The sequence below is a fragment of the Diabrotica virgifera genome, chromosome 1 (assembly GCF_917563875.1).
Source record: "Diabrotica virgifera virgifera chromosome 1, PGI_DIABVI_V3a".
Taxonomy (NCBI): domain Eukaryota; kingdom Metazoa; phylum Arthropoda; class Insecta; order Coleoptera; family Chrysomelidae; genus Diabrotica; species Diabrotica virgifera.
This window is the reverse complement of record NC_065443.1, coordinates 4,218,252-4,286,053: the sequence shown is the minus strand read 5'-3', so window position 1 is coordinate 4,286,053 and position 67,802 is coordinate 4,218,252. Positions and strand designations below refer to the sequence as shown.

At 33.5% G+C, this 67,802-nt stretch overlaps 1 protein-coding gene across 1 annotated transcript; it reads right to left on the bottom strand.

The window, feature by feature from the left end:
• Window positions 1–7,365: 7,365 nt before the first annotated feature.
• Window positions 7,366–40,379, bottom strand: LOC114334955 (E3 ubiquitin-protein ligase ZNF598). Its single transcript, XM_050654143.1, has 7 exons — window positions 40,098–40,379; window positions 32,780–33,126; window positions 27,822–28,060; window positions 26,289–26,433; window positions 25,985–26,214; window positions 21,081–21,288; window positions 7,366–16,786 (listed from the first exon to the last, which is right to left on the bottom strand). Exons 1-7 carry the CDS (start codon window positions 40,278–40,280, stop codon window positions 15,556–15,558), a joined length of 2,583 nt encoding a protein of 860 aa, XP_050510100.1. The 5' UTR covers window positions 40,281–40,379; the 3' UTR covers window positions 7,366–15,555.
• Between the last annotated feature and the right edge of the window lie 27,423 nt (window positions 40,380–67,802).

Here is a 67,802-nt window from a genome sequence, read left to right as displayed (position 1 = left end):
TATTAAAAATAAAGCCAAATAAGTGGTGTTTTGTTCCCGGGTGTGTAAATACATCAAAAAACAGTTCTGACAAGATTTTTATTACCGTTCCAGCCAATTTAAAACGGAAATGGTTTGTTGCAGCTAGAACTTAAAATAACTAACTTAAAGAACTAACTTAATAAAATAAACATTATAGAAGTTTTCCAGAGACTTTCGGCCCCTGGTAATAATGTAATTGTTCTTTCTGCATTTACATTTTTCAAAAATACTTATTAGTTTTCTCAGGATTCGAAAAAAATGAATGAATTTAAATAGCATTGGACCAAGATTTTGCACCTACCCCCTTAAAGAGTAAATGAAAAATTTTCCGGACCTCAAATTTGTATTCCTTAAACTGGGATATTCCTAAAAAAGGGATTCTAATAATACATACAGTAGAAGTAAACCTTGAAATAACTACATGTGGATGTAGGTATGACTTTATATTATATTAAAATCATTAATAATTTAGTGAAAAGATTGGTTGAAATGAAAATGTATAATACCCAAGTTCAAAAATATTTTTTACCTTGGAACAGTTGTCAACTCGAAATACGAAACAACCGAAATAAGATCTAGAGTTGAAAAGGACATAGCAACATTTAACAACATGCATGAGAAATATTTTCACCCATTGCGACATAATATCTCTCCCACTAAAAATGCGGCTGCTAAAATGTTATTATTTCCGGTCTTGCTATATGGCGCAGAGGCCTGGACAATAATGGAAACATTAATGAAAAAGCTAGAGGCATTCGAAATGTGGGTGTACCCACGTATCCTCAAAATATCCTGGGCGACCCACACCAACGTACAGGTATTGCGTCGAATGGGAAAACAAAAAGAAATCTCTTTTACAATTAAGAAACGAAATCTTAAATATTTCGGTCATATCATGAGGCATGATAAATATCGTATACTCCAACTGATAACGCAAGGTAAAATAGAGAGCAAACGCGGACCCGGAAGAAAAGACACTCATGACTTAAAAACTTACGCTAATGATTTGGACAAAAATCGATCGAGTTATTCAGAAACGCCTCAAATGAAATTAAAATTGCCATAATGATAGCCAACGTCCACAACGGACAAGGCACATGAAGAAGAATAAAAATATTTTTAATACACCTAACCAAGGTAAAGTAATAACCAGCCAATGTATGTATACAATATGCATGCGTACAATGCATGCATACAACTTTCTTTATTTTTTTTTGTGAAGTATTAAGCATTTATTTTTTTAGCTTAAAGAAGACATGGAAAATTATATGGAATATACACTCAGTAAAGCTGTGGTAGATTTATTTTTTTACAAGATGCCAATAAATCATACACCATTGTTACATCTACACTACAGTCGGTAGTTTATACGAATCGGCTTTCTGAAAACCTTCTTCCATTTTATTTGTTTATTTTTGTAAAACCCAAAATATGTCCTTACAAACAGTCTATCCACTTTAAACTAAACAAATTCACTATAAAACTCCACTTTAACCCTGATAAAACAAGAAGAGAACAAAATAAAATGACCTGAAACGTCAAACAGGTAAACAGTAACACTATGAGAATGGCGCGCGCTTGGGGTATGCAACTAGTGACTAGTTTCATTCGTTATTCTACTATGTCCTGATTTAACTGGTACGTTGCTCAGGTTTTCTCGCAGTCTATAATATCCCATTCTCGCCTCACCTCTTATCGTTATATGTAAAGGAGGGATATCCAATAGTGCCTCCATAGCTGCCGTAGGTGTGCTCCTCATAGCATCCGTGATCCCGAGACAAGCAAGTCTTCGCACCTTGCTTAATTTGATGATGGCACTTTTGGCCACCATACCACTGATGCATATGTAATTGTGGGTTTTACCACCACGTTATAAGTCCAATATACCATGTCTGGTCTCAAACCCCAAATTTTTTCATGAGTACGTCTGGCTACTATTAACGTAGTCACCGCTCTCTTCGTTATTCTTTCTATCTGCTGATTCCAAGTAAGTCTTGAGTCTTGAGTAAAAAAATTCGGTTGGATCTCTGATAACAGAGCAGACGTGGCTGTTTTCTTGGTGAACAAGAAAGTGTGCATAAACAAAATTACCAAGAAGGAAGGACTTTTGAAGATTAAAATAAACGAACTAGCAATCATAACTTGTTATATCTCACCTAATATACGCATGACACAGTATAAAGATCAGGTTGAAAAAATCATAGAGGCGTCACAGGGTGAAACATCCTATATAATCGCTGGTGATATAAATGCCAAATCCATTCTTTGGGAGTCCCCAAAAAATGACAAAAGAGGAGAAATTTGGAACGAATGGATCTCTTCCGCAAACCTGACTGTATTGAACAACGGTAAACCTACATTTGAAAGAGGTGAGTCACGAAGTCACATAGACATCACAATAGCAACCAACAACTACGCCAAGAAGATCTCAGGGTGGGATGTGCTTGATGAAAACCTATTTACTTTTCACAAGTACATATCTTACGAAATCGGCCTCAAGGTTACAACAAGGCACGGCAGGAAACTACTTGAGTTCGATAAAACCAAATTTACAAACTATATACGAAACTTACAAGAAGAATCTACCGATTTTAACAACTTTAGAGACAATGTAATAAAAGCACACAAAGCGAGCAGCACAAACAAATATGTCACATACACAGTACCATATTGGTGGAATGAAAACATCCAACAAAAGCGGACAGAATGTCTCAGAATCAGGCGTACAGCACAGCGAAATAGGACCCAGCAAAACAAAGAAGAGTATAAGAGCGCCAAAAAAGAACTAGGTAAATTGATCAAAGGGGCTAAACGCACATGCTGGCAGAACTTGTGCGAGGCGCTGGAGAATGATGTATGGGGCGAAGCATATAAGATCGCCACTAAGACGCTGAGGTCAGAGACCCCATATAACCTGTGCGACGACAAAAGAAGGAGAATAGCTAACACTCTGTTTCCTAATAAACCCACAAACAACTTCCTGATTAGAGACGATGTTAACCGCCCCGATGAACTAACGTCAGCTGAACTCACTAGAGCTGCCAATTCCATAAAAATAGGTAAATCCCCTGGACCGGACCATGTGCCACCAGAGGCGATAAAAATACTAGTAAATGAATGCCCAGAAGCTACTAGAAGGGCACTAAATAAGCTACTAACAAGACAAGAATTCCCAGATCAGTTAAAATTAGCGAAGCTTACTTTGATTCATAAACCCGGTAAAAATCCGGAAGAAGCCAATTCATATAGGCCTATATGCCTCCTTGACTGTCTAGGGAAATTATACGAAAATCTTGTCAAAAATCGCCTAGAAGACGAACTGAGTGAAAGAGAAATCATCTCCAACAGACAGTACGGATTCAGAAAAGCTAAGTCTACAATAGATGCGGTAAAACATCTAACTGACGCTGTAAAGAACACGAGGAAAAGATGGGCCGTACTAGTTATGTTTGATGTGAAAAATGCCTTTAACTCTGCCAACTGGGCACACATCATAACTAAACTGGAATCAGCACTAGTGTCAGGATACCTTATCAATATCATTAAAAGGTACCTTACAAATAGATACGTCACAGTGGCAAAAAATACAGACCAAAAGCTGACAGCCGGTGTACCGCAAGGTTCCGTATTAGGTCCAACACTCTGGAACATATTATATAACGGGGTGTTAGAAATTGACTATGGCAGAGATACTCTAGCTATTGCCTACGCAGATGATTTGGCGATATTAGTGATGACTGACATGAACCGGGAAATCGAAGACAAAGTAAACAGGTGCTGCAGAATGGTCAATAGCTGGATGGCTACAAATGATCTGGAACTAGCCGGAAACAAAACGGAAGTGGTCATATTGAAAGGACCTCGACAAAGACCTGAGTTGAGTTTTCAGATTGGTACTACAACAATAAGACCTACAAACTGTGCAAAATACCTAGGCATATACATCGACACAGGTCTAAGGTTCACGAAACACCTGACAAATGTAGTCCAGAGGGCAGAAGCAAGAACGGCAGCCCTACAAAGGATCATGCCGAATATAGGAGGCCCAAGTAGCCAAAAACGAAGAATGTACTTGCAAGTAGTACAATCGACCCTCCTATATGGAACCCCTATCTGGGGAGATGTACTAAAATATCAAAAATACCGAGATATAATATCTAGGGCTCAGCGAAAGCCTCTACTAAAAGTGACAAGCTCGTACCGGACTACTTCAACGACAGCCCTACAAGTGATAGCGGGTACGCTTCCCAATCACCTCCTGGCGAAGGAACGGCGTATTCTCTACCACTCTCGGGATGGTCATCTACCACAGATGAAAGCTGCCACCAGAGAGCAATTACTAATAGAATGGCAAACAGAATGGGAGGCACAGACTGATAAGGCACAGTGGACCAAAAAACTAATACCCAACGTGATAGAGTGGTATAAATGTAAGTTCAAACGAGTAAATTTCTATTTCATGCAGTTCCTGACCGGGCATGGATCTTTTAGGTCTTTTACGTATCGGATTCAAAAAACCAGAGATGATAATTGTATAACTTGCAACGTAACAGACGACGCGGAGCATTGTATCTTTAGATGTAATGCGTTTGCGTCAGAACAGCATACAATGCGGTCAAAACTAGGGGAGATATCAACCGACAACTTGATGCGTATCGCTATGGAAAGCAGGGAGAATTTTGAATTCATCATAGATCACATAACAAAAATCATGAAGAGAAAGTCCATAATAGAGAAAGCAATTGAGACAGCATAACAAAGATCTGGATACAAAGATGTGTATATATGTATATATTTTATTTTTTTCTTCTTATTTTTAGGTTAATATTACTGATATTACTATCTTGGGGGCCACCTCTTTTTTCTTAGCTCCACATGTCCATCATAAACACTAATAACATTTAAACTCCAATGTTATATTCATACTTTCTTTCCCTCGGCTCCTAGGTAAGAGCCGACAACTTCTACGACCAATCTAGGCTGCACAAGGCACTCCTAAGTTTCGTTCGCTAACTGAACACGTACGGGAGTGTCTTGACGAAGACGGGTGGTTTTAGTTGGTAGGCAGGGTAACAGGAGGGCATCCGTTTGCAGGATCTCCCTACACGGGGGAAAATGGACTCGGATGTTTTCCTCTATTCTGAATCCAACACACGCCAAGTATGGTACGGTGTTTAGAACATTTCCACCCAAATCAAAAAAAAAAAAAAAAAAAAGTAAGTCTTGAGTCTAAATATTATCCCGAGATACTTTACTTCACTCACCAGATTTAAATGTAGACCATTTAGACTTAGAGGACCCAATTCCTCCTTTTAGTAAATATCATGATTTTTGACTTTAGAGGACTGATGTTAAGCCCTACATTTGAAGTCCATTCTGTAACTACGGTCAGAGCCTGTTGCATTCGATCTCTGACTGTACCATTAAATTTTCCGTGGGCTAAGATGACTAGGTCATCCGCATAGCCCAGAACATGATGCCTATCGTTGTCGAGTCTAGCTATCAGGTCACCCATGACCAGATTCCATAATAGAAGAGATAAGACCATAAGAATATTCAATACATAATTCGGCTTTCAAATATTGTTTTCTCGAGTCTCAGACTGGTCATAAAGGCTACCGCCGAAATATATAGTTCCAGTAGAGAGAGACCTATGATAGCCTCTAAAGAAGCCGTTCCTGTACTATTAGAGATTCCTAAGGTATTTAGAAACGCTTGTCTTTGTAGGGTGGTGATAGAGAGGTCACACAAGATTGCAAAGCCGTCTTTCTCCACCAAAGTACTGAACCGTAAGTAACTGCCAGTCGTATTACAGATGTGTACAACCAACAGATCATCTTTGGTTTCAAACCCTAGGTTTTACTTACAACTCGTCTGCAGTTCCAGAAGAGTCAGTCAGCTCTGTTGGTTATATGGTTAATATGAGTGCTCCAATTGAGTTTCGAATTCAGCTTCCCCTCAATACTTCACTTCATTGTCGGTTCTTTCCAGGTCCTCCCCAAATAATTTCAGCTAACTCAAGTCAGTTCACGGAGACGTCTTTCAGACACCAGTTTTCTATGTAATGAAGGGCATATCGCATCTAACCCACAACAGTACTGGGAAATTTTACTATTACTATTTTACTAATACCGACTATTACAATGTCGTCTGCAAAACCCTGGACCCAGATTCCTTGGGCGCTTAGCTCATGAATCAGGTCGTCAACCATAATGTTCCATAATGATGGTGACGAATTATACACCACTTAGTTGCTATAAGGTTTATGGCACCTTCTGTGGATATTTTTCTGCTCTGAAGCATCTGAATAATGTAGTTGCATGTTGTGTTGTTGATTTTCTTTCTCACCAGTGCATTTTGTATAGACCATTGAGGTATTACCAAAATCCTTTCTATCGGTACATTTCCCAAATGTATGCGTGCTTGTATATTTGTTTTATTAGTTATTATCATATATTTAGTCTGTATGTGTAGACAGAGCAAAAAAATTATCAGTAGTAATTACATGAGTGCTCTAAAATTATCTATGTGTATCCAAAGTGACACTTTGACAGTTTTAATTTCACGACACGAAGGGGAGTGAATTTATGTCAAAGTGTCACGAGGGCAAAACAAATCGATAATTTTTAAGAGCTCGAGAGTAATTCTGTAAGATTATTTCATGAATAAAACTGTCTTTTTAAATCATTTTAACTAATATTTTATAGATATCTTCACCTGAATATTTGATAAATCTGTTTCTTGGTGTTCTCTGTGACAAGTTGTAAAACATTAATTGTCATTAATGTCACTGAATGTATTTTTGCGTAGCAACGAAGGGCATCTGACGTAAGACTTGACGAAAAAAATTACCGCTGTAATTTTTATTTATGTAGCTCTATTGGTCAGAATCTCTATGAATAAAATAATCATAATCATTTATTTTTATTCAAAAAATACGTAACATATTGTTATAAAAGTCAACAGCTACAACATTATGTACATAATTTAATAATATTATTTCTTCTTGGCTTATTGTAAAATCCAAACATTTTTCTTCCTTTCTCCCATAATTTACCGTCACAATGCAAACAAATAAATACATACAAGATGTAATTCATATTTTTAATTAAAATAAATATTGAAAAACAGAACAATAGAATAAAAAAATAATAAAGAAATATTTTTAATATAACGTCTCGAAATTGTAGCTCTTAAGTTTAAATGATCTATTCTATAATTGTTGGTTTTTAATTTTTCTTTTGTACTTGCTGTTCAAACATACCCAAAAATTTTCAACATAATATGAACAAAAAAATATGTTTATTGATCGAAATAAATCAAGTTGCTTTCGCTTTTTTGTTAAAAAAAAAACTTTTTTATATAGTCCAGTTGTCACAGAATTGACCTGTAAAAATCATACAAACATGCTGAATTTTGCTGAGAATATGAATTTTGGGACGCCAAAAAATATGTAAAAAAATTTAAAGAGTTTTTCACTCCTACCCCCGGGCTTCTCTCTAAAACCACTCCTCGTAGGGGTGTAATTCACCCCTAGGTGTAGGGAATGTGTTAAATTCATTTTTAAGGCATATTTCAAATATGTACCCTCATATTTGTTGCCAAAACTCAAAATCGAAATCTTATGTTATAATCTGGGCAAAATACAAGGAAAAGTTATTTACCAGCAATTTTATTGCTGGAATCGAATCTTATTATTATATGTATTAGTAATATAGATATGCAAAGTCCGCAGATAGTGTGCTACTTTTTTTATAAACAAAATGGCGCCCGGAAATCGTGCTTTTTTCAATTTTTGCACTATAACTCCAAAGATTTTAACTTTATACCAAAAACATCCAAATAAAAATTTACCATAATTAAATTCTGCATAGAGACGTGTTTTTCCCGATTTAATAATTAAATATTGGTAGTATAAAAGCTCCTTTCGTATAGATTATAATTCCAGAAGCCTTTGGAAATTAAATGAACAGTTTAGCAACAAATGACTTGCTAACTAAAACTTTACGGTCGCTATAATCACCACAATAATTATGATACATAAGAATAACTATGAATTTTGTATAAAAAGATACTGTACCTATCTAATGTACTTTACAGAATTGAAATTGGACTATTTAAGCAGCCTCAGGAATATTTTCGGTATTGGAAAAAAGCGACAGGACGCTTCTATTAAAAGAAAAACCGTTGAATTGTGATGAGTGGTTTCTTAGATACAACCGGTCAAAGTTGACCGGTATTTACGACAAAGATATAAACAATAGGATCATAATTTTCGAACAATCACCTTTTTATTTTTGTCCTCTTTCTCCACACCAATTTTCACATCTTTAAAGTACTCATAACATATATTATTATAATAAAAACTATCAATATTACGAGTGAAAATTGCCAAAAATAGCAAAATTCCAATCAAAAATTAGGTTGGAGAAAATGTAATCTCAATGTTCAAAATCGGTATACGTTAAAAAAATGCATTTTCTCGGCTTCCCTTGGAGCAATTTTCTTCATTCTTTTTTTGTTTCCAAGTAACTCGAGTAGAGCCATCTAACCAACGCATTATTAAATGTCAAACTTACTTTTGTTTTGTTATAATAGATTAATTTCTTTATAAGAAAAGAAAACTACATATTTTTTCCAGTTGTAGACCTTTTTTAGGTAAACTTACTACAAGTGTACCTTTTAACGTTAAAAACACAAATATTCTCATTTGAAAGCCGTATAATTATTTAAACAATCTTTATTTAAACAAATTAAAAATTTTTGTTGTAATAAATAATTTATTTCCCATATAAATAATTAATCATAAATAATTTAATTTATTATAACAAAACAAAAGCTACTTTGACATTTAATAATGTGTTAGTCAAATGAATTGAAAATGAAGAATGACAGAATGAAGAAAATTGCTCCATGGGAAGCCGAGAAAATGCATTTTTTAACGTACAACCGATTTTGAACTTTGAGATTACATTTTCTCCAACCTAATTTTTGATTGGAATTTTGCTATTTTTGGCAATTTTCACTCGTAATATCGATAGTTTTTATTATAATAATATATGTTATGAGTATTTTAAAGATATGAAATTTGCTGTTGAGAAAGAGGACCGAAATAAAAAGGTGATGGTTCGACAGTTATGATCCTATTGTTTATATCATTGCCGTAAATGCCGGTCAATTTTGACCGGTTGTATCTCAGGAACCACTCATTACAATTAAAAGTTTTTTTCTTTTAAAAGAAGCGTCCCGTCGCTTTTTTTCCAATGCATTTTTATGATTTAATTTAATTTAATATTTCCCGAGATATTCTATTTTTTTTATAAGCCAAAAAATTGTTTATAATTTTAAAATATTCCTGAGGCCGCTTAAATAGTCCAATTTTAATTCTGTAAAGTACATTAGATAGTCTTTTTATACAAAAATCATATATGTATCATAATTATTGTGGTTATTATAGCGACCGTAAATTTTTAATTAACAAGTCAATTGTTGCTAAACTGTTCATTTAATTTCCATAGTCATCTGGAATTATAATCTATACGAAAACAGCGTTTATACTACCAAGTTATTTAATTATTGATAAACAATTACTTATCTAAAATTTTAGTTGAAAATTAAAGATTTTGTTGGAAAAACCTGCATTTTCCGTGAAAAATTTTCGTCGAAGTAAATCGGGAAAAACAAGTCTCTATGCAGAATTTAATTACGGTGAATTTTTATTTGAGTGTTTTTGGTGTAACGTTAAAATCTTTGGAGTTATAGAGCAAAAATTGAAAAAAAAACCACAATTTTCGGGCGCCATTTTGTTTATAAAAAAAGTAGCACACCATCTGCGGACTTTGCATACCTATATTATTAATATATAGAGTCATAAGATTTGATTCCAGCAATAAAATTGCTGGTAAATAACTTTTCCCAAAAATGGCCTATTCTCTGATAATCTGCCCAGACTATTATAGGTTTTGAAGATTAGGCTGTAACGATGTGCTTTCCACCCGGCGTTCGACAGTTCGTCAACAGAGGACCGAACGCGTTTCTATACCAGCGCAACCCACTACGTGCCACCTCTCCGATGGAGCCAAGGAGTGATGAGGTTAACGAGAGTGTATTTAAGAAGAGAATCGAGGATCATGAAATTAGTTCCACTTGCTGTACTGAACTGGGAAGGAACTCAAACGGCAATTATGCAATGGAGTCAGTTGGAACTCTGCCGTGGCAAAGGTACTTTGGACTGAAAAGATGCTTTGCCGGAATTGTAACTGCAGTGAGAGGTAGCTGCGGTAGATCGGTCAGAAGTGATACATTTCATTAGTCTTATAAAAACGGCAAAAATCGCGTATTTATTTATTTAAACATTTATTTTTTTAACAGCTTTATAGAAACTGGCTGTATTTAAGACAAAATGCAAAAAGTGCATACGAAAGGCATGCTTTGAAACGCATTTTTGTCGATAGGACATTCTGATCAAAAGATGTCGAATTTTTACTGTTGAGTTGATACAAATTTTAAATTGATTTCGCGCGCGTTACTGTCATTCGAAATCGCCGGTAGCTCAGACCGTTGTTTCTAAGAGAACGGTTCATTCTAAACAAAAGTGCTAATAAACATTTTTGTACATATCTCAGCTACCGATGTTTTCCTGTCCTCCCCCTACGAAGACGGGGATTTTAGCGGAAAGCCCGGGGGTAGGAGCGGAAAATTTTTTTGCACCTTTTTTTTGGGGTCCCACCATCGACATTCTCAGCAAAATTCAACTTGTTCTCAAGCTGAGTTGTTGAGTATATCTCAAGTTTGTTCACTGTGATCTAGTTTTTTTGTCAAGTTGTGATCTTTCGTATTAGAGGTAAAATATAAATCCATCTAGTTTCCTAGATCTTCACCCACAATCACTTTCAATTGTAGTTACACATACAGAAATTTGTCCCAAAGAAGGATATGCTTTTGATTTTTTTTACGAAAGGTTTATATCATTATTGGGACTCAACTCGTAAGGATTTTCATAAAAAAGCTTGGTAACATTTATTGATTCAATTGCAATTATGAGGTATATATAACCAAAACCAAGTATCGAAAAAATGATGTTAAAATATTAACAAGAGACATTAAGCAAAAAAATCAAAGTATTTTCATAGGAAAAGAACTTTGAGTCATATATTTTTTGTGTAGGCCGAAAGTCGACAAAACAAAAAACCAAAGTCGAATTGATCCGTTAACAGTGACTGTTGGAGAAATAGTTTTGTATGGATTTAAAGTAACGATAGGACATTGAAACTTACTACAAGGCCGTGAAAAAATAGAAGCTTTGATGAAAATAATTAGTAGTAAAGACTGAAGGAAAAAGATAATGTCCTCAAGAATAGTCAAACAGCCGAGTAGCTAACTTTTAGATAATAGGTATATCAAATTTTCTTGATACAATAAATCAAGAAAAACATAAACAAAAACCCTCCTGCTCAAACAAAATCCGAACACTTAAATTTTGTATGTTTTTTGTATTTTGTCAGTGTATAATGGTTTTAATAGGGGGAAGTAAACATTACTAGTAAAAAACGTTCATTCATAACGATAAAATCGGTTCTTTTAATGTTTTTAAATGATCGCGTCTTCATAGAAATAAAATTATGACCTTTGGCAAAAAAGATACTTTATCTTGTTTACTAGCAACAGATTTTTTGCATGTTTTATTGCATTTACGATAAGTTTCACGTTTATTCTGATAAATCCAGATCACTGTTCATTAGTGTCTTCAAATTGTGTTAGTATGACTCCCAAAAATAATGCAGAAGTTGAAACCAAAGCTATACCAATCAACAGAGGAGTTCGTCAGGGAGACGTTATTTCACCAAAGCTATTTACACTGGGACTGGCAGACGTGTTTAAAGACATTAACTGGGTAGATAAAGAAATAAATGTTAATGGAAGAAAACTGAGTCATGTTCGATGTGCTGACGACATTGTAATATTGGCTACAAGTTTGAAAGAATTACAGACCATGATGACGCAACTATTTCAGGCTTCGGAAAAGGTAGGTCTTAAGATGAACTTGGAAAAAACAAAAGTAATGACGAATACATCAAACATTACAAAAATGACGTTGAATGACATAGAGTTAGAAACAGTAAGCGAATACATCTACCTGGGACAAATAATGAAAGTTAACAAAGAAAATAAAACTTCCAAAATTACCAGAAGAATAAGATTAGCGTGGGCAGGATTTGGAAAACTGAGTTGGATGTTGAAAAACACTAAAATAGAACAATGTTTGAAAACCAGTGTTTACGATCAGTGTATCCTCCCTATACTTACGTATGGTTCACAGACGTGGACATTCACCAAGGCCAACATGGATAAAATAGTAATAGTCTAGTAAAATAAAATTATACTACATGTAAATCAAAATGTAAATTCGTACAGGTTGAAACAAATTTTATATCAAAGTTTAGGTAGGTACAAAAGATATTTTCAAGAAAGTATCCAAATCATACAAGGGGATCATTGTTTAAATAATTAAAAAGGGGTCATTTGTAAAAAAAAATTACTTTTTTAACTGCTGAGGTCATTCAATTACCAATGGAAGTATATAGGATTGTTTTCTGCAAAGTTGAAGGGTAAATCTTTCACATAAGACTTACTAAATTAAATTTGACCCCCTATATATTTAAATAATTATACATAAAACTTTACAAACAAATTTGCAAAAAATTATTTTTAGCGTTTTAAATAAACACTATAAAATATCTTATTTTACAGGTAAAGTTGCGCTATGTTATCAGTATTAATATAAAAAAAAAAATTGGTCTTAAATCTTATTATTTTTATTTTTGTGTATATTTTCGATAAATGTATTGATAAATTCAAATTTCAATTAAACTTCCCCCTAAAATGGCATTTGAAAATTATTCAAATTTTGTTCTGAAGCTATTTTCTTGTGGCATTTTTATAATCAAGTATATTCAAATGGGAAATAAGCCACAATATTACCTAAAAATGATTTTATTTTGTTTATATTTTCGATAAATGTATTGATAAATTCAAATTTTTGTTCTTATTAATAAAATTAATAAAATCATTTTTAGGTAAACTTGTGGCTTATTTCCCATTTGAATATACTTGATTATTCAAATTTGTTTATAATCTGTTTTTTTAATAACGTCGCGGGAATTAAATATTTTGAAATGCCGTTTCGATAATTGGGTTCCTGGGAATTTTTCACTAATTAACAAATTGTTTTGTCTTTTTTTTCTCTTCTTTTTTTTTCTTGGAGTTATATTACCACGGGCCCTTTTAGGGTTAAGTTTCATTAAGAATGTCGAATTTCTAAGTTGTAGATTCTAGACCTAAAAATATTAAGATTGGTCTAAAATCACTTAAATAAAATGTGGCTACTTACTCAGTTACCAAACCATTTGACGTACCATTATCATACTTGGCAGAAAGTCTGGGTACTATACAGTCTACTAAATTGTGATAAATGAAAGTTTCTAACTACTACCAGATGCGTACGACAGGGGATAGTTAATGGTTGACCCTTCTTAAATTCTACGCCACTGAGGGAATTACTAGTTTAGCAAAATTTTTCGATTCTCCAATACTTTCTATGTAAATAATATACTCTTTACTGGTAAAGATTAAGTCATTAGTTTTCGAGATATTGGACGTTAAAAATGAAACGGCATAGTTATTTTGATTCATTCATTCATTCATTTTAAACTTCCAATATCTCTCAAACTGATGACTTTATCGATACCAATAAAGTTATTTACATACAAAGTATTGGAGAATCGAAAAATTTCGCTACAATACCAATTCACTCAGTGGCGTAGAATTTGGGAAGGGTCAATCATTCACTATCCCCTGTCGTACGTCTCTGGCACTAGCTAGAAACGTTTATTAATCACAATTTAGTAGGATGTATAATAGCCACACTTTCTGCCAAGTATGATAAGGATACGTCAAATAGATTAAAAGTACTTGGTAACAATAATTTTTAAATTTTTAAATAAAACACCCTGTAACTCAGTAAGTAGCCACATTTTATTTAAGAGATTTTAGTTAAATCTTAATGTTTTTAGGTCTAGAATCTACAACTCTGAGATTCGACATTCTTAATAAAATTTAACTCTAAAAGGGCCCGTAGTAATATAACTCCAAGAAAAAAAAAAGAAGAAGAAAAAATTCCAAAAGAATTTTGTTAATTAGTAAAAAATTCCCAGGAACCCAATTATCGAAACGTCATTTCAGAAATACTTAATTCCCGTGAAGTTATTAAAAAAAAACAAATTATAAACAAATTTGAATAATTTTCAAATGCCATTTTACGGGTGAGTTTAATTGAAATTTGAATTTATCAATACATTTATCGAAAATATACATAAAAATAATGAGATCTTAAGCAAGTGAATATTTCTTTGGCAACAACCGCGTTCTTGCAATTGGAAATATAGTAACATTTAATAAACAAATTCAATATCTCAAAAAATATTAAACATTTTTAGACCATTTTTTTTGCTTAACACTGGTAACATAGCGCAACTTAGTCTGTAAAATAAGATATTATATAGTGCTTATTTAAAACGCTAAAAATTATTTTTTGCAAATTTGTTTTTAAAGTTTTATATACAATTATTTAAATAAATAGGGGGTCAAATTTAATTAAGTAAGTCTTATGTGAAAGATTTGCCCTTCAACTTTGCAGAAAAAATCCTTCATTGGTAATTGACTTACTTCAGCAGTTAAAAAAGAATTTTTTTGCAAAAATGACCCCTTTTTAATTATTTAAACAATGATCCCCTTGTATGATTTGGATACTTTCTTGAAAATATATTTTGTACCCACCTAAACTTTGATATAAAATTTGTTTTAACCTGTACGAATTTACATTTTGACTTTTTTTATTTTATTAGGCTATAAAGGCACAAAGAGCGATGGAAAGAGCAATGCTCGTGGTGAGGCTTACATGTAGACAAAAAAATAAATAAATGGATTAGAAGCAAAACCAAAGTAAAAGACGCAGGAGAACATGCTGCCAAATTAAAATGAAGCTTCGCAGGACACAATGCCCGACTGAAGGATAAAAGATGGATTCACGAAATACAACAATGGAGACCGTGGCTAGGAAAGAGAAGCAGAAGAAGGCCGCAAATGAGATGGGCTGATGACATTAAGAAGATTGGAGGGCACAAGAAACAAGTGGTGCAAAATAGAAAACACTGGATTGAATTGGGGGAGGCCTATGTCCAAGAATTACTTAAGGCTGGAGAAGAAAAAGAAATAAAATATTGTATCGTGCTTTACTTCCTCCCCATTTAAACCCTTAACACCTAGAGTATTTAAAAAACATGCACATGCAAGTATCAGGATTTTTTTGACCAGAAGTGTATGAAGTACTGGGATAAAAAATGGATTTATATATTCCAATTACCTTCATCGACAGTGTATGTCTTAGCTTTGGCTAAATGACAAGAAAATCAAGATTCTTGTCTAAAAACTGAAGCTAGATTTTCCAACAAAATAAAAATTTCTGTTAAAAAACTCTTACTTTCTCCAAGGATTGTTTATTTGCTGAGTTTTTCCTAAAGTAGGAAACTGGTTTTCTAAAATATGACTGTTATAATGTTCCGTCAACTCCCTCTTGAAGATAACTTGCTTGCAGTTCTCACAAACGAGCAGATACTTTTTGCTTTTACCATCGTACTCTCTATACAGTTCCTGTTGTTTCTCCAAATCCGGTAGAAGGACCAACAATTCAGGAAATACGTCGTCAAACTGATCTCTAAGAACTTCTTTGCAATGTTCGTAGTATTTACTAGTAGGATACGCTCCGTTTCTGAACAAATCTGAATAAGTTTTGAATTCCTTGATGCTATCGTTGTCCAAGACACTCATGAAACGTTTTATGAGGTCTTGATTTCTGGATTGGAAATTAGCAGGTTGTATGTAGTTGTTAACAGGCATTATGGAGTAGCTTTGGCCACTGCTAGAGGTGAAGGTGAAGTCACTAGCACCTAAAGCGGGAAAAGAAGAACGGTTTAAACCAGGAGGGGGTTTCACAGAAAAGCCGGGAGGAGGTTTAGTATTCTCTGCGTGGTTATTTGTTACAGAAGACTCTGTCGGTGTTGTCAGAGTTCCGATTTTGAGTTCCGAACGTTTTTTAACAAAACCGTTCATGTTAGGCTCGTCATTATTATTGATATTGTTAGTTTCGTCAGCTCTGTTGGCCTCTACCTCAGTCAACTTGCCTTTCTTCTTCTTGTTTTTGTTTTTTGAATCGTTGTCGCTGATTTTGAGATCGTTCAGCTTGCTCTCGACATGACTTTTTGGCCTCGAACTGGTCGGCTTATTATCGACTTTCTTACTGCTAGTATCACCACTACTTTTTGAGTTATCGCTATAAGTCTTTGAATTATTATTACTAGAATTATTTTTAGAATTTACACTAACAAAATTGTTGAGGTTAACCCAGTTACTGGATGCAGGCACAGACGCAGAATTCTTCTTTTTATTGAGGGTCGGAAACTGGTCCAGCGAGCTAGGAGGTAATTGAGGCGCGGGCGCCACCTTAATGGCCTTCGGTTCTTTCTTTTGCTTTGCCGGTACCCACTTGGGCTGGACCATCGTAGTCACGGCTCCCAGGGCCGGGAAAGCTTCAGAGGAGCGCTGTTGCAACGAAGATGAGGCACTTGTGGTGATGTGAGTGGTTATGCTTCCGTTGGGGCGGTGGTTCACTTGAATGGATACTTTCGGCGTACTAGAATCTTGAGCATTGCTAAAAAGCAAGGCAAAAAACAAACTTAGTAAGAAAGCAATATAAACATTATACAGAAAAATAAGTGAAAATTTGCTTATGCTGCTAACAAGTAAATATACAGTGCGCACGTGAAGTATGGAAACAAAGATATCTGTGACACCCACAGCGATTTAAAAACTTTTATTTTCGACGTTGCTAAAAAGCAAAGTGTATGTAGATAGGCTACAGACCGACTATTTAAGAACTAAAAGACATCATTACAGCAGAGTTAACACTAATTCCTCAGGTTTTCATTTAGACTTCTGTTTTCAAAGACAAGGTGGTCTCATTGAACACCAACTTTAATTTTTTTCTTTAGATACTTTCTTTTTTTACACAGCAACATTAAATACAAAATAAAAATGTTTTTCCTATTTATTGCATATTAAGAGACCACATCAGCTCGGGAGATAGTAGCACACTCTTTTCCGAAAGTTCTGTGAATATTTGGCAACAGTGCGTAGTATTTGACACTAACTAAGATTAAGTTTCAATATTGTTACAATATACTCATAGGCGCGATAAATGAGAGCACAGTAAAACCTCCGTTAACCGAAATAATGGGGGGGGGGGGGAGGATGCCGTTTCGGATAACAAGAATTTCGGTTAAAAATGACATTGTTTTTTGTATTCCTCTTGTATCAAATTACATAGTATTGAAGAGATATAGCTGCAAACATCGTTGTCAAAGGAAAACACAACAGAAAATAAAAGATTTCTTTAAAAAAACACTCATGTTCATGTTCCTTAATTTTATTGCTTTTTTAAATTTACTTTTTATTAACGAAATTATTGAAACTGTCAGCCATTTTACCAATGAACTGTCAACACGGATGGAATGGCCCCGTCCCATTCAAATAGTGAAGCGAGATTGCGGCCAACATACAAGAGAGAGGTCCTAGAGAGAGATAGAGCTTGCCAGGGAAAATTTGACTTTTTCATTGGTTGGATTTTATCATAATGATCAGAGTTGCCAGATGTGATTTTATAAATCCCCCACTTAGAAACTGTAATTCCCTCAAATTAAGCTCAAATACCCCAAATTAAAATGTTTTCCGCATGTTAATAAATTAGTAGTGAAATTTAATAAAAAATTTTCCTCTTGGTAAAAGGTATATTAGTTTAAAAAGCCCTAAAGGGCTACAAACATATAAACAAAACGTTTTCGATCTGTAACAAGAGCACCATCAGTGTTACAAGAACATGGTGAGCCAACCAAAAAATACAAAGGTCAAAGCCTTTCAAAAACCAGACAAAAGTCTTATATAAATTAACACATCGAAAAATCCAAAGGATGGATAAAATTCCTAAGGATACGGCCCTAGGGCAACATATGACTCCCACACGTGGTAAGTGGGTCAAAAGGTAACTAGGTCATTATGTTATAGAATGTAATAGAAAGGAGTTGCTGTAATAGAAAACAATTATTTTATTATTACAAGTAAATAAATGTTTATAAAAATAAACAAAAATAGGTGAAAATTTTATTAAAAGCTTGTATTTTGGTTTTTTTATTTCAATTTAAAATTTAAATTTTAAACTATTGATGATATTTCTAGAATAAAATATATAATTGAAAATATTTTTACGTAAAATATACTCCCTACAACACTCACAATTAATAATAATCTATTTTTTCAAATAGTTCGACAACTTAGTTCTATTACACAAAAATATAATAAATTAATTATAAACAAACACTACTTCCTGATGGATCAACACTAACTAATTCCAATATCTTGGAAAATAATACACTACTGCACTGCACAAATATCGATATATTCGTGCTATTACACTTAGAAAATCGACGCAGGTTTATCAAAATGACAGTGACTATATCTGTATGTTGCCTAATCAGTTATTAGTTACAATATTTGCGATATCTTGTTATAGGTAATCAATTTTGGTAGTTCCAATGTGACACAAATTGCTGATGTGGGATTGCCGACACAAATTGCTGGTGTGGGAACGTAAAATCCTTCGAATGATATATGGCCCTTGTAGAGACAGCGTGACAAACGAATGGAGGCGCAGATACAATAACGAGGTAGAGTCTATATCTATCAAGGGAAAGGCCAGATGGAAGAATGTCTGTAGGACGGCCTAGAAAAAGGTGGAAAGATGCAGTCAAAGAAGATCTAGAGAAAATGGGAGTGAGACAATGGGAATTAGTGACAGAGGACCAACAAACATGGAAAGCAATAGTAAACGCGGCAAAGACTCACGAAAAGTTGTAGCGCCATTGATGATGATGATGATGACAATGTGACACAAAATATAGGCATGGGATAAAAAAGTTTATCTGAAGAAAGTTTATATTTTTGTTTTTCTTAATGGAGGCACAGGCTCGTTTTTGTAATGTTTTATGTAATTATAGATTAATTTCCACATACTAACATATTTCTCAAATTGGGCTCTTTACCGCCATTCTTTACTTTACTTACTTACTTACTTAAGCCGTCCTCTTGTACCTTACGGTGTCGAGGTAAGTGGAGAAATCAAACGTCTCCATGCCTTTCGGTCAGTAGCTAGTCTTTCTGCTTCTCTCCACCCAATATTTCTTTTTACGCAAGCCTTTCCAATATTTGCGTTCCACGTTCTTGCTGGCCTGCCTCTTCGTCGTTTGTTGTCAGATGGCGCTTTCCATACCCTCTTTAAAGTTCTACCTTCACTCACTCTGGCCATATGTCCGAACCACGATAACTGTTTCGATTCAAGTCTGTCGAAGGTCCTACCAACACCGCACCTTTCGCGTATGTCTTCATTTCTTATACGATCACGTCTGGTCACCCCGGATACCGCACGTAAATATCGCATTTCGCATGCTTGAATTTTACTACGGATGTTGTCGTTCACTGTCCACGTTTCACTACCGTAGAGTAGCACCGGCTCGTATACAGTTTGAAATACTTTCATTTTTGTTTTCAGGCTTACTTCTTTCTTCCTAATAAAACTTTTATTTAGTACATAGTATAATTTTGTTGCACTCATTACCCTGCTGTTTATTTCTGGTTCTATATTTCCTTGCCCATTCATTGTTGATCCTAGATACTTGAAGTCCTCTACTTGTGTAATGGTTTCATTATTCAGCTTTACATTTATATTTTCTTGAGTTTTCGATATTACTAAAGCTTCTGTTTGTTCAATATTTATTTTCATCCCAAATTTCTTAAAGGCTTCATTCCAAACATTCACATGCAAGTCTTTTTCTGATTTTGCCACAATTATCAGGTCATCGGCATATATCAACTCTGACACGTAAACTTGTTGAAGTTTATACACCCCAACCCTAGTTCTTTTTAACTTACCCCTGCATTCTTTTGCAATTTCGTCCATTAGAGCGATGAATAACAAAGAACTCAAAACACCACCTTGCCTTACACCTGTCCTTGTGTAGAATTCTAGAGATGAGCCATTCTTTACTATATTACGAATATGTGTGCCAAATATTTCAACAAAATATTCAAAATTAAATCTGCAAACTTGGAACGCGTTTTCCATTTGGATGAGACGCTGATGTAGCCTCTTAATGTTCAATATTGGCCTTTAACAGATTATATGTTATATCTGCAATGAAAAACTGAAACAAAAGATTGTAAAATATATGAGTGGTCCCATTTAAAAATACGCATATTATCCGTTTATCTCAGAAACTGTACATTTGGCGCAACGTCGAAAAAATAAAATTTTAAATCGCTGTGCTAGTCCACCTAATTTACATAACCAACATTTTGTTACTATTTGCGGTGTGCAAGTACTTGGAGGGGATACGAGAAACGATCGTGCGCGATTAGCGGAGAAATCTTGCAACTTTCTTAAATAAATCGTTGTCAATTGAAATTGTCAAATTTTCACATATATTTCATATCTACTGTCAATGAAGAAGAAAAATTATATATTGCTCTACAATATTGATATGATATGCAATTATTACATAAGGGCAAATTTAATTAATGGTATTTTGCTTGCAGTACTGCATTTTAATTAATAACTAATTTTATTTACTACATACAATTGTTTACGTTTTAATAACATAACCTGAATCTTATATTTTTTCTATTTATTATTTTTTTGGACTATGGTCTTGACAATTATCCAGTAACCAGGACTAATATAATTGGCCAATATAATTAAAAGTGCGAATAATGTTGCTGAGCGTAGAAACCAGGTGTCGCTTTGCCGAACTTGCACGGTCCCAATATCATACGGAGTGTCAAGAGAGATCTTTATGTTTTCATACTTTACACGCGTACTGTATATGAGCAATACTTACTTTACGCTCAATCTAACGGTACTACTAGCTCCAGAACTGCCGCCAGCACCACCCAAAGCAGGAAAATTCTCCAACGTTTTCGCCAGGCCTTTTTGTCCTCGCACTGTTCTTATCGTCACCTCCGGAGCTCTGCTATTCCTAACAGAAGAATTTGTCGTGATAGTGACACCTGGTGTTGATTTTGGACCTGTGTTAGTAGGTTGGACAGCTAAAATCATTATATACTATAGGTATGTAATGTATATTAAATATAACAAAAATATACTATAGATATAAATGCATTTAGCAGAATTGAACCATTGCAAATTCTTCTATATCTTCTGCTTTTCTTAAAAACGTCTGTATGTTTAATCCGGTCCAGTAGCGAATTTTTTTCAGCGAGGATATTTGTCGTCTATCAGGACCCCTTTTCCTTCGATTTTACCCTTCTGCAACAACTCGTACATATCATTTCTAAGTATGTGCCCCAACTATGCTGTCTTTAATAAAATTTACCCTGTATTTAAGAAATTTTGTTAAAACAAAGCAGACATGTTTATTAAAACAAAACAAACATGTTTGTTTTGTTGATTTTTTTAAACCCTGTAGATTTAAGTAATTATTGTATATTATAATTGAAAAAAGAAAAGAACAAGAAAAAAAGGCAAAAAAGCAAAAAAAAAGAAAAAGAAAAAACAAAAAGGAAAAAAACTAAGAAGATGTAAACCTCCGCGAGGTTGAATCGGGTTTACGTCTTAGCGTAGTAAAAAAAACAATTAATAAATAATAATAATAAAAAAATAAAAAAAAAACAAATTAGAAATACAAAAAAATACAAAAAAATAAAAATTTACAAAAAAAATATTTACAACCAAAACAGTGTATTATTTAGGGTGTTGGTTTAATAAATCCACAGAACATTCCCCTGTAGAAATTGCGACACAAATTTGAAATAAATATTCCTGATCGGCACTTAGTCAATTAAATCTACTTCTGGTAACTCACAGTCAATAATGTCACATTTTACAACTGGCATTCTTTCGCAATGCACTATTTGATTTCCTATAGTTCCTGTAAAAGCTCTTGGACTTTGAGTTTGACCGTCAAGCTTTTGGAAAAGATGCCGTAAGGGCAATTCATTAGCGTGAAGCTGACAGATAAATCTTTGTAAAGGGCGGCCTAACTTTAACTCTAGTAGAAATTATACCATTTTTTTCTTCCCGTATTGACCACAGTTCCGTCATATCCTACTACCACTAGTTCTTCTAGATCAGCGGTTCTCAATCTGTGGTACATGTACCACTAGTGGTACATTTCATTATTTGAGGTGATACACAAAACGCAAAACAGCCATAATCAACACCACTATTATAGTTAATTAGATCATCTAGCTAATCAGTAGATAACCTTCAGTTGGGTGGTACCAAAAATAATAAAAAGTATTTGGTGGTACTTGACTTAAAAAGATTGAAAACCGCTGTTCTAGATTATACCTATAACTCTTTAAAAAGTTCACAATACTTTGACAAATGTTTAGAGCCGATCCAGAAAGGGGTACTGTGTGACCTAAAAATATGGAGTCTGGCTCTTGAATTAATGAAACGTGCTCTTCGAGTGCGGTTCTTCTGTGGGGCTTGCCTTCAATATTTTCAGTATATACTCAGTTTGTTTCTTGAAAGTCCAAAGTCGCAGCACCCTCGCACCCCGAAGATGGGACTAATAGTCTAAACAAACCAGGGCCGCCAGGACCGGGCTTCTGTTAATAATGCCAAAAAATTGTTTTTTTTTTTCATTTTTCAAAAGCCTGTAGAGGGCAGAAGAAGTAATTTTATCCAAAAGTCGTAATAATACTTTCTTATTGTCGTTACTGTACTAAAGGTAAATGTTGGTGGGTATTCCAATTCAATTTGTCAATTTTTTTTTTATTTTGTCATTATTACTCAATTTTTTTTTTTTTTTCGTTTTTCAAAGGCCGGTAGAGGACAGAAGATGTAATTTTATCAAAAAGTTGTAATAACACTTTTTCATTGTCGTTACTAAAGGAAACTTTTGGTGGGTATTTTAAATCAATGTGTCATTTTTTTTAAATATTGCGATAATCGATCCACCCTAATATACATTGTAAATCCCAAATCATGATTTCCAAAGTTTATACATTGTAAATTATGATTCGGGAGTGCTCCTAGAAGCATTTAACGTATCTTGTTTTGTTTATTTCTACTGCATCTTGATTGTAAATTTAGTATAGGTCCAGCAACCAGATACCTAGCTAGAATATTAATTGTAGAAGTATTACTAGAAAAATGCAGAAAAATTAAAGTGACCGTCTACAAAACACTAATAACTTCTTCTTCTATGGCATTACAGATCAAGTTGAACATTGGCCTCCTTTATTTTTTGCCTCCACCCTTGTTTGTCTGTGGCTGCTCTTCTACATACACGGACTCCCTAAAAGTGCTTCTGCGTCGCTGCTTACTGGGTCTTTCCAGCGCTTTCTTGGCTTTCCAACCAGTCTGTTTCTCTGAAATCTAGCGTTCAGTGATTTTCTTGGTAGCCTATCCTCTCCCATTCCTATCACATGTCCGGCCCACTGCAATCTTTGTATTCGAATGAAGTCTGACAGGAGTGTTTCCTTATAAAGTTGATAAAGCTCGTTGTTGTATCAAATTCTGAAGATTCCGTTTTCCCTCACAAGTCCTAGTATTCTCCTCAGTACTTTACTTTTGAATGTGTCGAGTTTGTTTTTCGATGTTTCTTTCAGGACCCATGCTTAACTGCCAAAACATGCTATTGGTCGAATTAAGGTTTTATACACTCGGGTGCAAAATTAACCGGACACCTTAAAAATGGGTAATTTTTTATGTCTCGCAATTCCTAAACCTGTTGTCCGATTTAAGTGATTTTATAATATGTTATAGCCTTATTCTTTAGCAATACCGTTTTAATAATATTGTTGCTAAACAGGTAAATTTTCATTGTATACCGGGTGTACCAATGAAACTGTGTTTTTTTCTCAAACTTCGCATCACCGTGTGGAGTATTCTAACATTTACAAAATACTCAAATTTAAACCCAACTATAGCCTCATGTTTTCTCAACATTCTGTTTTTTGAGTCATTTGCTTATGTTGGACCGTTAAAAAGTTACTTTAACAGTTAGCCATGCTTTTTATCAAAACAGTATGTTTTTAAATAAGCATGGCAAACTTTATGGAGTTATTCTACATGAAAAAATAATGACAGTTTGCTTTACAACCTATGTCCGCAAATGCTTAATTTCTAAGATAGAGGGTGTTGAAATTTTTCTTATAAACTGACGATTTATTTATTGCTTAAAACCGGTTGAGATATGCAAATGAAATTTGGTGGGTTTTAAGACCTAGTTATTATACAACTTTTGACATACAAGTTAGAATTTAATATTCACCATTAGCGCGCATACGGGTAATATGAGCTGTCATATTACCCGTATGCGCGCCAATGGTGAATATTAAATTCTTAGTTGTATGTCAAAAAATGTGCAATAACTACGTCTTAAAACCCACCAAATTTCATTTGCATATCTCAACCGATTATAAAGCAATAAATAAAGCATCAGTTTGTAAGAAAAATTTCAACACCCCCTATCTCAGAAACGAAGCATTTGCGGCCATACCGTTTATAAAGCAAACTGTCATTATTTTTTCATGCAGAATTACCCTTTAAAGGTTGCCATACTTATTTAAAAAGACCCTGTATTTATGAAAAACATGGCTAGTTGTTAAATTACCTAACTTTTTTATGGTCCAATGTACGCGAATGAATCAAAAAACAAAATGTTTAGAAAACATGAGGCTACAGTTAGATTTCAATTTCAGTATTTTGTAAATGCTAGAATATTCCACAGGGTGATGCGAAATTTAAGAAAAAAACACAGTTTCATTGGTACACCTCGTATACAATGAAAATTTACCTGTTTAGCAACAATATTATTAAAACGGTATTTTAAAGAATAAGGCTATATAACATATTAAAAAATCACTTAAATCAGACAACAGGTTTAGGAATTGCAAGACATTAAAAATTACTAATTGTTAAGGTGTCCAGTTAATTTTGCACCCGAGTGTAGATTCTTATCTTTGTATTTCGGTGGACACTTTTAGACCGAAATATATGGGAGAGGGCAAAATAAGTTCTGTTTGTCTGCATTATTTTCTTCCGTATTTCCCCATCTTCTGATCCGTCGGCATATATTTCTACTACCAGCTATGTAAACTTTCCAACCCTTTCAATGTCATCTTCATGTCATGTATAATGTTTTGTGGGACTGTATTTCTTCTCGTGTGTATCATTATTTTTGATTTTTTCTGTGTTAATTTTTTAACACAGAAAACACTACTAACACCAGTACTAAAATATGGAGCAGAAACATGGTCACTTACACAGAAATACTAATAACTGTTTCAACGTTTCGAGCGAAAAGTCCTAAGAAGGATATATAGAGGAATAGAAGAGCAAGGTTTGTGGCTCCAGCTTTACAATTTTGAGTTGTATAGAGGTTTCGAAGAATCTGACGTTGTAAAATCCAAATCCATTGGTATTTTACACGCCTTAGATGGAGAGGGCATGTAATCAGGCGAGAGGAAAGTGCAGTCAGAAAGCTTTTTGAAGAAGGCCGAATGAACAACGAGCCAGAGAAAGACAGAGACTTATATATCAAGGCAATCTAAAGGGAGACTTAAAATTTATTGCGAGTTAGAACATGCCGAGGAATTTCCAGAGACAGGGGTGAATGGAGGATTGTTCTGGGCTAATAACGAGATGTGATTCCACTGATGATGATGATGATGATAAGTGGTAATTTTAGTTGATCATTACTCTCGACTGCAAAAAATAGTACAAACAATTGCAAAATATAATTTTGGGGCAGTTGTGACAAATACTCACCTCCTAATGTAGGAAAATCCGCGTTTGTGAAGTTTGAATTAACCTTCGATGTGAAATTCACAGATGCAGGTCTCGAATGCACAGTGATATTGCTTGAAGCACCACCCAATGCAGGAAAATCGTTGGGTGTTAAAGGGTTAACGAATACTCTTCCCCGTTCTTCCTCCATACCTCCGCCTGGTCCACCAGGCTCCATGTTATACGTGTTTAAAGAAGAACCTTCGTCCAGCCTTAAAAATAAAAAAAGTGAGAACACTGAAGATGTAGAGAACAAAAGGATGCAAGTTATTCGTTGTCTACTAACCTGTGGCTCCGATCGTTATATTTCCTAAGTCTCATTTCTTGGCCGGGTCTAGGTCTCGGTGTTAATGTGAATTCTAATTCTAGTGTTCTTGCTTGTTTAGCTCCAGATTTACTCATGAATCTACTATGTTCAGTCGCTTTGTGAGCTACAATTTAAATAATACCATTGCTTAAATCTAGTATCATAAAATATTTTCCAAAAGATAATATCGCACCCTCAGTGCAAGACTGCAGTAAGTCAAAATAAGTAAGTTTCGAGATAAAGACGATTTTGTTTATTTTCTTGCTAATATCGGTGAAATAAGACACAAGTTTTACGAAAAATTAACATTTAATTATGATTTTGCATGCTTTTCAGCCTATATTACATTAACCAAAAATAGAAATTTAAATAAAATAATATTAATGCAAAAAAAAAATTAGGAATTTCAAAGTTACAACAGTTTTGCACGGAGAAAATTGTGAAAAGTGTAGACACAATGTGTCATAAATGTCATTTACTTTTACAGTAAAACCTGTGTTACCGGCCACCTGCCAACATCGGCCACCTGTACTAACGGCCAGTTTAAAAATTCCCCAAACCAATTATGTATATCTAGACTACAAAAACTGGCAATACCGGCCACCTTTCTATATCGGCCAATAGTTCTTTCATTTTTAGTGGCCGTTGCTGACAGGTTTTACCGTAGTTGTTGCTGACAGGTTTTACCGTAGTTGTTGTTCTCTTCTCGTACATCATCTTGTGCCAAAATATTTTTACAGTAAAACCTGTCAATAACGGTCACTAAAAATGACAGAACTATTGGCCGATATAAAAAGGTGGCAGCTAACACCAGGTTTTGTAGTCCACAAATTTTGGTTTGAGGAACTTTGAAACTGGCCGGCTAGTTCAGGTGGCCGGTTTTGACAGGTGGCCGTGAACACAGGTTTTACTGTATCACACAAAGGACATAAAATCTACATGAATAGATTGGTCTCGAAAATCTTTGTTTATTGTCTCAGCCGTTAATGGATTACGTAGACATAATATATATGAATAAAATTAAATGCTGTATATTAAAATTAAACACCACAGATATACAGTAAAACCTGTGTTAACGGCCACCTGTCAAAACCGGCCACCTGAACTAGCCGGCCAGTTTCAAAGTTCCCCAAACCAAAATTTGTGAATTTTTATATCGGCCAATAGTTCTGTCATTTTTAGTGACCGTTATTGACAGGTTTTACTGTAGATATTAAAATAACAAATATCTTACTTTTTTCATTGCTTGTTATCGAATCCGTTGCATTGTTCCGTGCAAAACTGTTGTAACTCTGTTACATTAGAGTTACCACAGTTTTGCACGGAACTTATGTTCAAAAACGCAAAATAGTTAAACTGTTGTTGTTGTAATATTTAGCCCATTAACCATTTGAAAGTTACTAAAGTTTTACAGGAGATAGATATGCATGTTTACAATCGAATTCCATGATTACTTCATTTTCATAAAATTTTGAGTTACTGCAGTCTTGCACTGAGGGTGCGAAATATTACCTTTACAATCAATATCAGTCCTAAAAACAGCCGTGAGGGGCATTCCTTTGCACTCTCCCTCTTCGCAAAGATAATGTTCTTCTCTAAAATGCCGCACTAGATCATCCATGTTGTTGTAAAACTGATGTTTGCCATCAGCATCGCAAAAATGACAGAACAAATGGATCCGTCGAAGATGTCTGAACAATTCCTCGCTGTCCATGAACCTCTCGTCACAAAATTCACATAATGGATGCCCTCTAAAATAAAAAGAGAACATTTATCTAATAGAACTGATGGTCAATTGGCGAGGAACCGCAAAGTGGGCGACGCGTGGTGCCGAATTTGAAAAGCATCAACTCTAGGAAAACATTGACTTTGCCATTAATTTGTGTACATATTTGCGGTCAGTTTATGTTGTAACTAACAATGAATTCGACTTAAAAAACTATTGCAGTGTTCCTCAGTATTCATTCCTATTATACTCTACGTAATGACCTAAATTAACCAATGCCAAATCACACATTTTGTTAATTTAACGTTTGTATTAAACGTAGTATTTTTAGTGTTTAAGCGACTGCAAAATTAAATAAATAAATAAAATGTAGTATATATTCTGTACATAGAATGTACATTGTTATGCAAAATATTCCGACCACCTCGTAATATCCAGAACACAATTATTATAAAATAAATTCACCTACTTAGTTTCCAGTTTTTATTTAATTAAAAATTGTTATATGTTGGTGTAAAATAAATTATAGTGTACCTATTAATTAAATTAAAAACAAAATTAGAAATTTTAAAATAGATTAATAATTTTTAAAACGCTGTGTGATTATCGGGGGCCAGATTTTTTTATGAAAAAAAAGGTAAAAACAAATCAGTAGTTAGCATAAAATTTTAATGAATGCATACAGATGAAACATAATTTTGAGTCGTCTTTAACTTATAAGATGTCTTAGTGACAAAACTTAGTGGTTACTTTGGCAAAACACTCGTGTAAATGATTTTAATTTAACGTTTTAGAACTGTGAGGTCAAATGACAAAATGAATTGTTTTCCTAGAGTTATCGTCCATCTTTGAAATTTTCAGCGGCCTCTGTCGGAATTTAATTTTGCGAATATGGCTGGTATCAATCGTATGACTCCATTCAGCCCTATTCTGTAACTTTTAACAAATTGAATAGAAATGACCAAGTCAAATCGTAATTACCCTAAATCGGAATGTTGGTTATCTATCGCGTCGTTTTCGTGGTTGGTTGGCATTCCGTAACTCACATCGTAATCAGTGTAAATCAAAAACGCCAACTTCTAGTTGACGCGCTCAGGAGGGGGTGGCAACACCGCACTGCAAAGTGAAAAACGTGTTCTATGTGAAGAATCCATCAAAAAAAAAGTAATTTTGGTTTGTTTTGGATGGTTTTGGTTAAGTTTGACAAATTCAACACAACAAGAATAAAAAAATGGCAAGTTGGCAAGTGGAACACCAATTGGGAACATGAACACCAAAAAAAAACATCTGCTGAGCATTTAAATTACATAGTAGACTTTATCTCTGAACATAAAATATTATTGCACAGTAAAAGTAAGTTTTTTCCCTAAGAAAAATTTTGGTTTTTTGTTTGAAACACACTAGATACGTTCAAATCTACACATTGTACCAGTAAATTTAGAGTAGTCATTCTTAAAATGTCTAATGATTTCTATTAACCTTGATGCTGTATAATTATTGGTATATAAAATTAAAAATACAATTATCTAAACTAAATAAATAACAACACAGACTAAATAGGCTATTGTATTTGATTATATTCAAAATAAGATAGCTAAAAGGAACTACAACGTTAACGGGGTTTTATTATTTCATATGGTCAATGGACATCTATATATGAAAAAACCGCGGAGTGCTACCATTTAAAGGGGTGCGTTTTTGAGAAATGGGTGAATTAGTCCCTGGGCACAGGTTACATTAGGGTGAGTTCTATGCACTTTTGGTACAAACATATCTATCTGTTCCTGGTTAAATTTCCTATCTAAATATCACTTTTTAAAGTCAATGATACTTTTTTTTACAAAAATATATCCAAAAGAAAAAGCACAAAGAAACCCAAAAGAAAGAAATTTTGTTTTTTGTCCCATAACTTTTGTCCATGAGGATATAGGTAGGTATAGACATTGCTTTACAGAAAAAAAAAACGTACATATTTCTTCTTTAAAGTGTTGTTTAGTAGAGGTAATAAGGATTTATAGTTTTCAAAATATGATTTTTCAAAGTTCGCCACTCACAGCAATTTTGGGCAATTTTCCTTGTTATTTCGCAAATATTGTTCTATAACTTGTTTCTGCGTAACTTTAGGTATATGCAATGGTACACGTAATAGGAATAGAAATCAATTAAAGTATTTCTCATGATCATCTTTCAGTGCGTCACAGTTTATCGATTTCTTTCTAACGCATTAAATTGTATGTGACAGAAAAAAAGGCACGTCGGTGATTACATTTCGTCGGTGACATTTTTATAACATTTATTCTAGTTGCCGATAGATGGCGCCATAATAAAAAAATAATTTTTTTTAATTAGATAATAATATTACAAATATCTGTATAATTTATAAGACTATACAAATCAAAGAAAAAACCATTTTATAAAATACAAGAAACACATTTGATTGGTTTTTATTCCAAATTGAAAATAAAATGTGACAACTGTCAGATTTAACTAAAATGTCATGTTAGAATAAATGTCATAAATGTGTATTATCACGGACTTACCCTTTTTCCTATCATTTGTTACGCACTGAAAAATGATCATGAAAAGGACTTTACCTTTGAATTGTCTACTATATAAAGTTGTACGACTTTTTTTAAAGAGGTTATGGTTTTCACGGTTTTATACTTTTAACGATTTTTATAATATAATATAAAAATAAAATAATATTATATAATATATTATATATAGTATATATAATATAATATTATATTATATATATATATATATATATATATATATATATATATATAATACCTAATATAAAAAAAATATTATTTTTTACATTTTTACGATTGTTTTTGAAATTTCTCATTATAACTTTTTTTTTCTTGTACATGAATATACTATATATTGCTCAATAAAGAAGGCTTACTTTCTGTTCTTTAAAATAGTGTATCATCTATATTTAAATATGTAATGGAAATCGAGTGATTCTTTGATATTTTTTACCTATATTATTTAAAATTATTTCTTTTACAAAAATTACATAAACATTAGTCTTAGAAAACATCACTTTAGTTAAAATTATTTAAACGTTAACATTTAAAAAAAATTTCAAAATCAAAGTCCATCTCTTCGTTAGCATTAGCTTCAATATCTTCCTCTGATACCTCAGTTATCTTAGAGTTCCCACAATTAGTACCCATGCACATGCACCCTTTGCAGAATATTGAACAACTAATTCATATCTTCCTACAACCGCAATTTTTTGTACATCCTTTGGTACATTTACATGCTATTTTTTCAAGCAAAGCTTGTGGTGCAGGGGCTTTGACAGTAAATATTGGAATTAATCCATATTTTGAAGTTTGCCCGGCCGAGTCAAGTGGATCCAAAGAATTACCTATAAAAAATAAGATTCAATCGTAACACACAATCACATAAAAAAGTTATAATGAGGAATTTAAAAAATAATCCTAAAATCAAAAATCGTTTCAATCGTTTGCATTTTGAAAAAGCATATCTTATTCAAAAATAATCCTAGAATTTTTTATAATACACCATTTTAAAGTAAACAGAATAAGCTTTCTTTTTTATTATATAATATATACCTAAATGTAGAAAAAAAAAGTTATAATGGGAAATTTAAAAAATAATCGTAAAAAATATAAAAACCCGTTAAAAGTATAAAGTCTTGAAAAAGATAACCTCTTTAAAAGAAGTCGTACAACATTATACAATCGAACATTTTAAAGGTAATTGATTTCTATTCCTCTAACATGTACCATTGCATATGCCTAAAGTTACGTAGAAAAAAGTTACAGAACAATATTTGCGAAATATCAATGAAAATTGCCCAAAATTTCTGTGAGTGGCGAACTTTGAAAAATCATATTTCGAAAACTGTAAATCCTAATGACCTCTACCAAACATCATTTTAAAGAGAAAATATGTAAGTTTTTTTTCTGTTAAGCAATGTCAATACTTATATCCCCGTGGACAAAAGTTATGGGAACAAAAACAAAATTTCTTTCTTTTGGGTTTCCTTGTGCTTTTTCTTTTGAATATATTTTTGTAAAAAAAAGTATTTTTGACTTAAAAAAGTTATATTTAGATAGGAAATTAAACCAGGAACAATTTTTATGTAGACGTGTTTGTACCAAAAGTGCATAGGACTCACCCTAATGTAACCTGTGACTAATTCATCCATTTCTCAAAAACGCACCCCTTTAAATGGTAGCACTCCGCGGTTGTTTCATATATAGAGATTCATTGACCATATGAAATAATAAAACCCCGTTAACGTTGTAGTTCCTTTCTATAGTACATAATCAATAGCCTAAAAATCGCTAATTAATTAAACAAATAAACGACAAAACAACAATAATAATGCCAATGCTCAAGACCAAAATTACGATGTCGAAATATGATCTTGACAGGGCTTGTCTACTCGAAATCAATTTCTACCCAACGTTCTGATAGTAGAGGTCAAGATAAGTTACAGAATACCAATTCCTACAAATTCCGCTCGGACTTGCTGACCTCTATTCGATTTGACTCATTTCTATGCGATTTGTAGTTACAGAATAGGCCTGATTGTCTTTTTTAAGCAGGGAATCTGTATGTTCCTTTAAAGTGAAATTTTATAATACTGACCTCGTGTCACAACATTTTTAAAATTTAATACAACTGGAATTTTTCCTTTTCCTGGAATTTTTTTAAGCATACTAAACTTATAATGTAAAGTTATGACCTGCTTTCTTACCTATGAGACGTATTATCCGGATCTCCTTTTCTTCTGTGAAGCCCCAACTCTTGGCGATTGTAACAGCGCTTTTCGAAGCTGAAAATTTTAAGGTTTTCAGTACAAATGTCACAATAGAACAGTTCATGTTCCCTTCGCATGTGATCTTTCAATTGTTGGAAGGTTTTAAAAGGCCATTTTCTTTCGGTATCTTCGCATAATGCGCATCGATGCTCCAACAATCTATGATACGCTTTTTGGATATCTGAGGTACAGAAGAATATGCCGAATCTGCGATCCTGAAGATTCGAACGCTCGAATCTAGACAACAGAGATGAAAAGGGTTCGATTGCTTTGGTAAATACCACCTGAAATAAAAGTTTGATATACAGACAATGTTATTACAGGGTGAGTCATGAGGAACTGTACATACTCCTAGCTCGTATAGAGGCCCCTATGGGGAATAACAAATGACCATTAAAAAGTGTCTGCTCCTATTGTTTAATAATATACAGGGCGAGTTTCACATTTTGACAGAAATTTGTATTCGTCATAATTTTTGAACGGTCAGATCAATGTCTCTTATTTTGGTCAATCGTTACACTATTACCACCTAATCAACTGATTTATTAAAACTAGAAAAAAATCAGGTCCGGCTTTAAAAAAAGCACATGTATACGCTTTTTGAAAACTCTAATATGAATTTTACAAATTAGACAACTAGGCAATTAAAATGGCATATTTATTTTTTTCCTCACACGATTACTTAATTTTTAAACGCTTTTATTTGGTTCAATAGTTTGCGTCAAATCTTTAGACGTTAATTTGACTGCCTTTTCTTCAATGCAAATGAATGAAAATTTGTAGACATATGCATTCGCGGGAACAATACACGAATAGTCAATAAAAAAAATTTTCATGTTTATTAATTGTTTAAATAAAAAAAAAAACGATTTTAATGGAAAATGCTTAAATTTTCTTGTTTTTTACAATGTAAAAACTTGAAACATTTACGGATTGTAGCTAATGATATGAACAATACATAATTTCACTTTTTACGTTAATTGTTTACGTTATGCTTCATAAATAAACAATAAAGTTTCAAATTTTTTGCCGATCCGACTACTTTTCATGTTAGTACATCATATATGTTTTATACATATTTTAATAAACATGACGATATATTTTAATGTTTGAAAAGTGTAAGACTAAAAAGTAAAAAATAAAAAAATATAAAAAAAAAATTTAAGAAACGCTTTTCTTTAGTTAATAGTGACTAAAATTAAAAATATTATAAAAAAATCAACGAAAAAGCAAACAATAAAAAAAAATTGAAAAAATCTAACACATTCGTTAAAGACAAGCGTGGGACGAAAACCGTTTATTCGATGAATAAGCGCCACGCTTTTCTTTGATGAATGTGTTAAGATTTTTTCAATTTTTTTTTATTTTTTGCTTTTTAGTTGATTTTTTTATTATATTTTTAATTTTAGTCACTTTTAACTAAAGAAAAGCGATTCTTAAAAATTGTTTTTTTATATTTTTTTATTCATAAAAAAAATCAAATTTGACTATGAATAATTAAAAGTTTGGTAAAGTGAACCATAGATTTAAAAAAATTAACTTTTATTACAAAAAATAATTTTTTTTGAACAAATATTTAATTTATGTTACCACCCAATCAACTGATTTATTCAAACTAGAAAAAAATCAGGCCCGGATTTAAAAAATTAGTTCGTTTTGGTCTTAAAAAAATTCACCCTGTATACGCTTTTTGAAAACTCTAATATGAATTTTACAAATTAGACAAATAGGCAATTAAAATGGCATATTTATTTTTTTCTCCACACGATTACTTAATTTTTTATTAAAAAATCAAATTTGTCAAAATCTGAATTTTAACCTAAAAATAAAAAAAAATGAAATCACGGTTTAACTCGCTACAACTCTGTTCCATTTTAATATTTTTTTTGTTTCTGAAATTTTTACAGCACATATCTCTTACCATTGTGAAGACTATGAAAATTGTAGACTTTCAGTATTCTTATCGTAAAAGTTATGAATTTTTAAAAATAAAAGGTGCAGATTCGTGAATTGCAAAGTTAAATCGCAAAAATTAAGTGAAAAAATTTAAAATTTATCTATTTGATCACGTCTATGTTAAACTATAGAGTCCAAAGAGAAGTGTTATGGGAAGTTTTAGATCTAGACGTGTTATAGAAAAAAATGGTGAAACTTTTAATTTTAAGAAAAACTTTGTTTAATTTTTTTTATTTTATGGTTTTATTCGCCATTTTATTTTTCTATAACACATCTAGATCTAAAACTTCCCATAACACTTCTCTTTAGACTCTATAGTTTAACATAGACGTGATCAAATAGATAAATTTAAAATTTTTTCACTTAATTTTTGTGATTTAACTTTGCAGTTCACGAATCTGCACCTTTTATTTTTAAAAATTCATAACTTTTACGAGAAGAAGACTGAAAGTCTACAACAATTTTCATAGTCTTCACAATGGTAAGAGATAAAATATGTGCTGTAAAAATTTTAGAAAAAAAAATATTAAAATGGAACAGTGTTGTAGCGAGTTAAAACGTGATTTCATTTTTTTTTTCATTTTTAGGTTTAAATTCCGATTTTGACAAATTTGATTTTTTAATAAAAAATTAAGTAATCGTGTGGGGAAAAATAAATATGCCATTTTAATTGCCTATTTGTCTAATTTGTAAAATTCATATTAGAGTTTTCATAAAGCATATACAGACCAAAACGAACTAATTTTTTAAATCTGGGCCTGATCCTTTTCTAGTTTGAATAAATCAGTTAATTGGGTGGTAACATGAATTAAATATTTGTTAAAAAAAAATTAATTTTGTAATAAAAGTTAATTTTTTTAAATCTATGGTTCAATTTACCAAACTTTTAATTCAGTCAAATTTGATTTTTTTATAAAAAAAATAAGTAATCGTGTGGGGAAAAAAATAAATATGGCATTTTAATTGCCTATTTGTCTAATTTGTAAAATTCATTTTAGAGTATTCAAAAAGCGTATACAGGGTGAAATTTTTTCTAAGACCCAAAACGAACTAATTTTTTAAAGCCGGACCTGATTTTTTTCTATTTTGAATAAATCAGTTGATTAGGTGGTAATAGTGTAACGATTGACCAAAATAAGAGACACATCGATCTGACCATTCAAAAATTATGACAAATACAAATTTCTGTCAAAATGCGAAACTCGCCCTGTACATTATTAAACAATGGGAGCAGACACTTTTTAATGGCCATTTGTTATTCCCCCTAGGAGCCTCTATACGAGGTAGGAGTATGTACAGTTCCTCATGACTCACCCTCTATATGTACACATGTTGCTGTCACAAGTAAGCATGTTAAGTGACCTTCAATAATGTATTTATTAATAATACAAAAAATAGTAAAAAATAAAGATTATGTAAAATAAACATTAAAACAACAACGAATAAGAGACAATTAAACAATAAAATTTGTACATTAAAACAATATATTATCAAATCACAAAAGGTAAAAAGATATCACATATTTAGAAGTTGCCTTTTGAAAATATTAATGTTTAGACAGAATGGATCCAATAGCTTCTTCTCTAAGTGCCATCGCCGTGACTAAGGTAGGCAATCATCATGGCTATTTTGACCTTCGAGGCAGCTGCTCTGAACAGTTGCCTTGAGCTGCAACCAAACCATTCTCTCAGGTTCTTCAACCAGAAAACAGGTCTCCTTCCTACACATCTCCTACCCTCTATTTTTCCTTGAATTATGAGTTTCAAGATGTTATGTAGGTGAGAGATCATAGCTGTTATGATAAATAAAACCAAGATTACGAAATCCTGTTTCCTTAATTTAAAAAAAAATGGCTTCTAAATGTCAATGCACAATGAAATAATATACCTAAATCTCTAATCTCAGTAACTGAATCCAAGAGTACATAGTTAAGAACATATCTTTAATATGAGAAGGTTGAGAACAGTGTGTCTGTCAATGTCATCAAACACACTGCTCTCAATCTTCTTATTGGAGGTCAGTTTACAAGCTTACTTAGATAATATTCCAAACATTCCTTCAACTGAGTAGTAATGACACTGTAAAAATTAATAACACTACTGATCCTAATAACATTGTAACACGCTCTGGTATGACTGTAAAAAGATCTTCCAGGTTTAGGTTTAAAGATTAATAAGAAGGTTGAGACCAGTATTAACAGATACATCCGGTTTCCTGATAAATGCTATAATTTTGAGCTTTACTGCGTTTATAGTGAGCCTAGTATTGATAGATCTATCAAAATAAACAGGCTGTGGTAGCTAGGCCACTTGGAGAGAATAAATGACATGCAACTGTTGAAAAACATTTATAACCAAAGACTGGATGGAGTGAGGAAAATAGACAGGCCTAGAACACGATTTAAGAACCAGCGGAAGACAATTTACGAGTATTAAGAGTATGAAATTGGCAGTGGCGGCTCGTGACCTCAGTATGCGGGTAGGCTACACATACACTTCGGGTAGGCGACAAAAAATATCCTACAATTTGTAATACATTTTGAGCCGTCTTGCAATACTAAATGTAATCTATGAGCGCAACAATGTGTAAAAATTGCTTTTGGAGCATCTACTTTAATTTTTGATTGTAATCTGTTTAAAGAGCCAGCCATTACACTTGCACCATCGTAAAATGGAGCAATTAATTTATTTTTGTAATCATATGGCTCAAGCACGTTTGAAATTAAACTATATAGAGCGTCTGCAGATCTATTCTCGCTAACATCAAAAAACCCTAAAAATCTTTCTGTTACCTGACCAACTTTGTTAACAAAACGGATTGTTAAAGTACACTGTGATTTTTCGGTTATATCAGTAGTATCCGTCCGCTAGTATAGAAAAAATTGACTTTCATTAATTTCTGTTGAAATTTCATTTTTTAAGTAATCGGCAAGGCAATCTATTAAATCATTTTGTATTGTTTTTGACAAACCGTGAACACCCCTTCTATTTTTTTAACATGATCCTGGATTTCCTGATCGCGTTTAACTACTAAATTAAAATTTTCTTTAAAATTACCCATGTTTGAAGAATTATTGCTCTCATCACGACCGCGAAATGCAAGTTCTTGTTTTACTAACAGAATTGTAACATCAATTTCTTCAACTTCTTCAATCTTTTTCAACTTCTTCATTATATATCTTATTAGATAGAGAAATTTGTCCAGCTAAAGCACTGTCAATAGTTTGTTTATTTTTTTCTAACCCGTTTTAAACCTAAGCAATTGTTTAAATGTTCTTTCGAAGATTCATGTTTTTTTTACACTAGCTGATAAATTTTTCAAATCTGAATATCCCTGACTCACCCAAACATTTTGCTTCAAATTTGAGAGCAACAGACAAGGGCCAACAGAAAAGTGAATTTTTAAAATAACTTCCGCTTAGCCATTTATGATTTTCATACCATATTGTTTTAAACGATCTCGAAATGGTCGATTGTCTTTTGTCTTATCTGTGGATAAAATTGTTAAATTTAGTAAAGGCCGGTCCATTGAAATAATTTCTGATCTTTCTTGATTTTGGCACCTTGAAAAAGGCGTCTCGATCAAACTGCATATTACATCGTTTAAAATATTCATATTCGATGACTAAAGTTTTTCCACCAATAAAACTAACACACCTACGTTTCAACAACGTCAAATATTACTTATTTTATTTATGTATCAAATAATAATTTACTCTTCGAATAAATTGATAAGTTAACAATTAACCTCGCTTTAAATTTTTAATTATCTATATAATTAATATAACAACAATTCGTCAGTTTAACTTTAAATTATCCAAATTGTATTGAAACACAATAAAAATATAATGGACGACTGACAAATAACTATTTACAGATTTATTTGTCGTTAGTGAATTATTACTAAATTAATATAAAATTTACCTGTTTATTATTCAGTTTTCATAAACAAATTTAAATTGTCCTACCTAGTTTTATTCAATACTTAACCTACTAATAACAGCCAAAATCAAAAACAATTATTTTAAAACAGTTTCACAAGACACAAGAGAAGCAACTGATAAAATTTTGTAGGTCCGGCTATAAGACTCTGTGCCTATTCGCCCCCTTTCAAAATCGTAGAATACGGTCGTTACCAGCAGACCTGTAGCAGGCCTGCTCGCGTAAACAGAGAGATCGCACGTCAATTCGGTATTGGCATTGTTCTATTTCAGGCTACGTTTTCAAGTGCCTGACCCAGGAAGAATATAGAATCTTATACAGTACTACTGATACTACAAGGAGCGTACAATAATTATAACTACGGAGAAAATTTTTTGGATATTTTTTAAAAATAATTTGGATAATTTTTGCTATTTTATTGTAGGTATTGTGTCAAAATTTATAAATTTCAATTTTGAAATAAGTAATTTATATTAATAATTATATTATTGTACTACATTTGAAGAGGGTAGGTGGCGCCTACCTTGCCTACCCCGACGGGCCGCCCCTGGAAATTGGAAAACCAAAGCGAAGGATAAGAAGAAAGGGAAACTGATTTTAGAACAGACCATGACCCACTATGGGTTGTAGAACCCAATGATGATGATGATGGGTCCTTTGTAATATTGATACAGGATATTGCTTTGTATGTTTTATATTTTTAATAACTGCAGGTACTTTATTTAAAGTATAATTGTTGTTTTTATCTTATGTATTAATGTTATAAATTAATTATTTTTTGTATATTATTGCTTTTGCTATTTTTGAATAAATAAACTTCTTTAGTATATTATTGACAGAACAAAAAAAGTTATTATTTTATTTAAATATCACCTATTGTTCATTTTATTAGACCACACTATATACCACATAATTAGACTTTAATTCCAATTTCCTTCCCTTTCACTCCAACAAGGATAACAATATTGTGCAACATATTAAATGGTGCATAATATATACCAACACATCCACAAACATTATGCCAATATGGTAACCATAAAATGATATGGATAATGCATTAGTTAATATTAATGATAAGCTGAAACAGACAAAATTATCTGTTATCTTCCTTCTTAATGGTTTAATGTCTAGAGCTGAACCTATCACTTTTTCATTGAAGTTAAATATCGATATGAATGTAAAAAAATACAACGGAAAACATGCAAAATCAGTGCTTGAGGCAGGTGTTTTCTATAAATATTATATAAGAGAGAGAAGTGTTAAAGAAACACTAACATTCTCTAAAAATAGATCGCCAATATGTTCTCGCTAAACTGTAAAATTCGACTCCTCCAACTTTTTTTAAATCTAAAACTTACTTTGGGCAAGACCTGTCTACAAATGGGGCACTCATTTTGCTTGCAGAGCACCCTCATCCTGGTGGAGCACTCAAAACAGACAGCATGATCGCAGGATCCTATGGAATATATGTCCACGCTCTTAAAACAAACGACGCAAAGATTTTCGGTTTCACTAGAATTTGCAGAATCCTTTCCAGACATTTTCAATGGACAATGATGTTTCTTTTTCTTAAACACAATCTGGCAAAACACAACCTACACAAAATTGTAAATCCTGGATGTCGTCTAATGTCTAATCTTAATCTAATGACAAGGAATGACAGGTAGGTAATTCACAACGCTGTTGCAGTGATGCCAAATTAAGCATGAAAACGACCTTTACACTTTTATTCCAAAAATTATTTAATTATTAAGACTTCAAAATAAATGGAAAAATAGAAGGTTAAAAAAGAAAAAATTTAAGGGTTTTGTAGCAAGTCAACAATAAGGAAAGATAGCATGCACATGGACACATACATATTTTATTGGTTTTAACAAATATAATGATAAGATAAATTTCTGTGAACTTTGGCAACCATGTTCAAGGACAGTCATAATGGCAACTCGGATTTTTCATGAGAGGGCGCGAGGGTAGTAAATATGGACACGTGTTTGACAGTGAGGTACGAAAAAAAATTCTAAAATACTTCATCAGTCATCATCATAAGATGAGGGGGTGCTTCTGCGTCCAAAGTTGAACATAGGTCTCCCCTAATTTCATAGCCGGAATTAAGGCAGTGGGGGCCCCTGGGCAGAATTGGTGTGGGGCCCTACCCCTTACCATTAAACAAATTGTTGTTATGGATATGACTAATGACTATGGTATGGTTATAGTTCGTGTACTTTTCGACATTTTTTAACTGAAAATTCCTTGATTCGAGAGTTCGAAATGAAGACGACGAATTGGAATAGATGGTTACTTAACAACAGACATTGAGAGGAAACAGTTGATTTGGTATAGTCATGTTCAAAGAATGGAAGACACAAGATTGCCCAAAAAGATCATGCAGTGGGTACCACCAAACCGCAAAAAACGAAGAAGACCCAAAAAGACATGGAAAGAAGGGGTAACCAAAGCAATGAGTGCAAGGGATCTTAGAGATGGCCAATGGGATGATAGAAGGACGTGGAAGTTAGGCATCGGACAACGTCGAAAGACGTTCTAAAACCGATACATACATACAAATTCCTTGATTATGTCGGGCACGTCTAGTTGCTTTAAGGCAATGTGTTCAATGCTCATTATAAAGAGATGGTTCAAACGCTCGTGGCCTATCATAGACCGAAGTCGATTTTTAATTAACTTAAATTTTTAGAATGATCTCTCTCCAATGAAGTTAGTTACCATCAGAACTAAATATAAACGAAGTGTCACTACAACGTTTGGAACCGCATTTTTCACATTTTTCTCTTTTAACCGTCGGTACATTTGAAGTTCTTTACTTATATTTGATGAGCCGATTTTCTCTTTAAATGAATTGAAAAATTCTACAAATTGTACTAGTTCGACACCTATTGTTTTATCTAAATCATTGCTATAATTGTCGGTAAGCTTCGATGAGTGAGCTTCAATTTCATTGGGAGTTAAATTTTCCAAATAATGTAAATATCCAAAATTGGAATGAATGGATTCATATGCCGAAAGCCTATGACTTGAAGAGGAAATGAAGTGATCTATACTAGTTATAAAATTTTGAGTCCTAAATTTCTCTGATGTTGTCATTTCAGTCTCTGAAATATTCCTTAAAAGAATATAAATTTTTTAATTGATTTAAGTGCCGCCACTCCTGAATTAAAGTCAATATTTGGATCTTGAAGAATACGACTTGTGCTGTTTGTCCTCTCTAAAATTTCATTCCAAAATATTGCAAATATCCCTGTTTTCAGTAAACATACTCGATTATACAAACCCTTTGTATCGCTACGAGTTTCAAATTGTTGCCCATCGTCTTTTGAAATTTTGGATAATACTCCTTTAATCTGATTATAACCTTTAACTAGTTCTTTTGCGGCATCACTTCTAGACGACCATCTATAGTAGTATTTACTCTTTTTTAGGAACAATAACCAGATAGAGTCTACATTTATTCCACTCCTAAAAAAACCTAATACATCATCATGTAAAGACTTTAGACTAATTAGTCTCATGAGCCACTCTCTCAAGCTACTTCTTAAGATAATTCTTAATAGAATCAAGCAGAAATGTGCAGAGACAATGGGAAACAAACAATTCGGCTTCAGAGAAGGATTGGGAACAAGGGAAGCTTTGTTCTCAATGTTAACATTACTTCAACGATCATGGGAAGTACAGAAACCAATTTACGTCTGCTTTATAGATTTTGAGAAAGCGTTTGATAGAGTTCAACATGACAGGTTGTTTGAATATCTAGAAAGGATTGGAGTAGATGATAAAGATCTGAGACCTTTACAACATCTATATTGGAATCAAGAAGCTTCTATTCCGGTACACGGCAAAGAAACAGACAAAATTTGCATTCAAAGAAGTGTCAGACAGGGTTGTGTGTTATCCCCAACTTTGTTTAACGTATACTCAGAAATAATTTTTAATGAAGCCTTGGAAGGACGATGTGGAGTTCGAATCGGGGGAGAAACTATTAACAACATCAGATATGCAGACGGCACCGCGATCATGGCTGAAAATATCGAAGATCTTCAACTCCTTATAGATCGAGTCACTAGAGAATGCTCCAATAACGGACTAGGTACTAGTACACTTTAGAAGACCAAAAATAAGCATATTTTCAAGATTTTTTTTCTCAGAACCTTTATTAAAAATGAACATAAAACTTTTTAAATATTAACATCTATTTCTTAGAGAATACAAAAAATATATCTTTTTTTATTTGTGTACTTACACTAATATTGTAGAGGGCGCCAAATTCGAGGCCTCGAAAAAAAGTAACTCCGATGGCGGACAGTTAATCTCAGGATTGGGATCTCTGAAACAAAAAAATCGTATGGTATTTGAAAAAGGAAGGTTTCTTACGTGACAATTTACCACCGTTAGTGAAAAATTCCGCAAAAGAAAGATTTTACGGAAATTTGAAAAATTTTTGTGAAAAAATCGTCCGGTTTTCTTCAGTTTTTCATGGTTAAAAAATATTTATCTTTTATTTTTTGGTTAAATTGTGGTAAATTGTCACGTAAGAAACCTTCCTTTTTCAAATGCCGTACGATTTTGTTGTTACAGATATCCCAATCCTGAGATAAACTGTCCGCCATCATTTTTCGATGCCTCGACTTTTGCGCCCTCTACAATATTAGTGTACGTGCATAAATAAAAAAGATATATTTTTTGTACTCTCTTAGAGTTAGAGATTAATATGTAAAAAGTTTTATGTTCATTTGTAATAAAGTTTCTGAGAAAAAATTCTTGAAAAAAATGATTATTTTTGGTCCTGTAAAGTGTACTAGTACCTTAACATACATGCAACAAAGACAAAGTTACTTGTGGTTAGTAAACAAGACGTCGGCCCTATGCAACTAATTGTCAGTGATGAATCAATAACAAAAGTTAACCATTTTAAATATCTAGGATGTTGGATAAACGAGACACTAAATCCGCGGATGAAGAAATTAAAACTCGTATAGAAATTGCAAGAGGAGCATTTATGAAACTTAGATCTATTCTGAGCAACTCTCAGCTGAACTTACAACTAAGGATCAAGTTCCTAAAATGTTATGTGTATCCTGTATTACTATATGGATGTGAAACCTGGATCATGAAGGTTAACATGATGAACAAATTAGAAGCCTTTGAGATGTGGTCGTATCGTAGAATGCTCAGAATATCTTGGGTTCAACGCATTTCAAACAGAGAAGTCTTAAACAGAATAGGTCAAGGCGAAGGTGACTTAATGAAGATGATAAAAAAGAGAAAACTTGAATATCTGGGGCATATAATGAGAGGTAGCAGATACAGGATGCTGCAGTTAAAACTCAATGGAAAGATCGACGGAAAAGAGGAATTGGTCGAAAGAAATATTCATGGCTCCGAAACCTTCGTCAATGGACTGGCTTATCAGCAGATCAATTGTTACATGCCGCACAAGATCGAGAACGATATCGACAAATTGTTATGGAAGCTACCCACGCCTAAAAATTTGGGCACGGTACTTAAAGAAGAGAAGAAGGAACAATCATATTTCTGCCATGGTCGGCGTTGCTCTCGCTTAAAGACGTTTTTAAACATTCGATTAACAAGTTGTATCTATATGTAGAGGAAGTGAAAAATACATAGGGTCAAGTCAAAAATACAGTCCTTCCAAGAAATCTAAGAATTCTAGGATAACACTTAGCTGCAGCTTTAGCAACTAAATTTAGAGAGGGGGCGACACATGGAATCTACAACGCCAAGATAGGTATTGTGTTATCTAAATTTTAGCTGAACACCATTGTATTTTCCACTCATAACTGCAGCTTTTCAAATCGATATCATCATCTTGCAAGAATGTGTTAAATTTATCTTCTGATTTATGACCGTAATTTGCCAAAAATACATTTTTAATAGGAGAGAAACCTTCCATATAACGAAATATTACAGTTAATTGATTGACAAAAATTATTCTATGTGAATAATGTGCTGATTTTTTCAAGTTCGGGGCTTTGTGAGAAGCTGCCCAGCCTGCCCCCCTTAAATCCGGCCCTGCCTTATTTCTTCCAGTTTTGTCGGCCTTATGGACTTCCTTGGAATTTCCAGCAATCCTTTTGACGTCGCACATACGTCGATTTAATGGATTTTCATGGCCAAAATTATTTTACAGTATATTTCCACTAAAACTCGTACAAATCAAAGAAAAAAAATGTTTTTTTTAAGTTATACTTCTTTAGACGCGATTGAGGTTGAGGGTGAATTTATATTAATCTGCGCGCATGCGCACACCGACAGTTTGGTATTAGTCTTTATACGGGCTCTGATTGGGTGTTGAAATGATCTCTCAATAATTGTTCAATATGGAGGTTATCGGTAAACAAAAATGTATAATATATTAGTTTTTATTGTTGTGAGAACAGAAATAAAATCAAATTTATAATTATAGTGACTTTTTAAATAGTTTTGAAAAGCCACAGGTACGTAATTCTAAATGTTTCAGTTGTATTCCAATAAAAAATTATCTTCATACCTATTTGGAAAATGTAAAAAAAAGAATGTGTGTACTTTGTACGCACGTAAGAAGTTATACTTCTATTATATGATTTCAACGAAATCAATATACTTTAAAGAGTTTCTCTACTACTTTCCAAAAATTTTTATTAAAATACCAAAAATTAAAAAAATAAAAGGATACACACAAACACATTGAAAAATGCCACAAATACGTATTTTCTGAAAAAAATTATATAATAATATACTTACAATCATAAAATCTATAAAAAAATAAAAAAAAATGATATAACTTGCATTGGGCTTGAACCTGCTTTCCGTGTATCCCGCCGTACGAGAGTCGAAGCGATTTCAAACTGCACCATCTTCGCGTATACGTCATGTGGGAATATACACAAACTGAACAACTTTTTGACATTTTGTTTATATGAATTTTTATTAGTTTGATTTTTGTCGAATTAAAATACAACAATATATAGAGTAAGAAAACGATACATTAGATGAAAATTTGTAGAAAGTTTGTTCGTAATCAGATTATGTAAATTAAAGCATTGCCTACTAGGGGTATAGCATAGCAAGTACTAGGTAAGTACATTATTTTTTTTACATTTTCCAAATAGGTATGAAAGATATTTTTTTATTGGAATACACTGAAACATTTAGAATTACGTAACTGTGGCTTTTCAAAACTATTTAAAAAAGTCACTATAATTATAAAGATTTTATTTCTGTCCTCACAACAATAAAAACTAATATATTATACAACATTTTTTCTTTACCGATAACCTCCATATTGAACAATTATTGACAGATCATTTCAACACCCAATCAGAGCCAGTATAAAGACTAATACCAAACTGTCGGTGTGCGCATGCGCGCAGATCAATATAAATTCACCCTCAATCGCGCCTAAAGAAGTATAACTTCAAAAATAATGTACTTACCTAGTACTTGCTATGCTATACCCCTAGTAGACTGCGAGATATTATACAGAAGTTCAGCCACGATTTTCTAAGTCCTGCCTTTTGCAATACTGGAAGGGTAGACGATGTACTTACAATCTGTGGAAACATCCACAAATTTCCTGTGACATTTTCCTGTAAAAATTAGATTTTCCAAAAAAATAAAAATATGTTTTTGCGATGAATTTCTAAGTCCTGCCATATCCGTAGATAGACAGGATACTCGATTTTATGAAGAAAATTTTTTGAGCAGGAGGGTTGCAAACGGGGTAACGGAGTATATATGTATACAAACATGTAAGGAAAATAATGAAATTTTCATGATTTTCTAGGTCCTGCCAACTAAATAAACTAAACATATTTATTTCAAAATGATCAAAAAAAATATTGGCATGACTAAATATTGGTCTCCTAATGTTTAAGTATACTTGTTCCTTGGAAAATTCCTTGGAAAATTTTCACCCTGATTCCGTGATTTTCTTAGTCCTGCCTTTAAGAAGTTATAATACTCAAATACAATCAATACCTTTTCGGTACTCGGCAGGAAGGTTAAACGGTTCTTGTAAGACGGCAGGAGTCCTAGATTTGTAGGAAAATTCGTGAAAAAGTCAACGATTTTCTGAGTCATGCCATTTTGCACATGTTTCAAAAATCTTAATATAAGTCTATTTACAAAGAGGCAGGATGGTTTTATGGTTATTTTGTATACAGGATGGGGCATTAGTGTGACAAAGTTCAATTACTCGTTTGTCGTAAGATATACGAAAAAAGTTATTTAGGTAAAACATGGGCCTTAGATAGGACTATGATTTAACAGTATTTTGTAATATACAGGGCTACCCGTTTTCACAGGGTGACACAAATTTATGTTTTTTAAAATGGAATACCCTGTATATTTTTAAATTTTTGGATTCGACTCGATGTTCTCTTTAATAAAATATAGTGTTTTGAAATATTATATGAGGTAGTTTAAAATATAATTACGTTATTTTGTTAATTTTGTAGGAACATTCATATACATATTGTTAGTGATTTGATATCCAAACTTCTATTAATTTATGTTTAAACGATTTTTAATATAGTCTACTATTGTCAGTTATGAATAGTATACCAAAATGTTTAATTTTATTATACGGGGTTGGTTGAAACTCGGAATGAGTATTTTCTGAGTTTTCTTAAATGGGACTTCATAGTATTATAATAAAATGATATTTTATGGTACCTTTTTATTTGTTAAGAATTTTCTATACCATATTTATACATTAATTTCGGCAGTAAATTGATACAGACAGATTACTCAGGTGGTTTTTGGGGTTTCTGAACAAGAATGTCACATTAGAACAGATCTTTACCTAGTGCTCGGGGTGACTAATATACACGCCATATTCTTAAATTTCGAGGCTTTCAGACACTAAAGTGATGCAAGTAGATTACTCGAGGAGTTTTGTGGTTGCTGAACATGAATACGCCATCAGAATTGACATCATGTTTCAACTTTTACGTTTCATCTTTCTTTGGTGTGCGGCTTCCCTAAGGCGAGCCGAGTCGCACACCAACGAAACATGAAACGTAAAACATTAAACATGAAACGTAAAATACGTTTCATGAAAATAAAACACGGCTAAACAAATCTCAAAGTCCGCCTACCAATGAAACGAGTGTGATTCATGCTCATAAAACATTTTTATTTTCGGAGAGTCGCATAAATGGCCAGACGTCTATTTGTTTAGCAGTGTTTTATTTCCATGAAACGTGTTTACGTTTCATGTTTATTTGATGTGCGGCCTGCCTAAGGGAGCTAAAGCTCTTTACAGATGGCGCGTTGTAATTCGTTTTATATATCTCCAGAACGCTTCCAATTCGAAAGACAAAAACTGGTCCGCTTTTTCTTCCAGAGATAAATCGATTCCATCAATTGCGAATCTCTAGTACCGGTCATAGGAATCTTTTTTGTCTTTCCCTTTTAGGTATTTTTGACACTAGATTATTAAATTGTGAGGTATTCTAGTACTAAAAGGTACTCCTGCTTTAAGTCAGTAGGATGCACTGTTCTATGGAAAAAACCGATTTTAAAATTTTTCTTTTGTTGAATTTGAAAAAAAATTTAAAAAAATTAAAAAAAAACGGTGTATTTGCCGACTTAAAGCAAGAGTAACTTTTAGTACTAGAATACCTCATAATTTAATACTCTACTCTCAAAAATGTCTAAAAATTTAAAGACCAATAAGTTATGAGATAAAATATCCGCTGATCTACCCAAGACGGATGCCTATGACCAGTACTACAAATTCACAATTGATAAAATCGATTCATCTCTGGAAGAGAAATAAACGTAGCAGTTTTCGTTTTCCCTAAATAGAATTTTTCTAAATTCTTTTAAACTCAAAAAACCAAAAAACGAAAAATTTTTCAAATCGATTTTTCTAGAACACTTCGTATTCTTCTGAGTTAAAGCAAAAGTACCTTTTAGTACAAAACTATCCCAGAATTTAATAATACAGTGTCAGAAATGCTTAAAAGTTAGACAGAAAAGTTATTCGATAAAATATCCGTTTCCGTACCCAAAACGGACCCCTATGACCGGTACTAAAAATTTACAATTGATAATTGACATTTGACAATTGACCTCTGGAAGATAAATAAGTGTACCAGTTTTCGTTTTTCCAAATAAAAGCGTTCTGCAGCTATTTTAAAGAAACTAATTACAAGACTTCGATATGCTTCTTCTAGACGAAGCATATCGAAGTAGAGGTCGTCCGCCAACCACATGGTCTGATGACATCAAACGGATCGACAGAAACTTGATGCAGACAGCACAGGACAGAAATGCATGGAGAAGACTGAGGGAGACCTATATCCAGCATTTAATAGATCCGGGTTGAATTATGACCATGATGAATTACAAGACGCCATCTTTAAAGAGCTCTAGCTTTCCACGGAAGCATTTTTGAACTAGGTGAATTAAGTTAAATTTTCTTAAAATTATCTGAGGAATCTCCGGTTTTCGTTTGTTATGAGAGCTTCTGGACACCCTGTATAATATAATGGGTAGGTAAATTCCCTACTATAACTAATAAATTGTAAAAATTGTTTATTTACTTTTATTGCGTTTACTTAGATAAAAATATGATCTAATCACTTAAAATAAAGATGTTAAAGTTTGCTATTAGATTTGAAAAGTGTGTAAAAATTCCGAGACATTATTCAGGAAAATAATATTTAATAGGATACGATTGTTTTAATGATATAAAAATTAATTTTTTATATTATTCATCTTTGCGGTTATCCTGCCAAGTTGTAACCGGTTTTAGATTAATGTGTTTTAAGCATACTCGACATGGTATGAATCAGAAAATTGTGGTGATATGAATATGTTTGTATAACACCCTGAAATAATTTTACAGACACACAATTTAATTTTTTTATACGAAATAACTATACAACCATCCTGCCTCTTTGAAAATAGATTTATATTAACCTTATTGAGATATGTGCGAAATTTTCCACGAATTTTCTTACAAATTTTTTAACTATATATAGTAGAAAAGGTGTAACTAAACATCCTGCCATTTTGAATAATGTCTACCTACTGAAATTATTTATTTTATAACAAAATTTATTTTATGACTTAGAAAATCACGGAACCAGAGTGAAAATTTTATACAGAATTTTCCAAGAAACAAGTGCAGTTAAACATTAGGTGACGTCATGCCAACATTTTTTTTGGTCATTTTGAAGTAAATACGATTAATTCATTAAGTTGGCAGGACTTAGAAAATTATGAAAATTTCATTATTTTCATTACATGTTTGTATATCTGTATACTCCCTTAGTCCTTTTGCAACCGTCCTGTCCAAAAAATTTTCTTCATAAAATAGATAGTATCCTGTTATTCTATGGATATGGCAGGACTTAAAAATTCATCGCAACTCCCAATTTTTTTTTTCATGGAAAATCTAATTGTCATAGGAAAATGTCACAGGAAACCCGTGGATTTTTCCACAAATTGTAAGTACCTTCTCTAACCTTCCAGTATTGCAAAAGGCAGGACTTAGAAAATCGTGGTTGAACTTCTGTTAATATCTCCCGGTTTATAGTAGGAAATGCTTTAATTTACATAATCTGATTACGAACAAACTTTCTACAAATCTTCATCTCATATATCGTTTTCTTACTCTATATTTTGTTGTATTTTAATTCGACAAAAATCAAACTAATAAAAATTCATATAAACAAAATCTCAAAAAGTTGTTCAGTTTGTGTATATTCCCACATGACATATACGCGAAGGTGGTGCAGTTTGAAATCGTTTCGACTCTCGTACGGCGGGATACACGGGGAGTAGGTTCAAGCCCAATGCAAGTTATATCATTTTTTTTATTTTTTTTTATAGATTTTATGATTGTAAGTATATTATTATATAATTTTTTTCAGAAAATACGTATTTAATTAAAATTTTTGGCAACAATTATTGTTCAGAAATCATTTGTGGCATTTTTTCATGTGTTTGTGTGTGTTTTATTCTTTTATTTTTTTAATTTTTGGTATTGTTTTAATACAAATTTTTGGAAAGTAGTAGCAGTAGAACCCCGATTATCCGTGCTCCTCGGGACCGGACGTCGGCACGGATAATTGAAAAGCACGGATAATCCGAACATTTATTTCTTATTATAATACATATGTACGTCCCAAGCAACCAAACGACGTTTTTATGACGTAGATAACACGTCATAAAAATGACCAATTGACGTGTTTCTATGACGTAGTAATGACGTTGAAAATCACGTGTATTTGTCTCATCGATTTGACGTCATAATGGTGACGATTTTAAAACGTAATCGTATCTACGTTTTTTTCACGTCGAGATCGTGACGATTTTCCAACGTCAAAAAGATGACGACCTATATACGTCGATAAAATCACGTCTTTAATACTTTCAAAAAGTGACCTGTTTCAGATGTTTCAAAATAGTATAAAAAATAGGTAACAAGAAACCTATAGGCCTACTTCCCATGTGTCGAAGATATACTACCACTTGTTTAAGATCGCTTGTGCGCTAGAAGCAACATTGATTCTGCATGATTGTACCAGCCCTCACATTATAGAACTTTCACTAGTTATACAGTGCTAGTCAAAAGTCCGTACCCCCCCTCGTATCTTTTGAACGGTTATAGCTATAATAGTGAAATTTGGAGGCAGGAAATAAACGGACGTAAGCTTCTTAACTAGTCATGACAGGTGACGTAACAGTGACAGATGACTTTACAGCGCCACTGTGACAGATAATTTTAAATGGGACCTTATGGCAAGTGATACCTCGTTTGAAAGGTATTGAAAATACATATTCAGTCATACTAATTTTGTTTGAGTTTAAGCTAATTTTGATGAATAAATGAAATAAATATAAAATTGTAGTTTCGCATTTAATTAAAAAAATTCAAAATTCCGCCTATGATTACTTGTCAAAAAGGTTGACGTTGACGTAAAAACTACTAGAGAATTGAAAAACGTCATCTTTTTGACAAAAAAACCCATAGGCGGACATTTGAATTTTTATTAATTAAATGCGCAAGTACAATATTATATTTATTTAATTTTTTCACCAAAATCAAAATCAACTTAAACCAAAAAAAAATAGTATAACTGAATAGGTATTTTGAATACCTTTCAAATGAGGTATCACTTGCCATAAAGTCCCATTTAAAATTATCGGTCACAGTGGCTCGGTAACGTCATCTGTCACTATTACGTCACCTGTCATGACTAGTTAAGAAGCTTACGTCCGTTTATTTCCTCCCTCCAAATTTTACTATTATAGGTATAACCGATCAAAAGATACGAGGGGGTACGGACTTTTGACTAGCACTGTGTATACCTACTTACTGTGTCAAAACTGAAACAACATATATATGAAACTAATAAATAATTTATTAACAAATTATCCAGCATACTTTAATATCTTAATTTAACGCTGTCTTAATATCTTCATTTAACGCTGTCTTAATATCTTCATTTAACGCTTAATTAAAAACAAATAAACATAACCTCAAATAGTTGTCAAGAAGAATTACTGCATTAAACTAACTCACTGAGCAAAAACGCATAAACATCTCTTAATTAACACGTTTCTTCAACTATATATCTAAATGAAAAGTCTTATTTTATCACACAAGACACAAACCGCATAAACAATAAATGAGAAATTTCTTAAGGCTGTATGACACTATGCATTTTCTTGTATCATTTTTAATATCGTTTCTGATATCGTTTCTTGTATACATTTTCTTGTATCATTTCTTGTACGTACATTTGTGCCCTGTATGACACTATGCAAGTTCTTGTATCGAAAATTGTATGAAATTCGGCACGTGATTGGTCGAAATTTTGTTTGTCACCCTGTGTCACGTTATGGTAGTACTGCATCTACAGACACAGCTGGGCCCGGATTACGTACACTCGATACGCATCGTATCCGCCATGTTTTCCCATAAGGCGCTACAGTAAAACATGGCGGATACGATGCGTATCGAGTGTACGTAATCCGGGCCCTGATTTTAAATATATATTTTATAAAATTTATAAAGTTTTATATAATTAACATTTTAATGTTAACCAGAATTTTACGTTGACTGAGGTTGATTAATTATTTGTGTTCTTATTTTGTTTTGATATTTGTGCTAAAATATTTGCATTAGAATTATCTTCAGTTTGATCCAAATTAGGAACTATTGTATTTTCGTCTATTAAAAAATTATGCACCATGAAACCTAAATTTATAGTTTGAACTTTACTAGGAGCTAAATACCTATATGGTTATTAGTAGAACAGTAGTCCATACCAAACGGTATATAAGGTACCAATAAAAGATTTATAAATAACACCTACAAAAACATTTTCATTTCAGCCGCCATTATGAGTAAGTAATTATGACATTTTAGATGTTTTAACAGCAGGTTTTACGTTTTTGCTCTTTGCGCAGAAATTGGCGCAGTTCTTGTACAATAATCTGTGCCTGACACAAATTCTTGTATCGTTTCTGATATCGTTTCTTGTATCTGTGTATGACACTATGCATTTTTTTGACATATCAGAAACGATATTAGAAATGATACAAGAAAATGTATAGTGTCATACAGCCTTTATGAGTTATGAACATTTAGCGAAATTGTTGGAACATAACTAAACGAAATTGTTTTGAGTCAATACAAACAATCAAGCTCCTCCCAATTTTGTGACGTCAGACTTACGCTGTCTAAAATTAAAACGTTTTTTAAACGTAATTTTAACGTCATTAATCTTACGTATTTAAAATCACCTACAAAAGACGTCTATATGACGTAATGTTCAAACACGTGTTATATTTAACCAAAGCTGACGTTTCCTCAACGTTATATGACGTCACTTGGTTGCCTGGGGTATATCCATACATATATACCTACCATAAAAAGACAACAGAACAAATAAATATTTCATTATGAGTCTCCCTCTCCGCGTATAGAGTTTCCGTCGACGAGTGATTTACAGTGACGCTATTTTAATAAAACCTCAAAAATGCAATTTAAGTAATAGAAAATCATAGCACGGATAATCCGCAGCCCGGATAATCCGCACAAGGATAATCGGGGTTTTACTGTAGAGAAACTGTTTAAAGTATATTGATTTCGTTGAAATCATATAATAGAAGTATAACTTCTTACGTGCGTACAAAGTATACACACATTCTTTTTTTAAATATTGTCATATATTTTTCATGGAAGAAATTTAACATTAGTTACTAACTAGAAAAATTATTGGTGACTGTGACTGTGGTTTAAGTTTCAAGTCAGCTAAAATATTTTTAAGTTTCAACAATTTTTTTCTTTAATTTTGGACCTTTTTGGGGAGGGGATCCCCTATTTACCTTCTCGTAGATACGCCATTGCCTAACGTATTTTTGTATTTTCTATTTTCTCTTCAGCTTTTATACTATACTCGTGTTACGTGTTACATCTTTATTCTTTTCTTTTCTCAAAATTTGTATCAATGGACAGCCTAAGTCTGACGTCACAAAATTGGGAGGAGCTTATATTGGCTCCAAACAATTTTGATTGTAATGTTAAATGGTCATAAGGAATTTTTCATTTATGTGCTTTGTGTGGCAAAATAAGACTTCATTTACGTATTTAGTTAAAGAAACGTGTTAATTAAGAGATTTTTGTTCGTTTTTGCTCAGGTGGTTTTTATTCCTTAGTGATTGAAAATAAACCTAACCTCAACACTGTTTACGTTCTAATCATTGCATTAAATTAACTCACCTGGGCCAAAACGAATAAAAATCTCTTAATTGGCACGTTTCTTTAACTAAATACCTAAATGAAAAGTCTTATTTTGTCACACAAACCACGTAAACAATAAATTAAAAATTCCTTATGAGTGTTTAACATTATAAACAAAATTGTTTGGAGCCAAATATAAGCTCCCAATTTTGTGACGTCAAGACTTAGGATGTCCATTGTTATTCGTCTTTGAAAAATAATTACGGAAGTACAATATTTTTTTTATCGCAGCTAATACAGATTTCAATAATAAAGTCCTCAAACTATTTTTTTGTGGCAACTGTTACATCTTATCCATCGGAATATACAATAGTACGGAAATAATATCGTATTTATTTTAAAATAGACTGTGAATAATGTAGCTTAATGTGGAAATTAAACTGTGTTCTCCTTAATTTTTTGTATGAGTTCAAAATAGATGCAACCAACATTACGTTCTTGGTGGCCCTCTCTTGGTTGTTTATTGAATGAATTGACAAGCTCTCACCAGCCCCTGATAACTATGCAACCCACTATATTCTAAGGTGCAAAGTGGTGTGCATAGTCGACTCACAACAGGGCCCGGATTAAGGCCCCGTCTCACCATCAAATAATTGACAGTTATTTGATCAAACTTGACAGTTAAGGCCCCGTCTCACCATCAAATAATTGACAGTTATTTGATCAAACTTGACAGTTAGTGACACAAAGTGACAGTTAGTATGTATAGTTTGTGTCACTAGTCAAGTTTGACTGTCAAGTTTGATCAAATAACTGTCAATTATTTGATGGTGAGACGGGGCCTTTAGTGACACAAAGTGACAGTTAGTATGTATAGTTTGTGTCACTAACTGTCAAGTTTGATCAAATAACTGTCAATTATTTGATGACTTTACGTACACTCGATACCACTCGATACACGGTTCTTAGACATTACTACGGTCACAGAATAACTAACCATACAGAAGCGAAACTCATGCCCAAAATGGTAACATAATTTTCATGCTCATGTTCTTTATTCTGTGCTCATGTGTCAATGTAACTGGTATAACCTCACTTTTAGACTGACAGTGACAGTTGTTTTTAGTTAAATTTTATATTTATACATGTTTTATTTTATAGTTTATTTATATTTTATAGTTAAATTTTATATTTCAAAATTAATTAATAACTACTTGTCAAAAATATCACATCATTTGAATTGGTCTATTCCTTAGAACATCAAGTTCCATTCTGTAACTAGGGCTCAAGGTCAAATATTTCGGTTCCCACTAGAGATGGCATGATGGAACTGGAGCAGGTACCTCGGAATAGGTTCCGATCAAGGTCCCTATACCATAGGTTGTATGGTAACTTTGACATTGACAAATGAAATATTGTCATCGTGACGTCACCCAGACGATCAATTTAACGAATTGTTTGTAAACATAATAGGATACGTGGTTTGGAGGCTATATTTTGTTATTAAATATCATTAGTGTTTTAATTTGTGTTTATATCTTGAGATTTAATGTATCTATAGATATCATTAAGTGTTTTTAGTATAATAACTTAAACCCAAAACTCTTTTACAAGTGTTAAGATACATTTTATAAGTACCTACTTACTTACTGGATTTTCTTTCTGCTGTATTGTATAGTAAAGGACATTCTTGTATAGAGACATTACAGTTCTGTAATGTCTCTTGCGGTTCTTCACATCAAGTTTACATCATCTGTGTAGGTTACAATCTGCTTAGACTTATTGAACAATATATCTAATTAATTCTATAGATAATAGATCTATTATATGTAATTGTTTCATATAAAATTATAACCAATATTGCAGCCATCTGAAGATCGTTTGAATAAACAATTATAAACTAAATGAATATATAAAATGGGGAAAATTCCCTTTATTGCACTGAAATTGTATTTTTTTATAATTTACTGTTAATGTAAAACTTCACAGGTATCTATTGAATGGAATCATAATGTTTTAATAGTTTTAGATATTATAATCCAGTACCTAACGTAATCAGATGCTCTTATGTTAAACTTAAGGGAAAACTACTAATTTTGATACATAAATCTTTAGTTGCATTTCTTTTTCACCATGGTTTACATGTTAGGAGGAATTTATAATAATGTACTACATGCATTATCCGAAATTCAAAATTATTATATACCTACTCAAAATAATTTAAAAAAGTAAATTGTATTCAACCCATTATTAATATACCTAGGATATTTGAATGATTTAGTCCCATATATACACAAGAAAGAATCTCCTTCTGCTTTAATTAAGTAGTAATGCTATTCTACTGCATATATTTAATTGCAATTATATTCTATGATTTTTGTAACTCTACAGGTATCTACCACATTTTTTAAAGAATATATGAAATAAATAGTCATTAAAAATCCAAACGTATTTTTTTAAATATACACATTTTCAATACATTCCTACTTTCCGAGTTCATTTCAATGAGTGAAGTGAATGAATTTAAATGCAGCATTCTGGGTGACGTCACTCCCGCCATTAGATTCTCGACGCTGATTGGTGGAAAGTTACCATGCAACCTGTCTATTTATGAACCTTGGGTTCCGATCGCCTATTCCACGCACCAGTGACAAAAAGTCAACGGCATCGGTTTCGATTCCAAGGGTGCCGCATCGACCGCAATCTGCAATTTACAGTAAACTCGAACTGGATTCTCGCTCGGAATAGGTCACTGCAGCACAACCGTAGGGTTAGTTAGTAGGGAATGCATCGGTGACGTTCGTTTCGGTTAAGGGTTGGTATGATGGAACTGGAGCGGGTACGTCGGAATATGTTCGGTTCGACTATTCCACGTATTACAAGTGACAAAACTTTGATGGCATCGGTCTCGATTCCAGCGCTGGCCGTAGTTGAGTAGGTACACTTTCCTTTTCCGAGAGATTTGATCTCTCGGAATAGGTACTATAGAGAAACGCATCGGCGGCGTCTGTTGACTGTTTCGATTCCAAAATCTCACATCTGTGATGGGTTTAAAAGGATTTCAGGTCGATACGGCTGTAACAGATAGTTGTCATTTAAAACTGTTAAAATTTTGACTCTACCGCATAATGTTTTTATTTATTTGACTATAATCTAATCGATCCTATCTTTTGTAGTAAATTAGTGTCTTCATTTTCCATTTGCATAAACGAATTCTGAATAAACCTCGACTTTAGGTAATTTAAAAACCCATAATTACATACATGTAAGAAAAATTTGTTTTAATAGGTGTTATAATATAGATTTACGAATTGTAGGAAAAACATGGTAAAAAATTATAAATATATTTAAAAATCGAATTACATACATCCTCTAGCTAGATTAAAAATACAAAATTATAGGTGCCCACTAGTTTGATCGTTTGAATTTGGGGCAGCGGAAGACAATAGATAGCAGCACAACTATTAGGAACGAGCTAGGGCGATCCATATATTGTCTTTTCACGTCGGAATCATAAACTCGCATTAGGTTTCTGGAATAGGTATTTGCTTGGAATAGGTTCAGTTCCAACCTATTACCGAAAAATGCTATTCTGTACCATCTCTAGTTCCCACACAATCAATGGAAACGACAGTCAGTTTCGCTTCTGTATGGTTAGTTATTCTGTGCTACGGTTGCCTAAATCGACTAACCAATGAACATTAAGGGTGAGATTACGTCACGAGAGTTTACTGTCATTTGAATCGTAATATGATTTTTTTTGAATCCTGAGAAAACCAAGTATTTTAGAAAAATTTAAACACAGGATGCAAGATTACATTATTACCGAGGGCGGAAAGCCCCTTAGAATAAACAAGAAGATTCTATTGAATAAAATATTTGAAATTAAAGACCACACTTCTCTTCTATTTTCAGCCCTGTAACTTATTAAAATAAACATTATAGAACTTTCCAGGGACTTTCAGCCCTCGGTAATAATGTAGTCTTTCAGTCTGAGTTTAAATTTTTCAAAAATATTTATTAGTTTTCTCAGGATTCGGAAAAAATGAATACAATTAAAACACATTTGAGAATTTTGACATGCGTCAAAATTTTGCATTAACTCAATGTAAAATTCTGAACTGTTGAATTCCAGCTTCCCTAATAATTATTGTAGGTACATCAAAAGACATTAGAAACTATCTGTAGAGGATTGAAATCTGTATTGGAAATAACTGTTAAAATTGGTCTACGTAATTAAACATATTCCAAAATTTTGTAAAAATGTAATACATTTTAGTTTTCAGCCCAAACTTAGGCCACACACAATGCAATAATGTTCACATTTTTGAACTGTCAATATTTTTATTTTATCATCTATTGTTTAAAAACAATACAGTGATAAGATACCCTCAGTTGCGGAGAAAAGATTAATAATAAAGATTTTTTTATTCAGTCAATGGTGTGAGCACTGTCAGTTAAATAGTAACGTGTGGCCTTACTTTTACACGCATACCTATTGTGGCAAATGTATCATATTTTTTAAAATTTTGGAATGCATTTAAATCGTAGAACAATTTTAACTTTTGATTTTAATACAGATTTTAATTCTCTACAAGTATTCTCTCATGACTTTTGGTGTAAAATAATTAGGGAAGCAGGAATTCAACAATTCAGAATTTTACATTGAGTTTCCTATGGCCTTTTTTACGATTCACCACCCGGTATAAGATAAAATGTGTACTATTTGTCTAATTATTTCATAATAACACAAATAATACACATATATACACAATAACACACATTCAATGATCGAAAATGATTTAAAAATATGGGAATGTAAACTCTTGTGACGTAAAGTCAAAAATATAAGTCTCCCCACCACCGTCGGACAAGACAACCGTAATAAAGTCTAATAACCGTGCACTCGATACGCATCGTATCCGCCATGTTTTCCCATAGCGCCTTACGGGAAAACATGGCGGATACGATGCGTATCGAGTGTACGTAATCCCTATGCAGTATTCTCCTATTATCTCTGATTCATAAGCTTTCAATCTAGGTGTTATAATTTTTGCTAACACCTTATACACCACTTCTAACAGTGCGATTCGTCTGTAATTTTCACATATGGTCTTATAACCTTTCTTGTGAATTGGGCAGATGAGTGCTGTGTTCCATTGCTCCGACATTTTTTCGTTATCCCATATTTTCTTTTATAAGTGCAGCTATTTTTTGCTGCAGTATATTTCCTCCTACTTTTAATATTTCTGCTGGCACTTCGCTTTCTCCGGCACTTTTATTATTTGTTAGGTCTTTTATTACTGTTATTATCTCCCTTTCTGTCGGTGCTTGTGTTTGTTGTGGTTCGCTTCTTGTATTTGTTGTTGTTCGATTTCTTGCCCTCACTGTTGCATTTCTGTTTCTGTTTGGGCTTTATCGTTTAATAATTTGCCGAAGTATTCTGCCCATCTATTCAATTTTTCTGTCTTGTCTCCCAGCAACATGCCACCTTTATTTCTGCAAAACATTGTGCATTTATTTTGAGTCCCTCGTGTTTTTTTACTCCTTAATAAACATTTTTAACTTCTTTTTGGACATATAGTTTTCTTCTGTTATTTGTAGTTGCTTTTCCAGTGATTTTCTCTTCTTTTGCCTATATAATCGCTTAGCTTCTCTTCTTTTTTCTTTATAATACGCTTTACTTTTTTCTGTGTTATTTCTAATATTTTCCATTTTTACGTTGTTTCTCTGCTCTAGAATTCTTTTGCAGTCCTCATAAACCATTGGTTTTCTCTTTCCTTTTTCTGCTTTACCAATGCTAAGGTCTGCCGCTTCTATCACAGCTGCTTGTATTAGTTCCCATTCCTCCTCTATGTTCCCGGTCGTGATTCTTTCCAATCTCTTGTTTATCTCTTCCTCTGTTTTTTTTGCTACCTCTTTATCTTGGAGTTGCCCTAATTGGTATTTTTTCTGTTGTGTTCCTTTTGTTGGTAGTTCGGGAATTTCTTGCTTAAGTTTGACTATTGTCAATATATGATCACTATCCGCGTCTGCTCCTCTGTAGCTTCTACAATCAGTCACAGATCTGTTGTGTTTTGTTTCAATGAGAGCATGGTCTATTTGGTTTCTCGTTTTCACATCAGGAGAGATCCAGGTTTGTGTATATCTTTATGATCAAATTGTGTACTTACTATCTTAAGGTTATGTTCCATTGAAAGTTCTATCGTTCTCGTTACCTATCTACAGAGGCGTTATAATTCAATAGGAATTTCATAGGATATCTAGTATCTAGTGTACCTCGTTACAAGCGAAACCTCGTAGTACCCGTATTCGTTATAGAGAGAGTCTACTGCAATATAAGTTTTTGTTTTACTAAACTTTGGGTCATCATTGTTTAAACAGAAATAACTTCAAAACGGAAACTAAAGGTTTAATCTCAACTTTTCAATACATACGCTTCGATTGATGTGTTACATGTAATATTTCTGCGACTATAACGACACTTTTGGTTAAAACTACTTAACCGGAAATGATATAAAAACCAAAATTTTACATTTGTTCTCATCTTGCTAAGGCACCTCGAATGATATATCGCTTATACTATTTCGGTGACTTTAAAACAGTACTTACGGTTGCAACTCTAAAACCGGTAGTCCGATGTCAAATTTCTTATTTTTAATTCCATCATTGGGCTATAAGCTTTCATTTGACACCTCAGTTTTGTCATTATACCTGTATTAATAACGGAGGAGAAAGACAGACCGCCGGACAGTCATGAAGCCGGATGTTTATATTTGTTCTCTTCTTGCTTCTTGCGAAGTCGCGTCAAATAATATATCACTTGTACTATTCCGGTGGTATTAAAACAGTACTTCGGGTCGGGTCACATTTCTAAAACCGAAAGTCCGAGGTCTAGTTTCTTACATTTATACCATCCTTGGATTCTACGCTTTCTTTCGTCACCTCAATTTATCATTCTGCCTGGCATATTCGCGGTCGGACGGACATACTGATAGACAGTCTAGGTCAAATTTCTTACCTTTATTACCATCCTTGGATTATATAAGCTTTCATTTGACATCTCATTTTCCATTCTACCTGGTAAAATGACGAAGTAGTTATATTCGCGGTCGGACGGACAGACAGCCTAGATCAAATTTCTCACCTTTAGTACCATCCTTGGATTATAAGTTTTCATTTGACATCTCATTTGTCATTCTACCTGGTATAAGGACGGAGGCATTATATTCGCGGTCAGACACCAACGGACAGTCATCTTAGGTAAAAATTCTCACCTTTAGTACCTTCATTGGATTATAATATTTCATTTGACACCACAGTTGTTATTCTACCTGGTAAAATGACGAAGTACTTATATCCGCGGTCGGACGGACAGACAGCCTAGGTCAAATTTCCCACCTTTAGTACCATCTTTGGATTATAATCATTCATTTGACATCTCATTTGTCATTCCACCTGGTAAAATGACGAAGTAGTTATATTCGCGGTCGGACGGACAGACTGCCTAGGTCAAATTTCTCACCTTTAGTACCATCCTTGGATTATAAGCTTTCATTTGACACCTCATTTATCGTTCTACATGGTAAAATGACGAAGTAGTTATATTCGCAGTCGGACGGACAGACAGCCTAGTTTAAATCTCTCACCTTTATTACCATCCTTCATTTTAAGCTTTCATTTGACACCTCATTTGTTATTCTACCTGGTAAAATGACGGAGGCGTTATATTCGCGGTCAGACAGACCGACGGACAGTCATCGTAGGTAAAATTTCTCACCTTTAGTACCATCATTGAATTTTAAGCTTTCATTTGACACCTCATTTGTTATTCTACCTGGTACAATGACGTAGGAGTTATATTCGCGGTCAGACAGACAGCCTAGGTAAAATTTCTCACCTTTAGTACCATCTTTGGATTATAAGCTTTCATTTGACATCTCATTTTCCATTCTACCTGGTAAAATGACGAAGTAGTTATATTCGCGGTCGGACAAGCAGACCGACAGATAGCCTAGGTAAAATTTCTCATCTTTAGTACCATCATTGGATTATAATATTTCATTTGACACCACAGTTGTTATTCTACCTGGTAAAATGACGAAGTAGTTATATTCGCGGTCGGACGGACAGACAGCCTAGGTCAAATTTCCCACCTTTAGTACCATCTTTGGATTATAATCTTTCATTTGACTTCTCATTTGTCATTCCACCTGGTAAAATGACGAAGTAGTTATATTCGCGGTCGGACGGACAGACTGCCTAGGTCAAATTTCTCACCTTTAGTACCATCCTTGGATTATAAGCTTTCATTTGACACCTCATTTATCGTTCTCCATGGTAAAATGACAAAGTAGTTATATTCGCGGTCGGACGGACAGACAGCCTATTACCTTTATTATCACCTTTATTACCATCCTTCAATTTTAAGCTTCATTTGACACCTCATTTGTTATTCTACCTGGTAAAATGACTGAGGCGTTATATTCGCGGTCAGACAGAACGACGGACAGTCATCGTAGGTAAAATTTCTCACCTTTAGTACCATCATTGAATTATAAGCTTTCATTTGACACCACAGTTGTTATTCTACCTGGTACAATTACGTAGGAGTTATATTCGCGGTCAGACAGACAGCATAGGTAAAATTTCTCACCTTTAGTACCATCTTTGGATTATAAGCTTTCATTTGACATCTCATTTTCCATTCTACCTGGTAAAATGACGAGGTAGTTATATTCGCGGTCGGACAAACAGACCGACAGATAGCCTAGGTAAAATTTCTCACCTTTAGTACCATCATTGGATTATAATATTTCATTTAACACCACAGTTGTTATTCTACCTGGTAAAATGACGAAGTAGTTATATTCGCGGTCGGACGGACAGACAGCCTAGGTCAAATTTCCCACCTTTAGTACTATCTTTGGATTATAATCTTTCATTTGACATCTCATTTGTCATTCCACCTGATAAAATGACGAAGTAGTTATATTCGCGGTCAGACGGACAGACAGCCTAGGTTAAATCTCTTATCTTTAGTACCATCCTTGGATTATAAGCTTTCATTTGACACCTTATTTATCGTTCTACATGGTAAAATGACGAAGTAGTTATATTCGCGGTCGGACGGACAGACAGCCTAGGTTAAATCTCTCACCTTTATTACCATCCTTCAATTTTAAGCTTTCATTTGACACCTCATTTGTTATTCTACCTGGTAAAATGACGGAGGCGTTATATTCGCGGTCAGACAGACCGACGGACAGTCATCGTAGGTAAAATTTCTCACCTTTATTACCATCTTTGGATTATAAGCTTTCATTTGACATCTCATTTTCCATTCTACCTGGTAAAATGACGAAGTAGTTATATTCGCGGTCGGACAAACAGACCGACAGATAGCCTAGGTAAAATTTCTCACCTTTAGTACCATCATTGGATTATAATATTTCATTTAACACCACAGTTGTTATTCTACCTGGTAAAATGACGAAGTAGTTATATTCGCGGTCGGACGGACAGACAGCCTAGGTCAAATTTCCCACCTTTAGTACTATCTTTGGATTATAATCTTTCATTTGACATCTCATTTGTCATTCCACCTGATAAAATGACGAAGTAGTTATATTCGCGGTCGGACGGACAGACAGCCTAGGTTAAATCTCTTATCTTTAGTACCATCCTTGGATTATAAGCTTTCATTTGACACCTTATTTATCGTTCTACATGGTAAAATGACGAAGTAGTTATATTCGCGGTCGGACGGACAGACAGCCTAGGTTAAATCTCTTATCTTTAGTACCATCCTTGGATTATAAGCTTTCATTTGACACCTTATTTATCGTTCTACATGGTAAAATGACGAAGTAGTTATATTCGCGGTCGGACGGACAGACAGCCTAGGTTAAATCTCTCACCTTTATTACCATCCTTCAATTTTAAGCTTTCATTTGACACCTCATTTGTTATTCTACCTGGTAAAATGACGGAGGCGTTATATTCGCGGTCAGACAGACCGACGGACAGTCATCGTAGGTAAAATTTCTCACCTTTATTACCATCTTTGGATTATAAGCTTTCATTTGACATCTCATTTTCCATTCTACCTGGCAAAATGACGAAGTAGTTATATTCGCGGTCGGACAAACAGACCGACAGATAGCCTAGGTAAAATTTCTCACCTTTAGTACCATCATTGGATTATAAGCTTTCATTTGATATCTCATTTTCCATTCTACCTGGTAAAATGACGAAGTAGTTATATTCGCGGTCGGACAAGCAGACCGACAGATAGCCTAGGTAAAATTTCTCACCTTTAGTACCATCTTTGGATTATAAGCTTTCATTTGACATCTCATTTTCCATTCTACCTGGTAAAATGACGAAGTAGTTATATTCGCGGTCGGACAAGCAGACCGACAGATAGCCTAGGTAAAATTTCTCATCTTTAGTACCATCATTGGATTATAATATTTCATTTGACACCACAGTTGTTATTCTACCTGGTAAAATGACGAAGTAGTTATATTCGCGGTCGGACGGACAGACAGCCTAGGTCAAATTTCCCACCTTTAGTACCATCTTTGGATTATAATCTTTCATTTGACTTCTCATTTGTCATTCCACCTGGTAAAATGACGAAGTAGTTATATTCGCGGTCGGACGGACAGACTGCCTAGGTCAAATTTCTCACCTTTAGTACCATCCTTGGATTATAAGCTTTCATTTGACACCTCATTTATCGTTCTCCATGGTAAAATGACAAAGTAGTTATATTCGCGGTCGGACGGACAGACAGCCTATTACCTTTATTATCACCTTTATTACCATCCTTCAATTTTAAGCTTCATTTGACACCTCATTTGTTATTCTACCTGGTAAAATGACTGAGGCGTTATATTCGCGGTCAGACAGAACGACGGACAGTCATCGTAGGTAAAATTTCTCACCTTTAGTACCATCATTGAATTATAAGCTTTCATTTGACACCACAGTTGTTATTCTACCTGGTACAATTACGTAGGAGTTATATTCGCGGTCAGACAGACAGCATAGGTAAAATTTCTCACCTTTAGTACCATCTTTGGATTATAAGCTTTCATTTGACATCTCATTTTCCATTCTACCTGGTAAAATGACGAGGTAGTTATATTCGCGGTCGGACAAACAGACCGACAGATAGCCTAGGTAAAATTTCTCACCTTTAGTACCATCATTGGATTATAAGCTTTCATTTGATATCTCATTTTCCATTCTACCTGGTAAAATGACGAAGTAGTTATATTCGCGGTCGGACAAGCAGACCGACAGATAGCCTAGGTAAAATTTCTCACCTTTAGTACCATCTTTGGATTATAAGCTTTCATTTGACATCTCATTTTCCATTCTACCTGGTAAAATGACGAAGTAGTTATATTCGCGGTCGGACAAGCAGACCGACAGATAGCCTAGGTAAAATTTCTCATCTTTAGTACCATCATTGGATTATAATATTTCATTTGACACCACAGTTGTTATTCTACCTGGTAAAATGACGAAGTAGTTATATTCGCGGTCGGACGGACAGACAGCCTAGGTCAAATTTCCCACCTTTAGTACCATCTTTGGATTATAATCTTTCATTTGACTTCTCATTTGTCATTCCACCTGGTAAAATGACGAAGTAGTTATATTCGCGGTCGGACGGACAGACTGCCTAGGTCAAATTTCTCACCTTTAGTACCATCCTTGGATTATAAGCTTTCATTTGACACCTCATTTATCGTTCTCCATGGTAAAATGACAAAGTAGTTATATTCGCGGTCGGACGGACAGACAGCCTATTACCTTTATTATCACCTTTATTACCATCCTTCAATTTTAAGCTTCATTTGACACCTCATTTGTTATTCTACCTGGTAAAATGACTGAGGCGTTATATTCGCGGTCAGACAGAACGACGGACAGTCATCGTAGGTAAAATTTCTCACCTTTAGTACCATCATTGAATTATAAGCTTTCATTTGACACCACAGTTGTTATTCTACCTGGTACAATTACGTAGGAGTTATATTCGCGGTCAGACAGACAGCATAGGTAAAATTTCTCACCTTTAGTACCATCTTTGGATTATAAGCTTTCATTTGACATCTCATTTTCCATTCTACCTGGTAAAATGACGAGGTAGTTATATTCGCGGTCGGACAAACAGACCGACAGATAGCCTAGGTAAAATTTCTCACCTTTAGTACCATCATTGGATTATAATATTTCATTTAACACCACAGTTGTTATTCTACCTGGTAAAATGACGAAGTAGTTATATTCGCGGTCGGACGGACAGACAGCCTAGGTTAAATCTCTTATCCTTAGTACCATCCTTGGATTATAAGCTTTCATTTGACACCTTATTTATCGTTCTACATGGTAAAATGACGAAGTAGTCATATTCGCGGTCGAACGGACAGACAGCCTAGGTTAAATCTCTCACCTTTATTACCATCCTTCAATTTTAAGCTTTCATTTGACACCTCATTTGTTATTCTACCTGGTAAAATGACGGAGGCGTTATATTCGCGGTCAGACAGACCGACGGACAGTCATCGTAGGTAAAATTTCTCACCTTTATTACCATCTTTGGATTATAAGCTTTCATTTGACATCTCATTTTCCATTCTACCTGGTAAAATGACGAAGTAGTTATATTCGCGGTCGGACAAACAGACCGACAGATAGCCTAGGTAAAATTTCTCACCTTTAGTACCATCATTGGATTATAATATTTCATTTGACACCACAGTTGTTATTCTACCTGGTAAAATGACGAAGTAGTTATATTCGCGGTCGGACGGACAGACAAGCTAGGTCAAATTTCCCACCTTTAGTACCATCTTTGGATTATAATCTTTCATTTGACATCTCATTTGTCATTCCACCTGGTAAAATGACGAAGTATTTATATTCGCGGTCGGACGGACAGACTGCCTAGGTCAAATTTCTCACGTTTAGTACCCTTCTTTTATTATAAGCTTTCATTTGACACCTCATTTATCGTTCTACATGGTAAAATGACGAAGTAGTTATAATCGCGGTCGGACGGACAGACAGCCTAGGTTAAATCTCTCACCTTTATTACCATCCTTCAATTTTAAGCTTTCATTTGACACCTCATTTGTTATTCTACCTGGTAAAATGACGAATGCGTTATATTCGCGGTCAGACAGACCGACGGACAGTCATCGTAGGTAAAATTTCTCACCTTTAGTACCATCATTGAATTATAGGCTTTCATTTGACACTACAGTTGTTATTCTACCTGGTACAATGACGTAGGAGTTATATTCGCGGTCAGACGGACAGC

Coding starts and splice junctions, on each gene's coding strand:
- LOC114334955 (XM_050654143.1), bottom strand. CDS start 40,280: ATGTCTGGAAAGGATTCTGCAAATTCTAGTGAAACCGAAAATCTTTGC. Junction 28,061..32,779: donor CCGGATAATACGTCTCATAG/GTAAGAAAGCAG, acceptor TTTTTATTTTAG/AGGGCATCCATTATGTGAAT. Junction 16,787..21,080: donor ACCGTTAGATTGAGCGTAAA/GTAAGTATTGCT, acceptor CTTGCTTTTTAG/CAATGCTCAAGATTCTAGTA.